The sequence below is a fragment of the Juglans regia genome, chromosome 10 (genome assembly GCF_001411555.2).
Source record: "Juglans regia cultivar Chandler chromosome 10, Walnut 2.0, whole genome shotgun sequence".
In the NCBI taxonomy this organism is placed as follows: domain Eukaryota; kingdom Viridiplantae; phylum Streptophyta; class Magnoliopsida; order Fagales; family Juglandaceae; genus Juglans; species Juglans regia.
The window spans coordinates 26,784,875-26,850,347 of record NC_049910.1 but is presented as its reverse complement, the minus strand read 5'-3'; the positions used below and the strand labels follow the sequence as shown (position 1 = coordinate 26,850,347).

General features: G+C 36.5%; 2 protein-coding genes and 1 long non-coding RNA gene across 3 annotated transcripts; 1 reads left to right on the top strand and 2 right to left on the bottom strand.

The window, feature by feature from the left end:
* Positions 1-20,753: 20,753 nt before the first annotated feature.
* On the bottom strand, positions 20,754-21,566 carry LOC108997845. The gene has a single exon (XM_018974233.1). It carries the CDS (start codon positions 21,564-21,566, stop codon positions 20,754-20,756), a length of 813 nt encoding a protein of 270 aa, XP_018829778.1.
* Positions 21,567-45,287: 23,721 nt separating this feature from the next.
* LOC108995155 (cytokinin dehydrogenase 3-like) lies at positions 45,288-48,700 on the top strand. The gene is made up of 5 exons (XM_018970653.2): positions 45,288-45,921; positions 46,490-46,617; positions 47,284-47,562; positions 47,680-47,948; positions 48,406-48,700. Exons 1-5 carry the CDS (start codon positions 45,288-45,290, stop codon positions 48,698-48,700), a joined length of 1,605 nt encoding a protein of 534 aa, XP_018826198.1.
* Positions 48,701-57,189: 8,489 nt separating this feature from the next.
* Positions 57,190-57,710, bottom strand: LOC108995157. Its single transcript, XR_001996818.2, has 3 exons — positions 57,664-57,710; positions 57,296-57,376; positions 57,190-57,204 (listed from the first exon to the last, which is right to left on the bottom strand). It is a non-coding gene; the product is annotated as an uncharacterized LOC108995157 (long non-coding RNA).
* Between the last annotated feature and the right edge of the window lie 7,763 nt (positions 57,711-65,473).

The following is a 65,473-nucleotide window of genomic DNA, read 5'->3' as shown; positions in this document are numbered from 1 at the left end:
TCCATTCAGAACCTCTAGCTTATTCTGTAGTCTTCCCAATAAATCCACCTTATCAGCTAAGGAAGAGTAACTCAGTTTCAGTTTTGTGATTCAATCTCGCGTGGGAAACGACACCATGACCAAGTATCCTTCCATTTGCTCCATACTTTCATCCCTTCTTGAAAGGGCGTCAACAACTTTATTCTCTTTGCCCTTTTTGTATTCTATAGAAAAATCATAACCCATGAGTTTTGTAACCCATTTTTGTTGAGCTATTGTGCCTATTTGCTGGTCCAATAAAAATTTTAAAACTTGTTGGTCAGTCTTAATAATGAATGACTAACCCAACAAGTAAGGTCTCCACCGTTGCACTGTTGTGACTAGGGCTAGTAACGCTTTCTCATAAGTTGACAACAATAGTGCCTTTCCCTATAGAGCCTTACTCATGTAAGCCACTGGTCTTCCTTCCTGCAGTAAAAAAACACCGATTCCCACACCACTAGCATCACATTCAATCATAGAATTCTTAGAAAAATCGGGGAGCCTTAAAACTAGGGGATTGGAAGCTGCCTCATTCAGTTGGTGAAAGGCTTGTGCTGCCTCTTTGGTCCAGCTGAAAGCATTCTTCTTTAATAGACTCGTGAGGGGGGCTACAATGCTCCCATAGTTTTTTTTGAACTTCCAGTAATAGCCTGTTAACCCAAGAAATCCCCTCAAGGATTTCAGGTTTTTTGGTTTAGGCCATTCGATCATAGAGCTTATCTTTGAAAGATCTGTTTTCACCCCTTCAGTAGAGATAATATGGCTAAAGTAATGGACCTCATTGACCCTAAAATTGCATTTAGAACATTTTGCAAACATTTGGTTGTCTCTTAACACTTCAAGGACCATTTTTAAATGGACTAGGTGATCCTCCCATGACCTACTGTAAACCAGTATTTCGTTGAAAATACAAGGAGAAACCTTCTCAAAAAGGGCCTACCTAAAGACATCGTTCATTAGACCTTGAAACGTGGTTGGAGCATTGGTCAGTCCAGATGGCATTACTAGGAACTTGTAATAACCAGATCTTTGGGTATCACTTTGATTTGGTGATAACCAGATCTTAAATCTAGCTTTGAGAACACCACATCTCCAAATAACTCATCTAACAGCTCATCGATTACCGGTATAGGAAATTTATCATTTACCGTGTGCTGGTTTAAAGCTCGATAGTCCACACACAATTGTTAACTCCCATCTGCCTTGCGAACTAACAAAACAGGTGAGGAGAATGGGCTGGAACTCGGCCTTATCACTCCTGACTACAAAAGATCCTTCACTAGTTTTTCAATCTCAGACTTTTGAAAGTAGGGGTAGCGGTAAGGTCTAGTAGAAATTGGTGGTATACCCTCTTTAAGAAGTATTTTATAGTCCTGTAACCCTGGGGGTGGAAGACCCTTAGGTTTCTCAAACACTGCTGAAAACCTCTCCAACACTTCATTTAATCCATCCCCTAAATGTTTTTGGAAATACTCATCGTTCTCAGATAGTAACTACACTAATAATCCCATTCCTTTATTAACTTTATTTTTTAGCAATTTTGGACTCCCTTCAAAGGTTTGAGTACTGAGTGGTATACCCTACAAGCAAGCCTTCTTGCCATCCCAAGAAAATTCCAAGCAAAATTTTGAAAAGTCCCACACAATTGGGCCCAAAGTTTTGAACCACTACACACCCATTATAACATCACATCCACCAAGGCTTAACAGAAAAAAAAAAGAAGTGGAAAACTTGTTACCTTGCATTGCCAGTCCCACCTTACTGCATAGGCCTATACTTTTGATTATTTCCCCATTAGTTACTCGAACTAAAAGCTGGGTAGACTCCTCCACCTTCAACTGAGCTCTTTTGGCAATGGATAGGTCTAGGAAGTTGTGGGTGCTTCTAGAATCCACCAAGACTACCACAAAAATTCCCTTGATCCTCCATTCTAAACACATGGTATTAGCATTCAGGGTACCTACTATGGCATGTATCGAGATCTTAGGTGCGATACCCGAGTCAGGAACCCCAATGTCATCCACCTCCTTTGAATCATAAAACACTTCCTCTATTTTTTCTTCTCCATGATCTTCCCAACCTTGAAGTAAGTAAACCTTAGGCTATTTACAAAAATGGGTAGGATCCCATTTTTCTTCTCAATGATAACATAGGCCCTTCCTACGCTTCTCATCCATTTGCATTGATGATACCTTTTTATTTGGTGTAAAGGACTTATGTGTCTTAGTGTTCTTGCCTTGTTGCCCCAGCTAACTAACACCACCCGTAGGTGAAAAATGATGTGTATCACTTGCTGACTTCCAGGTTCTTTAGTGCAAAGTAAATAGTCCTCTTAGATTTTTGCTAATCCAAAAGTTGCGTTCAAGTTAATAGGGCTAAGCATTCTACTAGGGAGGTAGATTTCATCTTTGAAGCCGCTTAGAAAATAGCTTAGTTTGTGGTGTTCTGAGAGACCTCTTAGCCTATAGGATGAAGACTCGAATTACGCCTTGTATGTAGCCATCGTGGAGGTTTGTTTTAGGCTGGTCAACGCCTCCATTGGATCATCATATGCTGTGGGGCCAAAGCATATCTGTAGGGCTCTAATAAACGTTTCCCAGCTATTACATAATGCACTCTCAAGTGCATCCTGATACCAAATCAGTGCCTCCCCATTCATACGAAACAATGCCATCACTAGAAGTTGTGTTGGTGGTGTTTGGGGATATTCAAAATAATGATGTGCTTTATGAAGCTCATTCAGACTCCTCTGTGAAAGCTCCTCTATGCATCATGAAGCTCCAACTCTTAGTCATTATGTGGTTCTCTCTATGGTGGATGATTTTGATTTACAACAATGGTCCTCATCACGCCAGACATTTGATCCAGCCTCTCCCAAATTTCATGAATATTTTCTTCATGCCTGTCTACTTGGCATTATAGAAGTTCATGTTGCTGCTTGAATCTGGTTCCATCGGCCATGGGATCGGTGGGCTTTGGTACCAACTTGTTATGGTTCTCAGATCGATTGTAAAGAAACAAGGAAATATGGAAGGAATTTGTAATACAAATTGATGAGAAATGATAATGGAAACTAATATTTCATTCACTATTCATAACATCACAGGATTGATTCGAGACAAATCCCAACCTCCAAGAAAGAAAAATAAAGTTCTAGACTCTAGATATTCAATAATGATTCCTTGGTCCCCACCTTACATTCTTATATCTAATTGCAATAGATACAACACAAAAGGACAAATAGCACTAGTAACAAACTTCATTTTAGATCCTGACAGGATAAAAGGCACGTTTTCTCCACGAGTGAAACACATAACTTCATTTATTGTAGTAGAAATGACACCGAACGAGTGATACTCTAAACGACACTGCATCATTTCTATCTTTCATCGATATGCCTCCATCTTTGCAACTCTCTTAACACGACAGCAACCCTCTGGCTTGTCTTCTTCTACCTTCCCTCTAACTCAGAACTGACCCCATAAGCTATACCCTCCAGAACTAAGCCATAACATTGTCATTACCCCGTCACTCCCTCCCCGTCTGCCTTTCTCGTTTTACTCGACTTTTTCACCTTTTTCACATAAAAATATTAGTTGTTTGCAAATTAACTTGAACCGTCATTTGGTCACAGGGAGCAAAAGTGCTCTTACAGAGCATATCTGAAATGCAAGGGAAGAAAATGAACTTAGCCGAATATGCTAAAGATATACAAGAATTTGTTGAGTTTTTCAATTCTAGTCCTTTTGGGATAAGATGTATCTTTCGGTTCTTTTATTGATGGAGCCTTAGTGATATTTCATTTGGCACCCCTAGTATTTCTTGAAATCTTTCCACATTTACATTGTACTGTAAATATAAAGTATTGTAATGTCTTCGCTGAGACAATAATTTCAACCATGGATTTTGGAACGGTTTGTCAATGAAATCATCTGTCATTGAATTTTTTTAGATATTCTCTCATTTATGATGATAAAACCAATTGTCCTTCTTAAGTTTCTATCTTGTTTAGTCTTGTGTGCATGGACTATGCCTATTGACTTCATCAATAAATTAGTTTTTGTTAACTTTTCAAAATGTGATGATAAAACCAAGTGACTCAACATATATCATTTCTGGTCATGTTCTATCTTATTTAAATTTTAAGTTATTCCAGCTGTAACATTGCCTTGCACATCACTTTCTTATGAGCAGTGTCTGGAATGTTTTTTGCTCTATTTGGTTTCAAGTTTGGTCACGTCCTTGTAATGTTGGTTTGACTTCCCTAAGACCTTGTTATACTCAAGCCTTGAAAATTTGAATTGAACGTGATGAATTGGGTGGCTGCCAAGGCATTTCACTGATATCCATGTTTGGTCACATTCTTCTATCAATCTTATAATTCATGGGCCTTCTCCCCTTTCATGTTCACCATTTTTTTAAGCTGTGTTTGATGTTTATCATCTTGATTTTCTTATTAGAATTTTATTGTCTTGTACAGTTTGGATGTTTCTCGTTTGGTGGAAGCACAATTATTTGCATTTTCCAGAAGGTTGGTAAAAAATGCTTAAGTTTTAATTTTGAAGTTTTGTAAGTGGTATAAGTTCTTCTATTTACTTTCATTTTTATTTCCTTAGGAACCTACCCAACTTTTTGAGACATTTAACATATTTTTTTTTCTGAAAGAAACTGATCTCATTAATCAGATAAAACTTACATCGACTCTATGGTCCCAAACATAGAGGTAAAAGATTACATCATTTCTTTAGTTACAATAGGCAAGATACAAGATGGACACAGTTCAATATCATATAGATCCTCTAAACACTCGAGGGCAGCTTTTGCAAGTTGGTGAGCTGCCATGTTTGCCTCTCGATAAGCATGAGATGTTGTCCAATTGGCACATGAATTCAACACTTGTCGAGCATCTCTAATTAGGAAACCTCCCAAACTCCAGTTCAAATGATAAAACCAAGTGACTCAACAGATATCATCTCCAGCTAGGCTTGCAGCAGGTTTGAATCCCCTCTAGACAAACCTGTTGCAGGCCTAGCTCCTTGCAAAAAACTTCTGCTATTAGTATTCCATAAGTTTTAGCATCAAAAGGGCTTCCTCTGAGGGATCTGTTAGCACGAAAGGCACCAATGACTTGGCCTTGGTGATTTCTGATTATCACTCCTATCCCAATTCTCCCCGCCCCATTTTTTACAGTCGCATCCCAGTTAATTTGAAAATAATCCTCAACTAGCTTTGACCACTTGTGTACCACTGCTAGAGACTTGACACTGACTTCACATGACTCTTTGTGAGACAAGAGTTCTACTTTGGCCTGTTGACATAACATTATAGGGTGCTTGAATTCTTTGCCATGAAGAAATGCATTCCTCCTTGTCCAAATTCCTCTCAATGTGGCAACAACCTCCTTAAGTTCTGTAGAGTCAACAAGATCCACTAGATCTGACCAGATGTCAAAAAACATCTCACTACGGAAAGTCATATTTTGCACTTTCTTGCCACCTTGATTCCATACATCTTGAGCAGCAGCACATCCACATAAAGCATGATCAGATGTTTCAAGAAATTGCTTACAAATGAAGCATGAGTTGTCTTCCACTATTTTCCTACTTCTCAAGTTGGCTAAGGTGGGGAGATCCTCACTACATGCTCTCCAGTTGAACATCTTGGTAGCAGGTGCTACTTCCAGTTTCCAAAGGGTCTTCCACACCAGTTTGTCCCTGGATCTACTTGATGTCTCCCCTTCCAAATCCTTTTCCATTTCTCTGTTGAGGTGATAGCCACTTTTTACAATGTAATGGCCATTTTTAGTGAACTGCCATACCATCCTGTCATCTCTCTCACCCAGACTAATAGGTATTGCTTTGATGGCTTCAATCTCCTATGGGGAGAATAGTTCATAAAGGAGGGGTTCCTTCCATAGTTTCAGGTGGGGGTCAATGAGGTCACTTACTGTCTCACACTAGCAGTCTGCAGGTCAAGGGGACATAATCTTGTATGAGGGAATAGATGGTATCCAGCTGTCAGTCCATATATTCACATTGTACCCATTCCCTACCCTCCACATGAAGCCTCTCTTTAGCAAATCTAACCCTACATGAATTGTGACGCCCCCAAATTCCACTTGGGATCGGGCGGACATTTGAAGCGTCGAGACATGCAACACAAGGTTACCTGCCCCCGTTCATGACATATAAGATGCAATATTCCTAACATGCATCTAGCATTATGTAATATTCGCAGCGGATAATTTTTCTTATTAGCAATACTATGCTCCAAACCGAAATATCCCAAATACTTAAAATATACTTCATTCATAATGACGTACTAAACAACTGAGATCACAATAATAGTCCATATGGTTGTGATCAAAAGAGTGCTGGAGATTGAACTCCACAAATACAAGTAGTAACCTGATGTAACTACTGTACTACCATCTACGTCGCACCATCGCTTAATCGATCGTTTCCAGATGGTCGATTCTCGATTCTCCTTCAGATCCTGTAATAAGATCTACCATTCGGAGGGAATGGTAGTTGGGACTACCACAGTGAGATTTGATTACAAATCTCAGCAAGTTAACAAGAAACTTCCACACAGGTTAATGATGCATGCATGGCAGTAAAAGCATGAATGCATAATCAAATCATAAGTAATCATAGCATAACTTGACATACAACATAAAATAACTGGCATAACTTAAACTGAAACTGAAGCTTAGCATGAACCTGACTTGAAACATAACATGGGCTTGAAACATAGCATGAATGTGAACTTGAAATATAACATGGACTTGAAACATAGCATGAACGTGAATATGCATAATTTGAACACGAACTTGAACATAACTTGAACCTGAGCATGACATAACATAAATGTGAACTTGGAATATAACGTGAACGTAAACATAACATAACATGAACTTGAAACATATTCTTATCTCATGGGATTACCATGATTACGTGATCGTAAACTTGAACATAACATAACGTGAAACATGACTTGAACTTGGAATCTTATCCAATAGACTTAATCATTAACGTGACCATATGGGTGCTACACAGGTCCCCTTGAGCCGTGTGTCTCTGCCGATTACCGCATCACATCACAGGTGTCTATACCAGCTGTGAGTGCGTTAATACGTACTCCACAGTTGTTGTGGCCCCACGTATTCTACGTGTCACAATTGCTATGTCTCACGTAGTGTATGCTCCACAGTTGTTGTGGTCCCAAACTTCATGCTCCACCGTTGTTGTGGCCCATTACTTATCTGTTTGTGCCACACTTGCTGTGGACAACCGTAACATAATATGTGGCACCATCGGCGTTAGTGTCTGGCGCGTTCCGGCGACCAGCTAATTAGGCCCCATTCGCAACCTGTTGACTGTACTTCGTCAACCCAGGGAATTTCACACCTATTTAGACACTCCAGCGTGAACAAAGGAGTTCCACTAGGATATTACCCCATTCTAGCGCTTAGGGTCGTGATTGACATGAATGACTTAACTGGCAGACATGACATTTCATAACGTGACGTGACGTAACATGAATGTGACATAAAAGACAGAAATCATGACATAGCGTAATGTGAAATGAACGTAAGACGACAAACATGACATACTTTGAAACATAAATGTAACAAACAACATTTCATAACATGACATACATGTAACAGGCAATATTTCGTAACATAGCATACCATGTAACAGACAACATTTCTTAACATGGCGTAACATGTGACAGTGAATATTACGTGACATGAAATACATGTAATAGATGACATGCTTAACTTAACATGACATACTTGCAAAGTACAGTAATGCGTGACAGAATATCTTATGTAACAGATGAATAATTTATGACAGAATAAATTTTGTGTAACAGATAAATATGTAATGACTGGGCATGGCACATATGATAACATGCATATATACAATTTAGTTCCCTTACTTATCACTCATACACATTAAACTGATAGTAAGTTAAAAGCTAACTTACCTCCATCTTTGCGCTTCGAGACAAAACTCAAGTGCAATCATGGAAAACTGAAAATAATGATTTTTAAAAATTAGAACTTAATCACTAACAATTAGGAATATGGAAAAATATCAACTTACAGTAAAATTACCATTTTACCCTCTACATGTGGGAAAATGACCATTTTACCCCTAACTTAAGGATTTTGCATCCTAACTCCAAAAATCACCAAAATTTACATACCTTATGTAAATTTTTTCCTAAGCTCAAATATAAATTCAGAAAAATTTAAAACTAAACACAACCATCAAAACTCTATATGGCCGAAACTTACAAGGCTATTTCCTTTGCTTTTTGTTGTAATTCTTTCAAATCTCAAAACTCATGATTAAACCAAAATTTTTCTTCTATTACACTCATAACATATTCTTAAGAATAATCGTGTTTTGAATCATGAACAAAAGTCATAAAAATCAATAAAACCATACTTGGAACTTTTTGGTTTTTCTTCTAAGTTCAAAACAGAATTTGTTTCCAACTTGTTTTGATCAACCTCTTGATCCATGACTTATAAAGATGTGATCTTCAAACCAAAACATCACATGGTTTAAAATGATGTTCTAAAACAGATCCAAGCTTCAAACTCAAGATCACATGGGTAAACATCAACCAAAACAAAAATTTAGCCAAGAACATCATCACTTTGGCCTAACCGAATATCTCCTTGCATAAAATTTCATATGTTCGAAACTAACATCAAATATCTTCAAAATAACATTCTAACATGTATATAAGATGCTTAGGATCTTCCAATAAAAATATTAAAGCCATTGGAATAAGATTAAACCATAAAAGATTTAAACTTTCTCAAAACAGAAACTGTTTTTTCTCTTCCAGTTTCTAAGTTTCTAGACCTAAGAAAATATTTCCCCAAAACTTTTAATCATGCAACAAATCCACAACCAATAATCATATACACATGTTAACAGTACTCCATAAAAATTTCGGACCAAGATCTATTCATTAGCTCGGTCAAAAACTCTAAAATATAACACACTCTCCAGTTTATCGCCCAGAATGACCTTTCTGGGGTGTAAACAACTTTTGACCGATCAAATTATCTCCAAATGGAACGAATAAGGTATCCACGTAAATTAGACTCCAAAAGAAACAACTTTCATGAAGGAAACTTTGCGAGAAAACACTTAAAAAAGCTTCGAAACAGGCATTCAAAAGAGGTAAGAAAAACTGCCCGAGAGTGTCTTTTGTGTTCTATGAAGGAAAAGTGTAAAGGAGAGTTGCTTTTTCGTGGGAAGTGGACTGAAGAGCTTCTTACACAAGCTATGTAAAGTGATAGGGCTGAAGGAATGGTTGAGTGTTGGCCTTTTCTTCTCATAAAAATCAGACCAAGATCTTTTCTTAAGGTGGAGTGTAAGAGTGAATGAGTGAGGTGGCCCTTTAGCTATGTATTTCAAGAACCTTCTAGGCCCTTCTTGTAAAGATCTGGCCAGCCAAGTGGGGGTACAAAACTTAGCCATGAAGCAATCCTATGGTGACCAAATTCGTGGGCCTTAAAGGGCCTAAACCGAATGGGCCTAAAATTTGGGGTTTAAAGAGGGTTTGGGTTGCTATCAAGCCCAAATCCAATATCACTTGGCCCAATCAATTTTTCAAGGTTAACAAGGTTGGATAATGATGTTCTAACACAAATTTGAAGGATTAATAGCATGTGGAAGTGATTTAATCAAGTGATTAAACACAATGCTAGAAATCGGATTAGAAAAAGTTTAGAGGCCAACTTTAGGGTTTTGGGGAAATCGTTTAGGGTTTTGATTTCAACAAAGCTTTTGGGCTTTCAATTGGATTCCCACCATTTAGGGTTTCACTAGGATTGAAAACCTCTTTGGTCTGGCACAATTTGGTTGAGCAGATGCAACAAAGTTTTGCTCAAGTGACATGATTTCACAGCTTGGTTCCTTCAAATCCATCAAGCACTCCTCATGGCGCCAAGTGTCTAATATTATTCACTAAGTGTGGCTAAGATCTTGCCAAGCGTCCAAATAAAATTTTTCTAATCTAATTTGGACATTCCACACTGTTATTTCAAAACACTGCAATTGGTGCTCTTATCGAGGTTACTATTCACTCCAAAAAGTGAATCATAAACTTAGGACTAAAAATTCCTAAATATTCATATTAACCTACAGTAAAAATCTTTTACCGAAATTCAACCTCGAAGTGCCCCTAAAAATAATTTCATAATTTTCAACATACGTTTCGTCCGGAATTATGAAAATAGGCTATTACGCCAAAAAATTCTAAATAATCCACTGAGTCTAATGGCGTAGACCATAAAGCATTCTGACACTTCTAACCAACTTAAATAAATAAAACTTATATTTCTAGCACCATAGTGAGTGATAACACTGACTATGTTGACAGACTAAAACCTATGCAATTGGTCGATTTGTAAAAACTTATGGGGTTTTCACAAGATTCCTAAAGTCAATAGAAATTCCGCCAATGAATTTCTAGCGGGCTGTTACATGAATGCCTCTCCAAGCAAAGAAAGGCCCTGACCCCAGCTATGCTTCTAACAACCCAATCTGACTTAAATATTTTTGCTTGAGGACCATGGTCACCAGAGTGGATGAGTTCTGTTGAATCCTCTAGCCTTGTTTTAAGAGCAAGGCTAAGTTAAAACTCTTAAAGTCTCTGAAGCCAAGGCCTCCAGAGTCTTTGATGTAGCTAAGTTGTTTCCAACTAACCCACTGTATCTTGGAGGTGTCTTCATTATAACCCCACCAGAATTTCCTAAGCAACTGATTTAGTTTACTTGTAATTGAAACTGGTAATAGAAAAATTTCCATGGCATAGGTAGGTATGGCTTGAAGTACTCATTGAGCAGGATTTATTTTCCTACAATAGATAATTGTTTTGTCTTCCAGTTTGCCACTCAAGCCCAAGTTCTGTCAATAAGAGAGTGGAATACTGCAATTTTTGCTCTACCCACAAATGCAAGTAGCCCCATGTGCCTCTCAAAGAATCCAGTTGACTTTACCCCTGCCAATTGCAGAATCTGTTGTTGTGTCTCTTGCTGAGTGTTTTTACTAAAGAAAATTGAAGATTTAACTTTGTTCAATGCAAGTCTCATGGCCTTTTCATATAGATCAAGTATGTTGAAGACACAAGTGAGTTCCTCAGAGGTTGCTTGACAGAATAAGAGGTTGTCATCTACGAAAAAGAGGTGGTTCACTGTGACTACGCCTCTCCCTATTGGGGCAGGTGTTAAGGCACCACACTTCTCAGCTCGATTCAATAGTGATGTAAGGGCTTCAGCACAAAGGATGAATATGTAAGGGGAAATGGGGTCCCCTTGTCTAAGTCCCCTTGAAAGTAAAAACTTCTGTTAAGGCTCTCCATTTACAAGTATTGAGTATGAAATTTAGTTGAGACAATTCTTGATAATGTTGATCCAGTGCAGAGGAAAATCCATCTTAAGCATCGCTGCTTCAACAAACCTCCATTCTACCCTATCATAGACCTTGCTCATATCTAATTTAAGGGCCATGAAACCTCTCCTCCCTTCCATTTTTGAAATCATGGAGTGGAGGACCTCATAGCTACTAATATATTGTCTGAAATGAGCCTTCAAGTACAAAGGCACTTTGATTCAAAGAAATGAGATTGGGGAGAATGTCTTTCAACCTGTTTACAAGAGTTTTGGATACAATTTTGTACAATACATTGCACAAGCTAATGGGTCTGTATTCAGCTACTTTCTTAGGGTTTTTTACTTTGGAGATAAGGGAGATATAAGTGCCATTTACCTCAGTGAGAGAGCCACCTTGGTTGAGGACCTGGAGAGCATAGTTGCACACTTCCTCACCCACCACCTCCCAGTGCTTCTGGTAGAATTGAGCTTGGAACCCATCAGGACTAGGGGATCCTAATGGGTTCATTTGAAAAATAGCAACTGTGATTTCCTCTCTAGTGAAAGGATTCATGAGCCAAGCTTACATCTCAACAGCCAATGTAGGATCTAGTGCATACAGACATTCCTCAAAATTAGTAAGGAGAGAAGTAGTAAAAAGGGAGGAGAAAAAACCTGTGAAAAAATCACCAGTGTCTCCCCGCTCAATAACAATCCTCCCATGTGGATCCGCTACGCATTTGATTGCATTTGTCTTCCTTCTTTGGCTTGCCTGCATATGGAAGTATTTGATATTCATATCTCCATGTTTAAACCAATGCTACTTTGCTCTTTGGCGCCATTTTAAATCATTTTCTACAAGTGAGAGTCCACTTCCTTCTGTAGTTGTTTTATGGGTACTATGTGATGACTAGTACCAGTGTTTTGGAGATGACTAATCTTAGCCAACCCCAGTGTGTGACTGCAATTTGATTATGCTACTTGTTTTTCTGTTTCCGTTGCAGCAGACCCCTTTGACACAATTCAAATTTATGTCTCATTGACCTAGCCTCTCAACCTCCCACACTGTCCTTCTTCCATGCCTTTGTCACAACTCTCTGGCATTCTTCTTCAGTTCCCAGGCAACCTGATATCTAAAACACACCCCTCTCCTTCTCCTCCCATGTACTAGGTTATGTTTATTAATATGAATAGGAGAGTGATCTAATTTAATGGCAGCAAGAGCAATCCATGAGGCAGAGTTAAAAAGTTCATTCCATTCCTTGTTAGCAAAGGCTCTATCTATTCTTTACTTTTTCAACTCCCTTCCACTCCTATTGTTTGACCATGTGAATCTCGGTCCCTGTGAGTGGAGATCATTGAGACCACATAATTCAACTACCTGTCTAAAAGCCTCGATTTTCTTGTAGGGTCTGCTAGATGCACCCAGTTTTTCCTTTTGGTGGAGGATTTCATTGAAATCTCCTACACCAGCCAAGCCATGGGATTGGTAGATTTTAACATCTTGAGTAGTTGCCAACTACTACTTCTCTTGGCAGTGTTTGGGTGGCCATAGAACACAGTGAACTGCCAGATAGGTCCATTATGCTCCTCCTGTATCACATCAAGAATAGTTGATCACTTTGACATGCCAGTCTTCTTTCCATAGTAGGGCAATAGCCCTACTCAACTCCACACTGTCCACTGCAAAACAACCATCAAGCTTCAAACTCCTCCTTACCTCATCCATTCTTTTGTTTCTACACTTAGTGTCCACAAGGAAAACTAAATGGGGGCACTTTGCCTTAGTTTTCTAAGAATACTAATTGTCTAAGGGTTCCCAAGCTCTCAGCAATTCCAAACTAAGATGCTCACTGATGGTGACAGGGCTAGAATCCAGCCATTGGCATTGAATTATGGTTCTCATTGGTTTCGTCGTGCCTCTTGATCCTCTTAGGACCAGGTTCCCTTACCTTACTACTTCTTTTGCAGCCCCTCTTATAACCAATTCTCAAGGAGTAATTAGACATATCAGCCAATGCCTCACTTCCACTGCCTCTTGTGTGAGAGTACCTCCCTCGAGCTTGTCTTTTCCATTTCCTGGTATTGGGTTTCACATCACCCATAGCAGGTGTCTTGCATGCTCCTTTGCCAGGTAGGTTGCCTGTCATCACAATGTTGGTGTCACCCTTTTGGTTTGAGCCTGTGTAGTTACCAAGTGGTGCCACCTCACTATTGTAGAGTCCCTCACGAGTTCGAGTTGAGCTATCCAAGGTTGCTTGTTGATCAACATGTTCTAGAGGTGCTATGTCAAGGTCTAGTTCCATTCTCGTATTAACCACAAGTGTGTCTTGGACCTCTAGATCAGCTTCAAAAATGAATACCTCATGCAGGTATGGTGACTGCTTAGCATCTAGGGTTGAGTTTCGACCTGAGCTTTATGGGGGGTCCCGAGAGTAAAGCCTGTAAAGTTTCCTTTGTCTGAGGTCCCCTCTATTGACATCTATCCGTTGCCACCTCAAGTTTCTTTTTGCCGTTTTTTCGTTGTAGGCACTTCCTACAAATCCACCGAAAGTTTCTGATTGACAACTTGGTTGCTTGGCCTGGGCTCTTCCCTGTCATCTCTACCCCTTTCTCAGTGTTGCCCCACATCGTGGTGGTTACCATCAGTGGAACCCTCGTATCTACGGCAGTCAAAGATGTTGGTGTTCCTAGGTTGGCCTCCGAGCTAAGAGCTAAATTGTTGTGATGCCTACTCGTCACCCTGTTGTTCATAGCATAACCGAGTGCAATTTTTTCCCCTATGAAAAAGCATCGCACATGAAATCAAAAGTTTTGTAATCTCTCGTATTTGAAAGAGATCTAGTGTTGTTGCTCACCAAACATCAACCATTTTTCCTCTCAACAAAGGCTTATGGAGGTCCACAGCAACCCTCACCCTAAGACATCTCCCCCATGCACATCCATCTGCCTCAGCTTCTACCCTGATGACATGACCAATAGAAGTTGTGAATTGTTCCCCAAAGTCTTCTGTCATGGTGGCCAGTGGGAGGTTGTGAAGTTGAACCCAGAAAGGTTCATAGCCAAATTGTAGTGCATTGATAGATGCAATTTCGTCAACCTGTAGCTAGAAGACTCCTATAGAAAAACCAAGGTCGTCCACTCAGGAGCTTCTCTTTGTCCACCAGTTTCTAGAACTCAATCAAAAAGCATTGGTCACCTAGCTCCTTGAACCTGACCTAGCCCTCCAACCTCTAGACTCGAGACATAGTGATTCTGAAAGCCTCACTATTAACACCCTTCTCAGACAGTGCCCTTCCAACCATACAATACTTCCCACATCTATCCTCCTCTTTAACTCCCTCTTACTTGACATGGAAGAAAAAGCTTTCTTGCTTTGACAAGTGTAACCTCTCCCAACGTTTAGCTAGTTCCTCTGCCTCCATCAAACACCAGCACCAAAGATACAAACTCATAGGATGTGAGACATAAGCCTTCGATACCTCAAAGGCACTAAAACCTCACTCTGTCTCATGAGAGAAGAGAAGGCACTGAATGGTTAGGTTTGGTTCCCATGTAATTTTTCTTGGTCAATTATCAAGACATTTGACATATTAGTCATTGATACTAAGTTTTTCATTTTTAGAACCATACTCAAGTTAGTACATAAATGGGCAAAAAACAAAAGAGAAAAAATAGATGTGCGGAGGTATTACGTACTCGTTTGTATACATGAACTTGATATGTATCTCAGTCTCAAATATTTTCAGCATTTGACCAAAGTTTTTGCATTTATGGCATATTTTTCATTGGAAATTAGTTGGTTATTGTTTGCATTGAAGTCTTTGTGCTATGTTTATTTGTGTAGAGTGTATTATTTGGCATTGTTCTTTTCTCTATGCTTCTATTTTTTCGATATTGAGTTCCATTTTATTTTCTATTTAGGGCTACACCAGTGACAAAGAGAACTTGGAAAAGTGTGAAAAGCTCTGCAAAAATTTCTTTTCGATCACAACATGTTATCTCTTATCGACTACTGAATCACAATCTTGAACATGTATATCTATTTTCCATTGATAAATGTCGTACTTTTTTTATTTATCCATTATTGTGTACCTGAGGCATGTTAGTCATGTAGCTTATGATCTATTGTTGTCTTCCTTACTAGATCTTAAAGTGTGTGTGTGTGTGTGTGTGTGTCTCTCTCTCTCTCTCTCTCTAGTAATTAAGAAGAACAACTAGGTTTCTATATCAATTATATTGTGTGCTGACCTATTTAAGTGAGAAGTTGTTGCATCTTAATTCTTTTCCATATCCCTAAAGTCTGTGCAGTGATGTGCTTCTCACAATAGGCTTAGTTTGAACTTAACTATTGTTGGATTGTTTCAATTCTTACAGCTGGATATACAAGAAGAAAACTACCTTAAAGTATGTTGCTCAGTGGTGGTAGGCTTCAACTCTAGATGTAGGGTCTAGAAAACAGGGACCGGATTGTTGAATCCGATACCCAAACCTTGAAAATGAGAGGGGTTGTTAAGGAGGGAGAAAGTGAAGATGAGATAATTTTCTCAGGAAAAGATAGTAAAACCACTAAGAGGCTGCCTATTTGCACCTTTTATTTTTATTTTTTACTCAAAAATAGAGATTATAAGTTTGTTGTTTTCAGTTGTGATTTGTTTTAGTAATGTCTTCTATGTTTATATTGTCTTTTTTTTAATAGAAGAGCCAAGGTTCACCTGTCCATGAGTGCCCCTGTCCCAAATTTTATTAATAAACCCTCACTTGTGGCGGAGGAAAACCGTGATTACAGACCAGCACCTAGGGTTACAAGATAAGCAAGAAAGTTCTTAAACCATGTGTCAAAATTACTGAAAGCCTCTAACCAAAAGAAAACTACATCAAGACAAGACATACTAAAATACTTAGCAAGAAGACCATTCATGTAAAGAACCACAAACAACGTTAACTCAAAAACATAAAATCATAAAATCTTACCAATCCAACCAAAAGGCCACATGAATAATGACGCTAACAACAACGCAAAGATGGCAAACCCAGTATATCCAAACGGATTAATCCTTGAAGCGACCTAGGCACATCCTTGGGAAATCTCCATTCAGATTTCAATCTAGTCGCACAACTCAGTGCTAACCAATCAGCAACTTTATTTCCCTCCCTATAAACATGTATAACTATGCACACCATAGAATCCATAAGTGCTAGTGTAACGCCCCAATGGAAGACTCAAACCACATGGCCTATACTCCAAAAGGACTAGTCAATGATACAATTGGAGCCCCATTAGAACCTTATAAAGAGCAAGAACTTTTTCTTCCCAAGCAATGTGGGATCCCATACACCACCTACCCTTATCCATATCATATGGGGTATCACAATCTACCCCCCTTAAATTCCCGACGTCCTCGTCGGGCCTGTCCATTGTAGGTGGCATGGCTCAAGTCCCACATTTCTGGTTGGGATAGTCTCTGATACCATTTGTAACGCCCCAATGGAAGGCCCAAACCACATGGCCTATACTCCAAAAGGACTAGTCAATGATACAATTGGAGCCCCATTAGAACCTTATAAAGAGTAAGAACTTTTCCTTCCCAAGCAATGTGGGATCCCATACACCACCTACCCTTATCCATATCATATGGGGTATCACAATAACGTCGGGAATTTAAGGGGGGTAGATTGTGATACCCCATATGATATAGATAAGGGTAGGTGGTGTATGGAATCCCACATTGCTTGGGAAGGAGAAGTTCTTGCTCTTTATAAGGTTCCAATAGGGCTCCAATTGTATCATTGACTAGTCCTTTTGGAGCATAGGTCATGTGGTTTGGGCCTTCCATTGGGGCGTTACAAATGGTATCAGAGCCTATCCCAACCAGAAATGTGGGACTTGAGCCGTGCCACCTACAATGGACAGGCCCGACGAGGACGTCGGGAATTTAAGGGGGGTAGATTGTGATACCCCATATGATATGGATAAGGGTAGGTGGTGTATGGGATCCCACATTGCTTGGGAAGGAAAAGTTCTTGCTCTTTATAAGGTTCTAATGGGGCTCCAATTGTATCATTGACTAGTCCTTTTGGAGTATAGGCCATGTGGTTTGAGTCTTCCATTGGGGCGTTACAAATGGTAAGGGTGTGTTGTTTCAAATGAGAGTGTATGAGTTCAAACTACCATAGCTACTCTTTGTTTGTTTAATTTATTGTGATACCCCCCATATGATATGGATAAGGGTAGGTGGTGTATGGGATCCCACATTGCTTGGGAAGGAAAAGTTCTTGCTCTTTATAAGGTTCTAATGGGGCTCCAATTGTATCATTGACTAGTCCTTTTGGAGTATAGGCCATGTGGTTTGAGTCTTCCATTGGGGCGTTACAAATGGTATCAGAGCCTATCCCAACCAGAAATGTGGGACTTGAGCCGTGCCACCTACAATGGACAGGCCCGACGAGGACGTCGGGAATTTAAGGGGGGTAGATTGTGATACCCCATATGATATGGATAAGGGTAGGTGGTGTATGGGATCCCACATTGCTTGGGAAGGAAAAGTTCTTGCTCTTTATAAGGTTCTAATGGGGCTCCAATTGTATCATTGACTAGTCCTTTTGGAGTATAGGCCATGTGGTTTGGGCCTTCCATTGGGGCGTTACAGCTAGAGTCTCTTCCCAAAAACCATCCACGTACCACACCCCACACCTTCACCTATTCCACCACGAGATCACTACTTGAGAATCTAATTCAATTTCCACAAAATTAATCCCCATATCCTTACAGGCTTTGAGACCCTGCAGAACAGCTAACAATTCAGTTCTATTATTTGAACCATAACCAATATAAGAATTGAAGGCGTAAACCATATGGTCTCAATCATTTCTAATAATACCACCTACTCCTGAAGAACCTGGGTTACCAAGACTACTACCGTCTGCATTCAACTTAAGGGTAGTGATAGGCTTACTACCTATCTACTACCCATTTACTACTTGTAGTGTTTTTATTTTTTTATCATTTTATTTTAAGTATTTTTTTAACATCCTTAATCATTAAGAAAAAATTAAAAAAATATATAAATTTACTAATTATCACTTTCTTAACTATTAAGTAAAATAAAAAATTATAAAAAAAATCAAATATAAAAAAAGTAGTAAATGAGTAGTAAGAGGGTAGTAACCCTATCATTTTCCTTCAACTTAAACCACCCTTGAGCTGGCTTTTGCCAAGCAACTAGCTTTAAAAACTTCCTATCAGGAACCAAAGTCGAAATATTCAATATCTGTAAAATCTGTAAGTCATGTCTAGAACATTTACTAACCTTTTTCATATCTCGACTTACTAAACGCATCCAACTTCTAATAGAAAGCCAGACCGAACTAATAGACTGAATACTACCCTCCATGCGTGCAGTACATCTTTTACGCCAAAGGTGCCAAGTAGTAATGGAAGGTAGAAGCCCCACTATGAGCCCCACTTGAGATACTGAGGACGCACATCAAAACCAAATTATTATCGTCTCCCTCCAAGTAAGACCAAAGGTAGCTCCATAATAATGCCATAATTCCTTTGCAAACTCACCTTCGAAAAGTACGTGGTTTTGGTCTTCATACTTACCTTCGTCACAACAATCACAACGAGAAGCTATCGGGATTCCAATACGTCGAAGACAATCATCTACGCTCAAAGCCATGTTCCATGCTTTCCACATCAACACTGAAATCTTAAGTGGGAGCAACTTATGCCACATCCAAGGATGCCACTCCATACTAGAACCTTGTATTCGAATGCAATCCCAAGCGGATTTAGTAGAAAAATTCCTACTCTCACGCTTCATCAAGATCAATACATCAGACCCTTCCTTACATACAGCCAAAGCCTCAATAATTTCCTCCAAATTATCTTGTCCCACTATCATATTCAACAGTTCCACATCCCAACTATTGGACAACTTGCACTCATATTAACAGACCCCCATCTCTTCATTTATCATACCAAAATAAAATGTTCCCATCTCTAACTCTCCATTTTGCATTATTAAGGACACTAGGAATACTTTTAACAATCATTTTCCAAAGCCTCGTTCATTTTTTCCTATCAATGAGACACCAAGGTGAAGAGCCCACATATTTTCCTTTAAAGAACCTAGCCCACAGAGACTCTCCTTGAATTAAGTTCCATGCAAATCGCATATGCAATGCTTTTTGCATATCCTCCAAATTACGCAAACCCATTCCTCCCTCCTCTATTGGCTTACAAATACTATCCCATGCCACCCACTTTTTTTTCCTTTACCATTCACTTCACCCCAAAAAAATGTGCTCATCATGCGATTTAACTCTTTAATAATTGATTGAGGGACCTACAACACCGCAAATACATGTAAAGCCATACTAGAAAGCACATGCCGAAGAAGAATCAACCAGCCTCCCGATGATAGGATTTTCATTTTCCAACCATTGATTTTGTTCCAGACTTTGTTAACCATCTCCTCCAGATGCTCATGCTTAAGACACCCCAAGACAATCGGAACGCCTAGATATTTAAAAGGAAACGAGCATTCCGAGAACCCTGTCAGCCTTTTAAGAGCTCTCTTTCGGACCAACGAAATTTTTGGAGAATAAAATATTGCCATCTTTTCTTTATTAATTTTTTACCAATCTTCATACATTTCAAACACCCATAATAGTTCCCTCACCGACTTCTTTCCTCCATTCATAAAAATCACAATGTCATCAACGTACATAAGATGTGAAATATGAGGAGTGCCTCTAGTTTGGAAAAATTTTCCAATCTTTTTTGCCATAAAGCTATGTTTTAAAAGTCTAGATAGTACCTCCTGAAGAATAATAAAGAGATAAGGTGAAAGGGGATCCCCCTGGTTTAGTCCCCGACCCCCTTGAAAAAATCCTATCTTCGTTCCGTTTAGTATCACAGAGTACAATACATTCGAAATACAAGCATGAATTAGTTCACAAAAAGAAGGAGGGAACCAAAACACCAATTTGGGAAGAAGACCTGTCAGACGATTCACAATAATTTTCGAGCAAATTTTATAGAAGATTGAGCAAAGGCTTATCGGCCTAAATTTATCAAACACCGAAGGCACATCTACCTTCGGAATAAGCACAATGAAAGAAGCTAAACAAAATCTCGGAAGGCTTTTAGATAGAAACAATTCTGAGATAGCTCCCAAAACATCCATTTTTACCACCTCCCAGCAGCTCATAAAAAATCCCGCACCAAAACCATCTGGCCTTGGAGAACTATTTATAGGAATAGACGAGAGAGCCTCTTTAACTTCATCCAACGAAGGGATACAACTAAGCCGGACACAATCTATTCTTCAATAACCGGCGAAATTAAGTTTGTTAAATCCGGCAAATCTCTTGGCTGATTTGATCTTTGTAGGAACTCCAAAAAATATTCAATGGCACCAAGATGAATTTCTTCTGGTGAGTTGAACTCTAACCCATCCGTAGTTCTCAACTTATGAATTTTCCTATGCCTTTTAATCGATAACCAAACATTAAAGAATTTTGAGTTCCGATCACCTTCCATTCTCCACTTAATTTTAGCCATCTGAGCCAATCTCATATCTTCCCTTTGCCTCCAAGTAGACAACTCAGTAGAGTACCTCACAAGCTCCCTCTCAACCTCATTATTCCAATTACTATGCAGCGAGTGCTCAAGCCCCTCAACCTTCTCTTCAAGAATAGCAATCTGAGTATTGGTCTGCCCAAACACCCTCTTGTTCCATTCACGTAGAGCCACCTTAAACTTTTTAGGTTTACTAGCTAATTTCATGAGTCCTGTAGCTACCATTGGTTCAGACCACACCATCTGTACAAAGCTCATAAAATCAAGGTGCTCAATCCACATTTGCTGAAACCTAAATGGAGAGGGACCATAAGTAAAAGGATCTTTTAGGAATTCTATAAACATGGGACTATGATCCGACGTTGACCTTGATAAATATGAACAGCGTGCATTCGGAAATGCTATCAGTAACTTTGCATCAAGAAGCACTCTATCCAACTGAGCCCAAGCTCTAGATAATCCATGCTGACCATTGTACCATGAAAACTTTCTCCCCTGATAATTCATTTCAATCAACCCGCCCTGGTGAATCCATCTATTAAAGTCATCCATTGCAGCTCTTGTCCATGGACTACCACCACACCTTTCCACATACAAACGAATTAATTAAAATCTCCAGCAAAAAAACGAGGCTCCACACCCATTCTAGCCGAACTCAGCTCCTCCCAAAGCAACTGCCTTTCATATCTATTACACTTAGCATAGATAAAGTTTCCCAAAAAATGTGAAGACCCGTCGTCTATACGTAAAGACAAATACTGTGTTCCCATTCGGATCTGCTGCACGTCCATTCCAATTTTCCAAAATACCTAGATTTTCCCACCAAACTCCTCATTAGTAATTACCTTATCAAAATGAAACAACCGCATATACATATGAATTTTATCAACACGCTGAAACTGTTCCAGCAGCACTGCCACCTTCGGTTGACATTTATTCAGGAGACTCTTTAACCGTCCCTTAGAAGTACCTATTCCCTTTATATTCCAGACTAATATTGACCCTGTTACTGAGATAACTTTTTGCCATGAGTGATCACCCTCTTGGAACTCCTAATTTTCTCAAATTGCCTCTTATGGTATTTTCTCTTCCCTACTTCATCCTCTATTTCCGTGTGATATTCCTTATCCTGCAGAAAGACTTCCGCATGTAACTCTGGTTCCAGATCAAGTATTGACCCCTCTTCCAAGAAAACCTCTTCCTCTTGCAATTTATCAACCTCCCTCTCCTCAATACAAGGAACTACTTCCACCTCCCTCTTATTGGTGTCCAACTCCTTTGACCGAGAAGAACCTTCCAGTCTTACGTCATTTCTCTCCACCTCCTTATTATTTATTTCCTCCATAGGAACCTCAATAACAGGAGACTCACCATGATCTTTTTCCGTTTCCAACTCCTCAATCAGAGGAGTGGAGGAATCACAGATTTCCAAATTTGCCTCATAGTCCTGATTTGCTTCAACTTCTTTTTCCTCAACAACTGGAAGGTTTATAGTTTCCTTCGATTCTTCCACAATCGGTTCTTCCACAACAGGTTCTTGTTGCCGAATCCATACCTTTCTCCCTGTAATCTTTTTCCCAGCACGACATGTTCTTGCATTATGCCCCTGTATTTTGCACTTGGAACAAAACGCCGGCATAGTTTCATAAATTATCTCTTGTTTGTGGCTAGACCCCAATCCAGGAGTCCCAATCCAAAAATGAGGTAACGGCTCCTTTGCAGCATCCATGTCCACACAGATACGGGCACCGTCGATGCGAGTGGCACAACGAGTGGAATTATCACGTCTAATAAATCTACCTATTGGAGCAGTAAGAATTTTAAGAAAAGACTCATGATAATAGTTTGGAGGCAAACCTGGCAAGACAATCCAAACCGGTACAATAGATGGCTTCCTTAAAATCTGGACTCTAGTGGAATGGATGATATGGAATCCCGTCAATATCACTAACTTCACGTGAAAGGGCCTTCATGCAGTCTTCTTCCGAAGTCAGTCTTATAAACACATTCCGAGGATGCATCATGTTAGAAACAACTGGAATACCATCAAGATTCCAGCGCTTTTGAATGAATGCCCGAATGGCATCCAAGGAAGGACGGTTCTGAAGAAATTTCAAGACAATTGAAAATCTAAAAGGTTCTACCGAGCGATGAATTTCCTCCTTAGAGAACTAAAAGAAAATTTCACCATCCTTGGATTTCGACACACGGTGCACCATAGACAATTCTAGAAGAGGCTGAGGAACCACTGATATGAGATCCATGAACAGACGTCGACCTACGTTCTCAACGGCTGCCATACAGCCTTACGTAAAAAATAAAAACGAAGTCTCAAGAAGAACTTTCAAGAAGAAAGCAACGTTCTTGGAGTGATTGATTCATTATTCTTTTTATTGTCTTTTTCAGCAAATGTATTGTAGAATTGCTCCTTGTTAGTGGTTTTGTCGTTCTTTGAACTTAGCTAAATCATTTCAAGACTTCATTTTTATGTCTATGCACTTTGTAATTTCAATTTAGCCTATGGAAAATGTGTTGATATATCAAAATTGAAATGTATGTAGGTGTATCATTAATTCTGCAGCTCTGAATCATGTTGAAATATGTGTATTGGTCCCTTTTTGCTTTGTTCTATCATTTTTCAGTTCCATGGTTAGTGAAATCTCATTTTGGTGTTGGGTATCATTCTTGTTATATTAGTTTCTAATTTAAGTCATGTATACAATATGCTTGATGATATCAGTTTGTAGTAAATTTAGTTGCCATTTATGTGCTACAACATTAGGGGTTTTAGAAGCCTTATGATATCAATTCAATCCCCATGTCTGTAATGGTTAGCTTGTGAAATTTTATTAACATTGACAGGCAAATGCTCTATTATGTTTGGATTTTTTGGCTGAATTGAGTATCCAGTTAGACACCAATGAAACACCATTCTCAGGCTTAAACACTGCGTTCTGGAATGAAACATAAATCATAAGTGCAAAAACATCAAGCCAATTGTCATGTATAAACTCCACTTAGTTTTATTGCGTGATTATGCTTGATTTTGGACTATGCTACCTAATTGATGATGAACCCTTATCTTCATTGCTCATGTAATGTCTTTATCAATATTAAATCTATTAATTCTTTGCATATTGTCTATGTTGAATTCATTTTTAATTATTATAACATGTGAATCAGACCTTCTTTAATGTTTGAATGGATGATGATCCCTATCCCTAACAATGTGAAATTGTATTTTTTTTTCTTATGTAAGACTATTTGTAGTGATATACATTCGTTGCAAATAGCTTTTGTTTTCATTGGAAATATCTATTTGGAATGAAAGAACATTTCGTCGCATCTAGACACTTTTGCAATAAATTTACATTTCATTGTAAATAGACATGTTTGCAACGAATGTACATATTATCGTGAAGACAATAGTGACGATGATAAATCTATATGCAACGATAAAATTTTGTGCCTAAAAATGATTATTTGCAATGAAAAAAATCATCGTTGGGATATACCTTTCCCATGGGGCATTTGAGAGAGTATGGGAATGAAATATCATCGTTGCAAATACTTCTTTGCAACAAGAAATGAACTTTTTGCAATGGTTTTAGTGAGACATAATGATTTATGTGGTTTGACATAAAAACCTATGGCCATGGGTCGTTTGGGGGCGAAATCTAATATATTTGGTGATTTGATAATCTCTCATGGCCTCTCATAGCTCTCAATACAATGAAGAAAATAAATTTGAAGAGAGGTTGAAGAAGATGCTTTCCTATTGGAGAGAGAGTTCCCACGACTTGTAGAGAAGTAGAAGAGTCTTTCCTTGTAGAGTTGTTAGATGCCCTGTGTTTGCAATGGTTCTCTCCTTTTATAGAGATCTTCTTCATTCTTTGAAGTACCTAGATCCTACTTGCCTTATGTCAATTTCACATTTTTACATGTTAATCAATCTCTTTTGACTTTATCTATTTTTCGTCTTATTTCTTCCTTTTATTCTTGGCAATGGACTTCCAATGGGGTGGACCCAATTATCATTTTATATCCAATAAAACTCATCTTTTTTTCTTGCAAACTTTGATTTATAACTTGAGGCAAATCCTTTATTTTATAGAACTAAGAGATATTCGACTTGAAAAACTACTAGGGAAAGTCGGCACTGGTATAATTTTACGCACTTCCAATTCATTACCTTGTACATGTCTTTGTTACCAAACACACGAGAGGCATCCATTTCTTCCCATTACTGCCAAGTTTTGCTCACAGGGATATACAAAAGTTTCACCCAATCTGAACCCATTACCGAAATAAACAATTATGACTTGATCCAATCATATTCTAAAACAAGTTCCAAGATGCGTTGCTATTTATTCAGACCCGACCAAAACATTTCATAGTTTTGAATTACAACCTTATCAACCCCAACAACTAGGGCTGGGCAGGGCCCCCGCATCTAGCCCGCCTGCCCCATTCGTTCGGCCCCGGCCTAGGGTGGCTAGAGGCACCTGCCCACCCACTGTGACACCCCCAAATTTTGCTTGGGATCGGACGGACATTTGAAGCGTCGAGACATGCAACACAAGGTTACCTACCCCCGTTCATGACATATAAGATGTAATATTCCTAACATGCATATAGCACTATGAAATATTCGCAGCGGATAATTTTTTTCTTCAGAAATACTATGCACCAAACCGAAATATCCCAAATACTTAAAACATACTTCATACATAATGACGTACTAAACAACTGAGATCACAACACTAGTCCAAAATGGTTGTGATCAAAAGAGTGTTGGAGATTGAACACCACAAATACAAGCAGTAATGAGGTAACTGTTGTACTACCATCTACGTCACACCATTGTTTAGTCGATAATTTCCAGTTGGTCGATTCTCTTTCAGATCCTGTAACAAAATTTACCATTTGGGGGGAATGGTAGTTGGGACTACCATAGTGAGATTTGATTACAAATCTCAGCAAGTTAACAGAAAACTTCCACACAGGTTAATGATGCATGCATGCCAGTAAAAGCATGAATGCATAATCAAATCATAAGTAATCATAGCATATCTTGACATACAACATAACATAACTGGCATAACTTAAACTGAAACTAAAGCTTAGCATGAACGTAACTTGAAACATAACATGGACTTGAAACATAGCATGAACGTGAACTTGAAACATAACATGGACTTGAAACATAACATGAACGTGAATATGCATAATTTGAACATGAACTTGAAACATAACATGAACCTGAGCATGACATAACATAAATGTGAACTTGGAACATAACGTAAACGTGAACATAACATAACATGAACTTGAAACATATTCTTGTCTCATGGGATTACCATGATTGCGTGAACGTAAACTTGAACATAACATAACGTGAAACATGACTTGAACGTGAAATGCATGAATTTGGAATCTTATTCAATAGACTTAATCATTAAAGTGACCATATGAGTGCTACACAAGTTCCCTTGAGCCGTGTGTCCCTGCCGATTACCGCATCACATCACAAGTTTCTACGTACTCCACAGTTGTTGTGGCCCCACGTATTCTACATGTCACAATTGTTGTGTCTCACGTAGTGTATGCTCCACAGTTGTTGTGGCCCCATGGCTTATTTGTTTGTGCCACACTTGTTGTGGACACACGTAACATAATGTGTGGCACCATCAGCGTTAGTGCCTGGCGCGCTCCGGTGACCAGCTAATTAGGCCCCATTCGCAACTTGTTGACTGTACTTCGTCAACCTTGAGAATTTCACACCTATTTAGACACTCCAGCGTGAATAAAGGAGTTCCACTAGGATATTATCTCATCATAGCGCTTAGGGTCGTGATTGACATGAATAACTTAACTAGCATACATGACATTTCGTAATGTGACGTAACATGAACATGACATAAACGTGACATAAAAGACAGAAATATTGACGTAGCGTAACGTGACATGAGCATAAGACGACATACATGACATACTTTGAAACGTAAATATAACAGACAACATTTCATAACATGGCATACATGTAACATGCAACATTTCGTAACATAGCATACCATGTAACATACAACATTTCGTAACATGACATAACATGTGACAGTGAATATTACGTGACATGAAATGCATGTAACAGATGGCATACTTAACTTAACATGACATACTTGCAATATATAGCAATACATGATAGAATATCTTGAGTAACAGATGAATAATTCATGACAAAATAAATTATGTGTAACAGATAAATATGTAATGATTTGGCATAGCACATATGATAACAAGCATACATACAATTTAGTTCCCTTACTTATCACTCATACACATTAAACTGATAGTAAATTAAAAGCTAACTTACCTCGATCTTCGCACTTCTAGACAAAATTCAAGTGTGATCACGAGAAACTAAAAGTGCTGATTTTTAAAAATTAGAACTTAATCACTAATAATTAAGAATATGGAGAAATATCAATTTAGAATAAAATTACCATTTTACCCTCTACATGTGAGAAAATGACCATTTTACCCCTAACTTAAGGATTTTGCATCCTAACTCCAAAAATCACCAAAATTTACGTACCTTATGTAAATTTTGCCCTAAGCTCAAATATCAATTCAGAAAAATTTAAAACTAAACACAACCATTAAAACTCTATAGGACCGAAACTTACATAGGCTATTTTCTTTGATTTTGTTGTAATTCTTTCAAATTTCAAAACTCATGATTAAACCAAAATTTTTCTTCTACTATACTCATAACATATTCCTAAGAATAATCATGTTTTGAATCATGAACAAAAGTCATCAAAATCACTAAAACCATACTTAAACTTTTTGGTTTTTCTTCTAAGTTTAAAACAGAATTTTGTTTCTAACTTGTTTTGATCAACCTCCTGATCCATGACTTATAAAGAAGTGATCTTCAAACTAAAACATCACATGGTTTATAAAGGTGTCCTAAAACACATCCAAGCATCAAACTCAAGATCACATGGTTAAACATCACCCAAAACATAAATTTAGCCAAGAACATCATCACTTTGTCCTAACCAAATATCTCAATGCATAAAATTTCATATCTTCGAAACTAACATCAAATATCTTAAAAATAACATTCTAACATGTATATAAGAGGCTTAGGATCTTCCAATAAAAGTATCAAAGCCATTGGAATAAGATTAAACCATAAAAGATTTAATCTTTCTCAAAACAGAAACTGTTTTTCCTCTTCTAGTTTCTAAGTTTCTAGACCTAAGAAAATATTTCACCAAAACTTTTAATCATGCAACAAATCCTCAACCAATAATCATATACACATGTTAACAATACTCCATAAAAATTTTGGACTAAGATCTATTCATTAGCTTGGTCCAAAACTCCAAAATATAACACACTCTCCAGTTTATAGCCCAGAATGACCTTTCTGGAGTCTAAACAACTTTTGACCAATTAAAAAATCTCCAAATGGAATGAATAAGATATCCACGTAAATTAGACTCCAAAATAAACAACTTTAATGCAGGAAAATTTGTGAGAAAATACTTACAAAAGCTTTGAAACAGGCTTTGAAAAGAGGTACGAAAATTGTCCGAGAGTGTTTTCTGTGTTCTATGAAGGAAAAGTATAAAGGAGAGCCTCTTACACAAGTTATGGAAAGTGATAGGACTGAAGGAAAGGTTGAGTGTTGGCCTTTTCTTCTCATAAAAATCAGTCCAATATCTTTTCTCCAAGTGGAGTGTAAGAGTTAAAGAGTGAGGTGGCCCTTTAGCTTTGTATTTCAAGAACCTTCTAGGCCCTTCTTGTAAAGATCCTGACCAGCCAAGTGGGAGTATAAAACTTAGCCATGAAGCAATGCTAATGTGGTCAATTTCGTGGGCCTTAGTGGGCCTAAACCGAATGGGCCTAAATTTTCGGGTTTAAAGAGGGTTTGGGTTGCTATCAAGTCCAAATTCAATATCACTTAGCCCAATCAATTTTTCAAGGTTAGCAATGTTGGATAATGATGTTCTAACAAAAATTTGAAGGATTAATAGCATGTGGAAGTGATTTAATCAAGTGATTAAACACAATGCTAGAAATCGGATTAGAAATGGTTTAGAGGCCAACTTTAGGGTTTGGGGAAACCGTTTAGGGTTCCGATTTCAACAATACTTTTGGGTTTTCAATTGAACTCTCACCATTTAGGGTTTTATTAGGATGGAAACCCTCTTTGATTTGGCACAATCTAGTTGAGCAGATGAAACAAAGTTTGCTTAGGTGCATGATCTCACATCTTGATTCCTTCAAATCCAACAAACGTTCCTCATGGTGCCAAGTGTGTAATATTATTCACTAAGTGTGGCTAAGATATTGCCAAGTGTCCAAATAAAATTTCTCTAATCTAATTTGGACAGTCCACACTGTGATTTTGAAACACTGCAATTTGTGCGCTTATCGAGGTTACTATTCACTCCGAAATAGTGAATCATAAACTTAACACTAAAAATTCCTAAATATTCATGTTAACCTACAGTGAAAATCGTTTACCGAAATTCAACCTCAAAGTGCCCCTTAAAATAATTTCACAATTTCCAACAGACGTTTAGTCCGGAATTATGAAAATAGGCTATTGCACCATAAAATCCTAAATAATCCACTGAGTCTAATGGTATAGACCTCAATACATTCTGACACTTCTAACCACCTCAAATAAATAAAACTCATATTTCTAGCACCATAGTGAGTGATAACACTGACTATGTTGACAGACTAAAACCTATGCAATTGGTCGATTCGTAAAAACTTATGGGGTTTTCACGAGATTCCTAAAGTTAATAGAAATTCCACCAATGAATTTCTAGCGTGCTGTTACACCCACGGCCGACGGCAACAATAGCTATACATATTATAAAAAAAAATCTTCGAATAAAACGGCATTGTTTTGGATAGAACTCCAGTAAATAATGTTGTTTTTTTTTAGTTTTTTTTTTTTTAAATATATGGATGTTGTTTTATCTTAGATTTTGCTTTAAGAAACCCCCTCATCCCCTGCATCGGTTTACTTTCTCTGTAGCCGCCACTGGTCTCTCAGACTCTTTCCCTCTTGTAAAATTCTGTAACTTGAAGAATGAGGAACATAGAACTTGAAATGTAAAAGAAGAATTGAAAGCAAATTCAATGTGAATTTCTCATTAACTGAAATTGAATGAATATTACATTTACATCATTTCTATTTATAGACACGTATGCTAACTAACTTGACTGTAAATAAGACATTTTACTTGGCACTTTAACTAATTTATCTCATTTTCATTTGGACTTAATTTCTCTGTCATTTGGAAATATCTTTTGATCTTTTCTGTTTAGCTTCCCTTGACTTCAACTCCAAAGCTTTAATTTGAGTTTGTATATTCCAACACCCTCACTCAAGATGGGAATGTATATTAATCATTCCCATCTTGCGGATCAAATGATGGAAACTGAGGGAACCAAGTGGTTTAGTTAGAATGTCTGCCAGCTGATGTTTGGATGGAATGTGAATGATCTTGATCAAACCTTCTTGCAATTTTTCTCGGACCAAATGGCAGTCTAGTTGAATGTTCTTTCTTCGTTCATGTTGGATAGGGTTTGATACAATATCAGAAGCTAGTTTGTTGTCTGTATAAAGTAAAATAGCTTGTGGATGAGGAATTTTTAAGTCAGCTAGCAAGTAGATCAACCATTGTAGTTCACATGTGGTAGAGGCTAGAGCTCTATATTCAGACTCGGCTGAGGATCGGCTAACTGTTGGTTGTTTCTTTGATTTCCATGAGATAAGAGAGTCACCAAGAAACATTGTGAAGCCAATAATGCTCTTTCTGGTGTCAGTACAGCCACCCCAATCACTATCTGAGTAGGCTTTTAGATGAAGAGGGGAATGAGCAGACAGAAAAATACCTTGGCCTAGTGCTTTGATATATCTGAGGACCCTTTGAGCAGCTTGAAGATGATTACTACTAGGATTAGCCATGAACTGGCTTAGTGCTTGTACTGAGTAGGATAGGTCAGGTCTAGTTATAGTTAGGTATAATAATCGAGCCACTAATCTTCTATATTGTGCAGGATCTGACAAAGGAGAAGATGAGTCATTTGCACTCAATTTTAGTGTAGCCATAGGAAATGCCATAGGTTTACAACCTGAAAAACCACTATCTTGCAAGATATCTAAGGCATATTTTCATTGGCACAAAGTTATGCCTTCGGTTGATCGAGCCACTTCTATCCCCAAAAAATACTTTCGTTCTCCCAAGTCTTTGATAGTGAAAGAGTCATGTAAGAAATTTTTGACAGTGACTATATCATCAAGATTATTAGAAGCAAGAATCACATCATCAACATAAATCAAGAGTGCCATTAAGCTATTTGAATTATGCTTGATGAATAGAGAGGAATCAGACTTCCCTTAAATAAAACCAAACTAAAGTAGAGAGGATGATAGCTTGGAAAACCACTGTCTTAAGGCCTGCTTTAGACCATATAGGCTCTTTTTGAGTTTGCAAACTCTTGGATCAGTTGGTGAAGAGTACCTTGGTGGTAGTTGCATATATACCTCTTCATTTAAATCTCCATGGAGAAAAGTATTGTTTACATCAAGTTGATGTAAATGCCAATGCTTAATGGCAGCAATGGATAACAATGTTCTCACTGTTGTCATTTTAGCCACAGGTGAGAATGTGTCAAAATAATCAAGGCCTTCTTGTTGGGTGTAGCCTTTTGCTACTATTCTAGCCTTGTATCTATCAAATCGGCTTTGAATTTAACACGATATACCCACTTACATCCAATTGCAATCATATTTGGAGGTAATATTGCAAGTTCTCATGTTTTATTTAATTCAAGAGCTTTGATCTCATTTAACATGGTTGCTTGCCATTGTGGATAAGAACTGGCTTGTTTGAAAGTCTAAGGTTCAAAAGCAGATGACAAAGCATAAGTAAAAGTTGCATGTCTAGGTGACAGAAATGAGCAAGGGGGTATGGCTTACCAGAAGAAGGAATGCAGCAACTGAAGGATTTTTGAGATGTTGAAGTAGATTGAGTCATATTACCACAATGAAAATGCTACATATATGAAGGGGGATTCCTTATTCTTTCAGATCTTCGAAGGCTTACAATTTCAACATTAATCTGTGAAGTAACAGGTGCTGGAATTTCAGAAGATAGATTTTATGAAGTAATAGGATTAGTTTGTGAAGAAACAAATATTGGAATGGCAGAAGAAGGATTTTGTGAAGTTATAGATTTTGAAACTTCATAAGATTGATTATGTGAAGTAATAGGTTCTGGAATTGCAGAAAGTGGATTTGGTGGAGTAATGAGTACTATGAAGTCATGCATTGGAGGAAAATCAGGAAAGACAAAGGGTGTGTGAGTAGTGTTTGGAATAGAAGGAAAAACATTCTTATGAAATATGACATTTCTGGAAACAAAGATTTTAAGAGTAAGGAGATCAAGCACTTTATATCCCTTGATATTTGGTGGGTAACCAAGAAACAAGCATTTGGAGGCTCTTGGATGAAATTTACTTCAACTGGTATGGATTGTGCTGGCAAAACACAAACAGCCAAAAGCTTTAAGATAGTTATATGCAGGAGATTTGTGAAAAAGGAGAGCATATGGTGTGTTATTATCTAGCACAGATGAGGGGGTTCGATTTATGAGATGTGTGGTTGTCAATACACATTCAGTCCAATATGTTAAGGGTAGTTTAGATTGAAAAAAGATAGCTCTAGCAACATTTAACAAATGCTAATGCTTTCTTTCAACTCTACCATTTTCCTCAGGTGTTTCTACACAAGATAGCTTATGTATTATACCATTTTCTTGATAAAAACAAGGCATATTGAATTCTTGGTCATTGTCTGTTCTAAGTATTTGTATTTGAGTATCAAACTGAGTTTGAGCATATGAAATGAAGTTGGCAAGTAAAACTCAAGTTTCTGATTTAGCTTTCATAAGAAAAAGTCAAGTAAAACATGTATGATCATCCACAACGGTAAGAAAGAATTTATAGCCAGAATGAGAGATAGTGGAGAATGAATCTCAAATATCACAATGTACTAATTGAAAAGTTTTATTAGAATCGTTTTGTGATAAAGGAAATGATAGTTTCTTTTGCTTAGCTAGAGGACAGATCTCACAAACATGTTTGTGAGATATTTTTACAGAATAATCAATAGAACTAATGAGTTTTAGTTTGGCAGAAGATAAATGTCCCAATCGAAAATGCCACATGTTAGGACTAATGGTAGATGTGTTAGCCAATAAAGAGCTATTTGAATCAGGAATTTCCTTCTGTATAGCAGCAGAAAAATTGATGAGGTGGTATAGACCATTTCTGACTTCAGCAAGTCCAATCATCCTCCATTTGCTAAGATCTTGCAATACACATTTAGATTGAAATAAAAACAAAGCAACATAATTTTCTTTAGTCAACCTAGAAGCATAAATGAGATTGACATGAAAAGAGAGAACATAGATAGCATTGTGTAAAATTATATCAGGGGAGACTTTAACAGTTCCAGTAAAATTGATAGGAACTGAGTGATCATTTGGTAAATGGATTGAAGAGGGTTTGGTTGGGATTTTTATAGATGTGAACAGATGAGGAGAACAGATCATGTGATATGTTGCTCTAGTGTCTAATATCCAAGGAGAGATATGATTTAAAGAGGTATTAGCTAAACAAAGAATGGGGTTATTACCTAATGTAGAGGCAATGTTAATTGCAGGATTGAGATTGATAGGAGAAGTGGATAGGCTATTTGCAAGAGTAATCAAATTCTATATTTGCTCTTGAGAAAAGAACATAGTTGGGTTGTTTAAATTTTTCTCCATAGAAGATGCAATGTTTGCATTGGGCAATCGTGTAGAATTAATTCTCTTTTCTCGAGGACCTTTCCATCCTGGTGGATAGCCTATAAGCTGGAAACACTTATCTACAAGGCTTCCAAAGAATCCACAATGGGAACAAATGATATCTGATTTGCCTCTGACTTTGCTGAACTTAACAGCATTTGAAGAAGTTTGTGTGGATGGTTTTGCAGCAGCCATAGCATGAGAATCAAGGGGAATATGTACTGCATTAGTTAAGGAATGTTGGCTCTTTTCTTGTACCAATAAAGAGAAAACCTTGCACATTGATGGTAATAAAGAAAGAAGCAATAGTTGGCTTCGAACTGCTGAAAAAGAATCATGTAGACCAATCAAGAATTCCATGATATAGTCAGCTTGTTGTTGATCAACAAGGTTCTTCAATACTGCACAAGTACATTTTTTCAAAAATCCACAATTACAAGTTGGAAGGGGACGACAACTAATATATTCATCCCATAGTGCTTTGAAAACACCAAAATAATCAGTAATTGAATTCGAGCCCTGAGAAATAGAACTTAAGGATTTTTTCAAGGCAAATACTCTTAGACCATCACTACGCAGGTATCGAATCTTTAATTCATTCCAGATGTCAGCAGCATTGTTGAAATAAAGAAGACTACCTCGAATCTCCTTTGCAATGGAATTCATTAGCCAAGAAAGCACAATATTGTTTGCCCGTAACCAAGCAGTCTTAAGTCGAGCATTGGTAGAACTAGGTTGAGGCAAACTCCCATCGATAAATGCAACTTTGTTCTTAACTGTAAGAGCAATTGTGATGGACCGACTCCAAGCCACATAGTTGTCACCAGAAAAAATTTCAGATACAAGAAGAGCTCCAGGATTATCAGATGGATGCAAGTAGTAGTAACTTGAGGAATCATCTGATGGATTCCCCAAAGGAGGAGAAGAATCCTTAGAAGAAGTATTAGAGGATTCTGCCATAGAAGCAGAAGAAAGAAAGTAAGAATTGTGTAGAAAGAAAATCAAGAAGGCAGCAGAATGTTTATGGACAATGATACCATGTAAAATTCTGTAACTTGAAGAATGAGGAACAGAGAACTTGAAATGTAAAAGAAGAATTGAGATCAAATTCAATGTGAATTTCTCATTAACTGGAATTGAATGAATATTACATTCACATCATTTCTATTTATAGATACATATGCTAACTAACTTGACTGTACAAAAGACATTTTACTTGGCACTTTAACTAATTTATCTCATTTTCATTTGAACTTAATTTCTCTGTCATTTGAAAATATCTTTTGATCTTTTCTGTTTAGCTTCCCTTGACTTCAACTCCAAAGCTTCAATTTGAATTTGTATATTCCAACACCTCTCGTCATTGCCTCGGCCACGATCTAGGTATATATATATATATATATATCTCTCTCTTGCTGTGGGTAGTGGGTGGGGCTAATCCACTCCTCGTCATCTGGACTGGGGTGGGGCCTCCCACCTGGGAGGTGCGGGTAGCTACCCTATGAACAACCTTATCTTTTAGACATCTAGACGATGTCATTAATTTGGACTTGCTGACAAAAAAAATTGCTTATTCCGATCTTCAATCGGACTGTGTCAGAATTATAGGCCTATTTGCTCGGGGTTTAGCTATTCCTGGAATTTTTGTTGGTGAAAGATCATGTGCATCCATAAATTTCCTAAATACAGAGTTGGAAGCAGTGAAGAGCAAATCCAGCTTGGATCTCTTAATTTGCAACCAAAGTCTCGCAACCGATCAGGTCTCGAGTCGGATATTTCCATGGACATGATTAATATTCTTAAACAAAACATTCCCGCAGGAATCGTACTTCACGTTTACTTCATTAATCAAAATGATAGTTGCAAGAAACTCGATGATCAAGATCAGAACATTCATAAAATATTTTTATTAAAAAAGAAAAAAAAAAAAAAGAACAATCATAACATGATATTATCTTTTTGGTAAATCCGTTCACCTAAAAATGAGTAGTACTACCAGAAAGTGAATACTGATTAGAACAGTTATTCAACAGAATCTCAAACCTGCCATGATCTGATATGTGTCGGTGCAGAATTCCTTTAGACGGTAGATAAAACTGAGAACAAGTTAAAAATCAAAAAACGACAATTATTATTAATTAATGTACCTTACGGTCAACAAATTAATGCTGAACGGCCCTGTCAAAACAACAACAATTTTCCACAAGGAAAGCTCCCATTATTTAGGTCGTCCATCAAATCCTTTGGTACCAAATAAATCCACTTTAATAATGAATTATTATATGCTCGATCATACTATATATATACTAGCTAATTAATTGGGAATTAAGCCTGCATGGATCACGTACGTATAACGTACCTTGTTGAGGAAATAATGGGTGAAAATGAAATTTGATGAAAATATTTGAATTATTTGCCCAATATAAATAAGTTTTGGGGGTAATATTTAGGCTGCGTTTATAAGTTGAACCGAGTTTAGTTGAATTGAGTTTTTTTATGAATAGTAATAAATTGAGTAGTGAGGAAATTATGTGAGGCCATCTAAGTGTGTTTAGATGTTAATATGAGTTTAGTACTTTTTATAAAAAATTAAAAAAAGGTTGTGGGTCTCACATATAAAGATGTTTTAAGTTAAAAAGGTTATGGGTCCAAGAAAGTTTTGAATTGGGATAAATTTATTAATTTGAGAGTTGAGTATTTAGATGTTAGACTCAACTTAAAATTAAATTAAACTCAGCTGAGTTTGGGAATTAAAAGCAGCCTTAGTATTTTGAAAATTAAGGCAGGTTTGGGGCATAAAATAAAACACAAAATTCTCATATCATCATTACACCTTTTTCAAATCTCCATACAAAATATAATAAACAATTCAATTTTTTCAAATCCCAATACACATTTTTCAATTCCCAAAACAATAATAATATTAAAACTTAATATTTTAAACTTCAAAACAAAACACAAAATTCTCATCTCACCCTCCAAACCTACCCTTAGTTATATGACGTCATTAACAATAATAATAAAAAAATTATTACAGTTGTTCTAATTTACGAGTTTTAATATTCTGAAATATTTCATAATTGTTTATTCAATAATATTAATACCACACTAATGGATACCCAAGATATTATTTTTTAATTGTTCGTTTTTAATTGTGGCAATGAATCATGCATGAATCGGTTTGGACGACGTTTTGCCGGAAATCATTTTCTTTCAACATATTATAAATAGAACTACTTTGAAGTAAATATTTATTAATATTATCAATTTTATTTAAATTATTTTTAGGAGATGGTCAATATAATTCATTTACAATAAAAAAATATTCTCATCATTAGCCAAACATTTTTTTAGCAGATGCAAGCTAGCTAGATAGTATTATAAAATCATGAATTATCATAAATGATTGATCCAGAATCTTTTAAGTGGGTGTTGTAGCCTATATAACACATTTTATAATTGCTAAAAACAAAAAACACATTTTAAAATTTATAAAAACGTGAGACATTAATTAATATAATTTGGGTGCATGAATTGCAGTTACCAATTAATGACTATTTTGTTGCATCGATCAGTATAAAAACATATTTAAATATTTTTAAAAAATAAAAAAAAATACATCAATACATAACTAAAAGTCATTTCCTTAATCATTAAGTAGAAAAAAATTAAAAAGAAAAACAAGAGAAAAACAAGATTAAATACATGAGTGATCAAAAGTGAGGGGGTAAACTCAGGCGGCATATTAACATTTTTCTTTTTGGAAAACCGATTAGGAGGGTTATATATATGTCTACACAATTTTTGGAAAACTATCTTTTAGACATTTATTTTTATTATTTTATTTATAACAATGACCTCCTCAAAAAACTGATCTTATAACTAGCTTGACCTCTCAAACTTTAATGATCTCTAATTCGATCTCAATAATCTAGTATATTTTTGTATAAAGTGTTTTGGAGACTAATTTAAACCAATTTGTTGACACATATATATATTGATAAAATAGATCTAACGGATTCCATAAATCCAAATCAGTTTATGGGTTTACTTTGTATAATCTATTTATGTCTATAGTAGTTCTTATATATATAATATAAAAGCTGCCTTTTATATATTTAATGATATTTTACTTGTTTTTAAGTTGATATATAAGTGATGATAAATTATTGTATTATTTTTTAAATTTCATATATATATATATATTGATAACTTCAAAATGACATATGATCACATGCATGCAATAATATCTTAGATTCATGAGTAAGGAAGATAATAAATAATATCTTATATCTTTAAGAAGGAAGAAATTCTTGATCGTTGTAATAGATATTATATGATTCGAATATTTTTTCTACGAATTAAATAGGCAAAGATGTGAATTGAACTATATATTCTTGTATCGAAAAAGATGGTATCTGCATTAATGATATTAATGCCTGGCTACTAAAAATATGGAGTTAATCTGAGTTGTGCCATCTATGCTGAAATAGCTTGACGATCGAAGAGGTTAGGAATTAATTAATTAAAGGGAGAAATTGTATAAATTAAAAGCTGAATGATCATGATCATGAGATCAATAAGATCTTATATATTTTTTCCTAGTCGATAGAACGTACAAGTCCGGGAAAGAATAACTTTATTTTATCATATCATGCACGTGAAAAAAAGGCATTAGTTGACCACGATCATATAAAGTAGAACAACCAAAAAAAACACTAGCTCGGAAAACAACGAATAAAATCTGTAAAAGTTGAAACTTTATATGAATTTTCTCCAGCAGGATCAGTGAGTAGGGACAAAATGCAACTTGACCAAAGAAGAAAGAGAGTGATCTGTATTCACTAAAAAACAGAGACTCGAGTACAGCTAGCTTACACGTTGGCTTAAATCACTGGTCAGTGCGTTGAAAGAAAGAAAATAGAAACCAAGTATACGGGTTCACGCAAGAAAAAGCTTACATGCATTGCAGAAAGAGAGGAAGAAGATCTCAGTGATCATATACACTATCTATGCAGGACATCAACAAATCTCTCTCGTGGACTTGGACTCCAAAAAAGAGAAAGTCTTTTAATTTCATACTCCCATAAACCGACTATTTTGATTTTGATTGATTGACTGACTGATGGATTGTTTTTGCGAAGAAATTTCAAAAAAGTATACTGACCATGCATGCATATGTATATATACATACACACATAAGTATATTGTCATAGACTAGGCTTTTATGGCTAGTAAAATATATTTCTGGGAGCTGCCAGTGATAGGGTTTCGAAAAACACGTTTTCCATGGCGTTTTCTTCTTATTTATTGCAGTACATGTACTATTTTCCATTGCATACCATATAATATACAGACACTGCATGCATACATATGGGAAAAATCTTCTAACTATTGTTGCAGGTTGCTTAATCGATCATGAGTGTATGTATATATATATATAGTATTTGGTCCAAATTAATGAAAGCAGTTCATGAAGAGTTGATGGAATCAACAGTACTGGAGTACTAAATTTTAATGCTTTGGAGCTAGCTAGGTTATGAAAGATGCAAAGAGTTGCAAGCTCCTAGAGCTAGCTAGCAGCTTGAACAGTATTAATGGTTGAGAATGGACGCATGCTCATCTAATAATAATTAGAAAGTTATATAGAACCATATAGCAAATGGACATAAATGCAGATCTCCGTATATGCTTGCAATTCCCAGGTTCGATCCAAAGAAGGTGATCTAACCCCATAAATGCACCCATTTATGATTTCAAGTTTGGAGAAATTTTTAGAATACTTTGTCACTTAGACAAAACTCCGTTTGGATGTTAAAAGATTGGTTGGTTTGGGATACAAAATAAAATATAAAATTCTCATCTCATCTCATGATATCATTATATATTTTTCAAATTATCATAAAAATTTAATAAACAATTCAACTTTTTCAAATCTCAATTTAATTTTTTTAAATCTTAAAATAATAATAATATTAAAATATAATATTTTAAACTTTTAAATAAAATACAAAATTAAGAGTCTAATTTTAATCAATCTAGCATTCAAATATTTAATTTTCAAATCACTAATTTTCAATCTAACATCAATCTAACACCCACCGCTAGTTTATAGGGTTTTTTTTTTTATATATGTATTTTTTAACATTTTAAAATATTTTTTAAAAAATAAAAAAATCATAATATTATTAAAAAATATATTTTTAATTATTAAATAAAAAAAATAAAAAATTAGGAGCGGGGCTACCACAGCGGGACATATACCATTTCCGCTTCAACTAAGCTAACATCCAAACGTGACTGACATTCTTGTTGTGAAGAACGCTTTTTACTGAATAGTAGAACTGTAGAAGATGACTAACGATGAAGAACACAGGGCCTAGATCTCTAGCTATCCTATTCGCTCGATCAAATCTTGTTGTAGGTTCCCCATAGTACAGACAGCATCAAAGCACGAGTTAGACAAGTAGGGTCGTTTTGTCAAACTCAAAGATATATAACTTTCTGGCTACTGCTCATCATCGTGCTGAACAAGCTGTACTTACGTACGTTGCAGCCTCCATAGTTAGAGAGCTTTTATGACATTTGAAGTAGCTCATTCTTCTTTCCTCAAGGACCCCAGCTCATGTACGTTTTTCCGTTTTCTTGCCTTGAGCCTTATGTCCTGTCTTATCATTTTTTTTTATGGTGCTTGGTGAGCTAATGCTGTAATTTTATATTAATCCACTTGTGCAAATGTTAATTAGGTCGTATATATGAACTGGGTATTTTTCAAACCTAAATTGGATTGCATTAATGTGGTTACACCTCATGCTCATGGTATAGTGACGTACGGTGGTTGTGACAATCGTCAGATCTGGCTACCCATGCGGTGGCTGAGACCTTGGCCACCATGAGATGGTCTTCCCCACATACCTCCATGTGTTTTTCATGTGAATAATTGTCATGCATGTATTTTCGATTAGAAAAATGTTAGATATAATTTTTAAATGCACAAGTTTTTTTAGTCATTTTATAAAAAAAAAAAAATTAATGTGAAAAACCCTTTTTCTTTTTTTTTTTCTTGGTAGAGCTCACGTTTTTACGTGCAAAAGACTTGCACAAATCTTTTGCATTTGAGACTTGTACTTAACAATTACTTTTTTAGGTTGTGTTTGAATGTTGAAGTGAATTGAATTGAGTTGAGTTGAGATGATAAAATATTATTAGAATATTATTTTTTAATATTATTATTATTTTGAGATTTGAAAAAGTTGAATTGTTTATTATATTTTATGTTGAAATTTAAAAAAGTTATAATGATGAATTGAGATGAATTAAGAGGAGTTAGGTAACCAAACGAAGCCAGGATACGTTTAGATAGTGAGAAGTGTTGAGAATGTTTGTGAATAGTAGTGAAAAATTAATGAAAAATTAATAATAAAATATTGAATAATAGTAAAAAATATGTGAAAAGTAATGAATAGTAAAAAATTAAGTAAAAAGTAATAATAAATAGGTGAAAAGTAATGAATAGTACTCTCACTTAAAAAAATAGGTGAAAAGTAATTATATCTAACATTTAAAAAATAGGTGAAAAGTAATGAATAGTACTCTCACTTGCCAAACATAGCTTAAAGTTAATTAGGATGGAATGAAGTTTTAATTAAAGGGTTTAATTATTAACAGATTTTTATTGTTCATGTTGTTGATTTATTTATTTATTATTTTTACATTAAACAAAAAATACAAGTATTCTCGGAAATTATTTAGAAAGTGAGATGATATATATATATATATATTTGGTTTAAAAAGCACTGAATGAATAAAATTAAAAATATTAAAATTTTAGTACGTACGTAGGGATATGTTTGCAGTACGTGACAGCCATCAAAATGACATCATAATCAATTTGGCTGTGTAGTAGATGTGATATTGTTGGATGCTGGTAGGCTTAATTAATTAATCCCCGTAAAGATTTCCAGAATCTTAGAATGGTCCACGTGATTTTAGGGCTAGCAGCCTTCCAGCTCCCAGCTTATGATCTCTGAGTAGTTCTTCACATATACGCTAGCTGAAGAAATATGACATTAATATATATATATATATATATGCATAAGATCAACTAAATTTACATGTAATAGTACCATTATTTCACCTGCAGATAATATAATTACTAAGCTAATATATAAAAGCTTGAAATTCCCTCAACCATCATGACTTCCAGTACTAATCCTATAACTAAACAAGCTTAATCTGTCCAAGTTCATACCATGTCCTGCAGGCATGGTGGAAAACCCAACACTTCCTTTATAATTTTACCACAGCTTTCTGGTGAGATATAGTTTTCATCAAAGTCCATTTTGGTCGCTAGCTTAATTATATATATATATATATATATGGATGCAATTCATATATATATATATATATATGCCATTAATTTTGTCTTTTAGTGAACTGTTTAATTTGATTATTGTCGACCATTCTCGAAAGTTCACTATTATTAATGACGACTTTTGAATCTAAAAAACTAATTTGTAATTTGTAATCTTATTTATTAACATATATATCAAATGCATTAATTCACATAGAAAAACACTTATGCTTTTAACTTTTTTTTTTTTTTTTAATAATAATTGTACGTATCACACAATAGATCCTAATGTACATATGTACGCGATATTTACATATATATGATCACCACCGTACCTGCATACAAGTAATATATAATTCTTGAAACATTTGTATGGATAATTAATATACCTTTTCATTTTGATTTACATTTATATATTCCAATTAATTAAATATATATATATATATATGGCACGACCGACATTAATTTTATACTTTATATGGCATGACGACCGACATTAATTTTATACTTTTGGTTAGGTAGAGGACCTAACTATCAGTACTATTTTGTTTCAAAAAAAAAACTATCACTATTTGGGCATGTGGGACTATGGAAGTTTCCTGATCGTTAGAATATGAATTACTTGGTTTTTTTTTTTTAAGGCAGGTTACATATGGATTAGACATGATGATCAATATGCATGCATGGGGCTTATTATAATGACATGTATATATGACTTGATTAATTAATATTCTCAATTTTTACATAATATTTAGAATATTAATAGAATATGGACAAATGTAATTAATTAGCATGCATTTATATGGTGGGGGGTCTTGCTATCCGACAACTCCCCCCCTACCCACGAGATCTTTAGGTCAAAGATCGTACGTTGAATCTGCAGTTTAATAATTTATAATTTACTCTAATGATCCATGTTGATGTGGTGTTTTGCGATCTAGACAACTTCATTCTGTTGAGTTGGAGACCTGGTTCCCGTTGAGATAGAGAATAGAGGGCTCGGAAGCCATTGTACCTCCAATGTTTAAGTTAGTGATTGGATGAGGGAGAAAGAGAAAAATATTTAGTCAAGAAGAATGAGAGCTGAAGTATTCAAGAGTATTTATACCTGGCCGAGGTGATTCCCGAGGTGGAGATAGTGGGTGTGAGGCTTGATCCGTATAGGAGTCAGGTGTCCCTACCAACTCCTTGCTGGCCTGCAGACTTGTCAGGTCTGATTGTGGCTTTCACTAACATCCTAGCAGAAGACGGCGTGGCTCCTGTCATAGCGTGTCCATCCCCATTTCATTAAATGCAGCATGGTTCTGGTCAGACACGTCCATCATTCTGCACTGTCTAGACACCTGGGTTCAGGGACAGGGAATGTCCCTGACTGTTTGCTAGTTGTGGTGTCACACTACTGTCCTACCGTACCTTCCATCCTTTTGTTAGGGTGTTCTGCCCGATCGCTTCTCTTCTTGAATCAACTCGACTCATTTCAAACCTTATCCTTAGACCCAGGCCCGAGCCTATTCCACGAACTCGGCCTTGGATTACTCCCCTCACAATCCCAATTCACAATCGTCATGCATCTTTGTAAACTTATTTCTCCATAAGTACTGATCGTTCATAATAATATCTTGCTTTGAGTTCTCTACAACATTTTGCAAACAAAAATTATAGGGAAAAAAGATCGATCGTCATAAATAGTTATAGCTAATACTCTAGTTTATTTCTGGCGTACTGTGTACTGCGGGGCATGACAAATTGTTTTCTTGCTATATTTTTCTAAATGCATGCAAAATGTGGATAATTTATAATATTACAGGATATTACGAGGTAGTACTACTTCTTTTACTTGTCTTTGAAGTTTGAAATTAAGGCAAATATTACCGCCTAGCTATTATATGTATATATATATATATTATTTTAGTACTAGCTAATAATTAATTAATCCCCGCATTGACGGTTTAATTCACATGTTCATGCTATACATATATGTTCCATAATAGTAAAAATTCAAAATATAAATTTAATTTTCTAGCTCCTTTTTTTTTTCCTTGGAAACATATATCATATATAATTGTTGATCTGTTAGGCTTAAGCAATATCATATATTTAATCATCATATAATTAGATGATGTAATAAGTTTAGTTTGTCAATTACAAATAATTAAATATTATATTTTTTCTAGACAAAATGGGCTGGGAAATATTTGAAATTCAAAGCCAAATTGACATCCACGCACGAATGTACCATGCATGCATGCATGTAAGCCTTGGATCATAAGCACAAAGAAGATCATAAGCACAAAGAAGATCTACAAGGAAGAAAAATGATATTGTTTGATGTCCAATGAATCTCTGATCAGCGCGCCTTGTTTCATATAAGAATTCGATCACCCAATCTATCCAAAAAGAAAATCTCAAAGATCCTTTTGATGATTACCTAATGTTGACCACTTTCCTCTGCCTGGAGTGGGAAGCGACCCATTTTCTAATTTTAAACAACGCCTTGGTTAGATTCCAAATGACCAAACTTGACTAATCTTGACCTTGAGATGATGATCCAACGGCCTATATTAGAAGTTGTGGTCCTTGGGAGGCCCACAAGAATGAAGACTTCTGTGGGTGGCTTTGAATCTTCATCAACACGATCACGACCCGATTCATAAAAACACAAAAAGAAAAAGGTAGTAAAAATGTTAATTCTTAATCCCATCACAGGTGCAATATTTCGTGTCGACACAGGGAAATAATGAAGGAAAGCGAGAAAATTAGAAAAACAATGAATCAATCCAAGGTCTCTCTGTCCTTGCGTATCTTTGAATAAGCATACCAGTCAGGCCACGACGTCGTGTTCTCTGCAAACACCAAAGATTTTCCTCCCTGCAAGTAGATTTCCATGCATCCTGATTCTCATGCAACTTTCCTCTCTCTCTCTCTCTCTCTCTCTCATGTATATATTCTACCAAGCTTTGCCTCTTCTTCCACTATCCCCACAAACACCAACAATTCCTCCCTCACTAGTTTCCTTTCTCTCTGTCAAAAATGGCAGACAGTGTTCCAATTGCAACATACGTTATGGTCATATTTTTTATATATGTAAGCCATTTTATGTCCACCTCAGGAAAGCCAAAGTCATGGACAAATTTGTTATCACCCAAGCTTCAAAATATCCATCTTGCAGATAGGCTGAGTGATGATCCTATTGCCATTAAATTAGCCTCAACCGACTTCGGAAATATTGTTAAAGAGATCCCAGCTGCAGTTCTTTATCCATCTTCCAACAATGATATTGCAAGCTTAATCAAATTTTCACACAGTAGTTCTCCTCCATTTCAGATAGCTGCAAGAGGCCAAGGCCATTCCATCAGTGGACAAGCAATGGCTCGAGATGGGGTTGTGGTGAACATGAAATCCTTGAGAAACCATAGAAATGGGAATGGAGTTAAGGTGTCATCTGCAGCATCATCGTCAATGGGTTGGTATGCAGATGTTGGGGGAGAGCAGCTTTGGGCAGATGTATTGAATGCCACACTAGAACATGGATTTGCACCGGTATCTTGGACAGACTATTTGTACCTAACAGTTGGGGGGACACTTTCCAATGCGGGGATTAGTGGACAAACCTTCCGGTACGGTCCTCAGATTAGCAATGTCTATGAAATGGATGTCATCACTGGTATGAATTTCTTCACCATATTCACCTTTTTTCTTTTCTTTTCTTTTTTCAAAAAAAAATAATGTTTTATGTCTAATATACTTGTTAAAAATAAATATTTAACTTATTAATATTTAAATAGAGAAATTATATTTGCAGTCGTGAATACGCAGGTGCCGTGCAGTTGTTTTGAAAAAAGTGAATAAATATGAGAGATCCACATGAAAAGAAATTAATTTTTTAATAATAGACTCCACACTTTTTCAAAACGACTATACGGCACTTGCGCACTCCACGACTGTATGTAGTATTACTCATTTAAGAATAACTTTATTTCAAACCTTTTAATTTATACTACCCACCATCCATCCGCATGACGTATCGTGTGGTGTGTGGTATTATGGTTAATATGAAAAGTCTTTACATCATGGTTATAAAGACGACTAGTAGTATTACTCTTACGAAATCCCCTTTCGCTGATATATACTTATTGTTCATGCAAAATTATATTTAGCTGTATGCTGCATACAGCCATATTATTAATTAGGGTTTACTTATGAGGTTTTTGGCTTGCTTTTGTTTGATTAAGGGAAAGGAGATTTCGTAACTTGTTCCCCAGAAAAGAATACGGAGCTCTTTTATGCGGTTCTTGGAGGTTTAGGGCAGTTTGGGATTATTGTCAGAGCGAGAATTCCCCTAGAGCCAGCACCAAAGAGGGTATGTACAAAATAGATAGATCGACTACCTAGATTTGCCTTATATATCGTTCTGATCACTTTCCAGCCTAATGTCGATTTCATGCATGACATGTTCCTTAACTCGGTAATATCTGATATTTATGTTACAACTATGATGATGATGTCTGAAAAAAATCACCTACCAACTATCCGTACACGTACACCTGATTTTTTACAAACCATCAAGAACATATATATATATATATATATATAGGATTGATGATCAATTAATAATTGATTATATCCAAGTACTTCTGATTGCACATCAGAAAATTAAAAAGCTTAAAGCCATCTCAACATTTTAAATAAATAGGATAAAGTGCGGAGTCTGGTTTGAATCAAATTTCTGTTTCAATGCCATTATCATAAGAAAAATTAGAATTTATGACAGATTATTTAGGATGATAATGATCACTATTTACAATGAAAATAGACTTATTTTAATAAAAAATAATAATTTTTGTAATAAATAATTGGTTATAGATAAATAATTTTCTTGTAATGTATATTTATAAATCACATGTTCCAAATTAATCTTAACTCGATTGGAAGGAGTAAATTTAATTATTTTAATTATATTCTAATACAAATTACAAGATCTCTCGTTGTTCAATGCGTGATTTGTACGTGGTGAATTTGTTTGCAGGTCAAATGGGTTCGAATGCTTTACAATGATTTCTCTGCATTTACAAGAGACCAAGAGCATTTGATCTCGATCAATGGAAGGCAACAAAAGAACGCAGTCGATTATTTGGAAGGTTCACTTCTCATGAGCGAAGGTCCTCATCCAAATAATTGGAGATCATCCTTTTTTTCACTATCGGATCACTCCAAAATCATTTCCTTGCTAACCAAATACGGCATCCTTTACTGTCTTGAAGTAGTCAAATTTTATGATGATCACACTCTTGCCTCCATGGAAATGGTAAATATATCACGTAATGATCATCAAAACTAGCCTGCATACCTTATAAAAAGTTACCTTCGATCAAGAAGATAGAGGTGATGGAATTTTTTTTTTTTTCCCTTGAAATATATATAGGAAGTCCAAGTTTTGTTGGAAGAATTGAGCTTCATCCCAGGACTTGTGTATGAGAAAGACGTCTTGTACGTGGATTTTCTGAATAGAGTTCGAAGTGGAGAGATAAAGCTGCAGTCACAAGGACTATGGGATGTTCCTCATCCGTGGTTAAATCTCTTCGTGCCGAAGTCGCGTATCTCAGATTTCAATTACGGAGTTTTCAACGACATTATTCTTAAACGTAACATTACCACAGGACCTATCCTTGTTTATCCCATGAATCGGAGCAAGTAAGTTTGTTTTTTGAAGGAAAAAGATACACTTTGCACCTTAATCGTCAGACAACGTACGGTTGAGATTATAGAATGATAGACAATGTACGTAGCACAATCCTAATCGTCAGATCTTACTGAACGGTGCAAAGAGTCTTTTTTGTCTTTTTGTTTTTAGTTTAATTGGAGTGTACGTTATGCATGTAAAAAATCTTTCATAGCTTAAGACAAAAGCAGATATTTTTTTTTATTTTTTATTTTTTTAAAAAATAATATTACATATAATTATAAAATATATAAACGTCCCATAATTTATTATTAAAAAAATAACTTTTTTATATAAATTTTATTTTTATTTTTTTATTATTTTTTAAATATTACTTAATACTTATACCGTTCACCACATGCATGTGCGCGTAGGTAAGGCTCACATTTCGAAACATGCATTAAATTGTTGCAACCTATATTATTACAGGTGGGATGATAGGATGTCTGCAATTATACCCGATGAAGAAGTTTTCTACACCATCGGATTTTTGCATTCAAGTGGGTTTGACGACTGGGGAGCCATCGACGTACAGAACAAAGCCATCCTGCAGTTTTGCTATGACTCGGGTATTGAGGTTAAGCAGTATCTTCCCAATTACAAGACGAGAGAAGAATGGAAATACCATTTTGGTATCAAATGGAGGACATTTCAAGAGAGAAAGAATCAGTTTGATCCCAAAATCATACTATCTCCAGGACACAGGATTTTCACTAACGATTAAATCAAGAGCGCCCGTGTTATACAGAAACTCTACATGACTCTGTATACTATTTAAAAATTTTACTCTTTTAGATGCAAAAATATTAAGGTTGTCCTTTGATGATCTCTTTTGTAGCACCATTTTTAGATTTGTAGTATTTTTCCAGATTAACTGTATTTGCGTTAATTTTTGCTTATTGCAGGGCTTTTGTATTTGCATTACTGTTCGATCGGTATTGTGCTTGGAGATTTAATATAAAAACTGTAATATATATAATTGATAAGGTGCGTGGATGACTATATGTTTATAAACATGTATACTTTACTCAGCTTGCCTTTAAGTTGCTTCTTTTTATTTTTATTTTTTGTGTGCGCGCGCGCAACATATATAAATATTTTGATGGTCCAAGTTTTTTGAGTTTAATGGGCCTGAAAACCTTCTTTGACTACTACGTACCTATGTAATGATCATTTAAGCTAAATTTTGTCGGTCGGCCACAAATCGTGTGTCATTTTCTAGCCTTTTTGTTTTTGTTTTTTTTGTCCATTTCTAGCTTTTATTATTATTATTTTTCTAAGCAAGATTCATTCATAAATAACATAAAGTTCTGCAATACGGTAAAATCTAGAGGAATTATAGAAATGAGAAAGGGGGTTCTTTTCCACTATGAAAGCTTAAAAGACATCGAGGAATAGCAATAAAGGGTATGATTCCATAAAGATGATTGGATGCAGCCCATTATGCAATACTATGCGCACATCGATTTTTTTATCAATGAATTTTCACCATTTGCCAGTCTTCAAATCTGCTCAGTAGATGTTTTATGTCTCTGATGATGGATTGCATTTTCCAGTTTGAAGGTTGCTTTGCATTGTTTGTTGCTTCCACCACCTATTTGGAATCTCCTTGAATATAAATATTTTCTAGTCCTTTATCATGAGCTTCTTGAATTGCTAGGAGGGCTGTTGTGGCTTCTCCTACATTTGGATTGGTGTTGTGTAGGAAAGTTGTGTTAACAAAGATAGGTGATCTATCTTCATTTTGACATATTGCTGCTGCGACACTACCATGGTTTTCTAACTGCAACATCAAAGGATAACAAATGGAAACCTTCTGGAAGATGTCTATGCAGAGATAAAGCCTTTTCATGTTGCTGTTTCAAAGTCCAAGCTTGGATGTGCTCTTTATAAGAGTTGGAAACTTTCTAAATGTATTGATCAATGGTAGGGGAAAGAGAACTGTGAATGACCTGGTTCCTGGTGAACCAGAGGATATCCATGGCTAAGATGGCAAAGAGCTAAAATTCTTGAACTTCATTTAGAGGGAGGGCAATCTCTATTTCTGGGTTAAGGATGATTTTGATCTAACTAGAGATTGGGGGGGAAGTCACGAATGTTTTCGTCAGAAAGGATCACGTTAGTCTTCGACTCTTCCTGATGGGCTCGCACCCAGGCCGCGACCAACTCATACCAAGCCTCTTCTCTCCGGTTGAGGGTAAGCTTCAGACTCTCGATTGATGGAGGATACCCCCAACATGCCTGAATAGAGAACTCTTTGTGGGCAACCTCCCCTTCAGGATATTCCTAGTTCGGCCCGGACACAAAGAAGAATTTACGAGACCATTCTTTTATACTCGAGTGACGCTGCGAAGCTATCTTTCAGCTAGGGGACCGAGCTTGAAAACAGACAATGTTGCCCAAACGGTAGACGAGCCAATATGCACAAAAGAACTCCCGCGGCGTCAAGTCTATGTACTCTTCAGGGGTTTTGCTTACTACCATCTGATAGATGATACAACTAGAAATCAGGAACCGCCACGCGTTGGGATGAAGCTGCGATGGGGCCAGTCCAAGATAATTAAAAACTTCTCAAACTAGGAGGCAGAACAGAAGGTGAAGATCGTTGGCGAACATTAACTGAAAGGGAGCCACCCTCGTTGCGGTGCCGTCAGGGTTCACGGCATGCTTGCTCCAAGGCATCTACAGAACCACGGAAGGGGGAATCTTATACTTGGAGCGAAATGCCCTAAGGTCAGCACTGGTGACAGAGGAAACCCAGTGTTTCAAGTGCAGAGGAGTGACGTTGGTGGGAGCCATCGTAACAGTAGGAAACAATGGGAGAGTGGTGAACGAAGAAAGGGGGAAGAAAGCAGATCACGACAGATGAAGGAAGAACTGTTGTGGTTGGGAAACGGAAAAGAGAGAGAATTCTAAAAGAAAGTGGAGGAGGAAGAACGATTGAGAAAATGGGAGATGTCGAGGAAGAAGAAGTGAAGGAGGAAGAAGAAAGGAAGGGGATACGCATTAAATAGGGGAGGAAGCTGTAAGGGGAGGCTCGGGAAGCGAAGCGACGCCAAGGGAAGTGACGTCAGCAAACACCATGCGGCACCAGAAACCGAAACGACGGCACGCGTAGCAACCGTCAAGACAGAGGAGTGGATGACACGTACCAATAAGGTACCAGAGTGTCGAAAGAATAGTCAGCACATCCCATCGATCTTCGAGAAATGGGAATCGAACTGGCAGAACTAAAGAAGGGGGTCATGAGAAACTTGAAGCAATGAAAACCAAGCGGGCGGAGCTGTAATGGTGGAGCTTCGAATTCCCACCTCGTGACCGAGATAGGAATTCGCGGGGTACTGTGAGGTAAGACCCAACCCAGAAGGGCCCGAACCCAGGAAGGCCAAACCATGGAACCCGGGCCGAAAGGACGAAGCTAGAGATCCTGGGCCATAGAATCAAATATCGAGCATACAGCCCACCCCAAAAGGGTCCTGGTTCAAGAAGGCCACGATACGAAACTCCAGGCCCGAGAGAGGAAGTTGAAGACCCGGGGTGAGAGGATCGGGTAATGAGTGCAAACCAACTTAGGATGGCCAACCAACACCAAGCCTAGAGGAATCAAAGAGAACGTCCTGGGGCTTGGCAAAGGGCCAAACCCTATCATCGGGTGGGATGCCTCATTGTGTGTGGATTGCAGCACGTGCCTAGTCGAGGATTCACTAGACCCTAGGCACGCCACAATCAATGACTGTGTTAGGGGATCTAGCATGCAACGGTATGTTCCATGTACGAAGGACTGCTCGCCCACGATTTGACACATTGGCATAGTAGGGAGGTGGTGGCAGGACAGAGCTAGCCCGACTGACATGGCAAGATCTCCCGCTAGGCCGAGGATTGACACACTGGGGCGACAGGAAAATGAGTGGTGGCAGGTCTGACGCTTGACACACCATGATCTCCCTCAACCGCGGAATCTGATTCAGGTATAAATAAGGGAGAACCCTCCTACAGGGGGACTCTCTCACGATCTACTAGACAATCCTTACTCTCATTCTGCATTTCTTTTTTTCCTCCATAACCTACTAACTTAGGCATCAGAGTGACTCTGAAAGTCACCGGAGCCTCTTTTTCCTCTTAGCTGTAGGCGACGTAAAGCTTGGACTTTGCGGAACTACTCGAGCAGCAAAATACGACATTAACAGAGCCAATCCTCCCCTAGCCCCAAACGGAGAGAAAAAAAAAACCCCACAAGTCAAAAGAGGGACGTACAAATCATTAGATGTAGACCATAATTTTTTTTAAGTACTGATATGGTATGTTCAATGAAATCAAGGGCTCAAACCGACGGGGGTGGGGGCTTTCACGACCTATCTAAAATAAATTTCTCCAGTAGATTAATAATAAATAAGTGCAATAGGATTTCACAAGCCACATTATTAAAGTTGGAACCCTTTTAGTACAAGACCGTGAAAATGAACCAATGTGCATTTTGTTTGTGTGTTTTCTTTTTAAACATTAAAAAAACAGACAAAATGTAAATGCAGATCGATCGGTGCATTTCTTCAGTTGCTTTTCTCAATTCACTTGGTATTTTCCTTAAAATTTTTAGTACGTAGTACACTACAAGAAACAACGCCTTTCCCGACGCCTAAAATCGCTGCTAATAACCCCGAAAATCGCTGCAAATACTTATTTGCAGCGATTTATGCTGCGTCGGCAGTCCGTCGCAGTTGTTCCGCCTTTTAAAAAATTCGCCAGCGAAATGAAAAATTCGTTGCGAAAAATTTTTATTTGCAGCGATTTTTTCCCCCGCAAATATAATTAATTTTGCTGCAAATAATGGCGGGATTTCACTCTTCTATCGCTGCGAAAAAGTATTTGCAGCACTTTATATTATTGCTAATACCCACAAAATCGCCGTAAATAGAGCATATTTTTGTTACAGTGATTTTTAGAAACGCTACAATTAGTGGCTTGCGTCGATATAAAGCGTCACAAATTTTATTCGGGGCGATAATGTTCACCACAGTATATTATTCGCAGCGTTTTTTAGTTTGTCGCCAATTCTTCATGTGTCTTCAAGCTTATTTGCGGCGACTTTGTTTTGTTGCTAAAACTTATTCGCATCGAGTTTTAGGCGCCGCAGAAAACCTCGGCATATGTATTTGTTTTTGGTGTCCATCTATGTTCGCCGCAGATGAGGAATATTTCTTTTTACGGCGAAATATTATTCGCCGCAAGAAATCGTTATTTGATTTGATTGCTTTGGCATCCACGCTTGTTCGCCGTAGATAAGCTTTTTTCATGTACAAATTCTTTTCTCGGCGAATTTGAAATCGCAGCAAAAGTGATTTTGAACCTAAAATATGCAGTATACGTACAGAATGCACAATTAGTAGTGGGTACCTAATTCCCTGCTCCAACTGATTCACAACATTACCAAATAGTACTTTAATCCAATACTTGTAAGCATAAAATGTTGTACATTAATATAAATTCAAGTTCTCATCCAATACATGATCAGTACATCATACCCTTTAAGGTTACTATAAACTGGCATATGGTGCATTAATGGAAGGCAATAAAGTCTTACAAATGGGAGCAGCTAATGTCTCTTACAACTTTAAAGTACAGATCAAACATCCATAATCCAGGTGATACAAGTATAAACAAATATCAAAAATATTTGTTGGGTGGAGTTCATTCGCAACTTCAAATATTGATCGTTGATGATTTGCGATGACTTGTATATTGAGCGGCAAAGATCGATCCAGCTGTCTGGAACAGGGTTATCGCTGCAAATATACACTGCCTTCTACATTCGCTGCACAAAACAAATATCCAAGTTGGAAATCTGCAATTAATATGAAAACAAATGGTGTACATGAACAAATAATGGGGCAATTAATAGGAAATCTGCAGTGGAGTACACTGCCTTCTACATTATATAATTTTTTGAAAGCATAAAACTCACACGAACAAATAGCAAAAATTATGTAAAACCTATTAATACATTCTAAACCAAAAGAGGAAAATGAATCATGTACATGAACCATGATTTCTTTTCTAGCTAGCTAGCTACCTAATAGTAATATATATTGTTAATCTAAGTAAAAAATGTATTAAAATGGAAGTATATATATGTATTCAAGATGATTATGATCTGTATTAGATCATGTGGTACATTATATTTGCATATACCACATGCATCAAAAAAAATATTGGTGATTAAATGTGCATGGGTTGTTCATGAAAACTTATTAAACTATCAAGCTGCCATCTACAATTTGAGTACAAGGCACGAAGCAACATCAACTATCAAGCTGCTGAGAGTAATAAAAACTATCAAGCTCTACTCTAAAACAAGTAAACAACATAACTAAATTTAACAAGAAAAGACTACACTTAGGCTTCGTTTGGATCACAAACATCTCTCAACTCATCTCAACTCATCATTACAACTTTTTTAAATCCCAATATAAAATATAATAAACAATTCAACTTTTTTAAATTCTAAAATACTAATAATATTAAAAAATAATATTCTAACAATATTTTATCATCTCAACTCAACTCAACTCAACTCACTTTAACATCCAAACGCAACCTTAGTATTTTTTTACCTGTCCAGAAGCCTCGTATGATCTGAAGTTACTTTATGCTTTTAAAGGAATTTCTCCATTAATTCTACGAACATCCAATTAAACATAAAGAAAGTTAAGTGTGACACCCACCACACTTATACATCCATCATAAAGTTCCCAACTCTTGAAAACTATAACACACTACAAGAAATCTGGCCTTTTCCAGCGGTCAAAATCGTCACAAATACCTTTAGAAATCGCTGCATTTGATCAATTGCGGCGATTTATAAATCGCTGCAGGTTCGCCACTATCCTAAAGCCATTTTTTATCAATTGCAGCGATAGGAAAAAATCGTCACAAAGACTAGTATTTCCGGCGACTTTCGTCTGCCGGAAATGTTAAAAAAATGGACAGAAATAGCCCTCCGGTTTACCTTTGAAATCGCTGAGAACTACTATTTCCGGCGATATTTATCGTCACAAAAACTTAATAAATCGCCGCAATAAATTATTATTTTCCCCAGCGATTTGAAATAATCGCCGCTATGGAGTATTTTGCAGCGTGTAATTTTCGCAGCAAAATACTATTTGTGGCGATTTTATGTCGCCACAAAAATATTTATGCTATAAAAAACTATTTCCGGCGAGTAAAAATCGCCGGAAAATATGTTTCAGAAAATTAAAAAAAAAAATGCACAAAACAGTATAGAGAAAATATTATACACATCCAAGTTTTGCAGGCTTCACAATTTTACCTTACACTATGGATTGCCCTAATATTCTTTTTACACAAAAGATCCAAAGATCTATAGTAACTATACTAAGACTATACTAAGCATATTAAGGTAATAATCATGAGAAGGAGAGACCAGTTCAAGGGACAAGCAGCAGAATAAATCAAATAAGCTCATGGATATGTCATCCTAATATTTTAAATGACAATTCTCTCTCAAAAAATGTCATCCTAATATTGTAGACCTGTGTCTACAATCAAAAACTAGACTGACCTTGATTATTGAGTGAGGAACATTCCTGCAGAGTACTGCTCCCCACCCAGCATACAATGAACGTAAACCACCCTTTCCAATAATTCCAGGCAATGCATTCCTGCAAAAACAGAACAATGAGTAACATGGAAATAGCAAACTACCAAAGCCAACTCTCCTTCTTTTTTTTTTTTGTTGGGGGGGTGGAATAAGAAAGAAACGTGGCAGAACCAACAGCCAACACAAAATAATTGAAGACTTTTCACAGGCTTCTAAATGTGTTCAACTCAGCTTTCTCTCCAACTCTACCCCATATAACTTTAAAAAAACAACACTAAATGAGGGGGATAGGAAAGGCACAACTACCTGAGGGGAAAAGAGGAATTCTCTAAATGCACTATTACACAAAGCTAAAGAGGTAGTTTTTATCTCAGAAACACCAATATCTGACATATGATAGTCTATATATATACTATCATCAGACCACATTAACAAAACTATGTTTCTTCTCAACAATTGACCCTTTTTTAATCTTTTTCATTTCAGCTGGAGTGTATCAATTCAAATTTTGTAAGAGATAATAATTAGCAAGATTTTTTTGAAAATTATGTGGATTAAAATGCAAACAATATTGTGTGAATTCCATGCATGTAGTACATGCCGACCATACAAATAATGTTTCATATATATTATCCATCTTAGTGGAAAAGCAAGGCAAATTAGAGGCATATTGCAGCAGGCTTGGCGGGTTTTAAGTTGATCTACTAAATATGTCGAGTCATTAATGTAGAAAGATTAATGCAAATTATTATTATTATTATTTTTAACGCGTAAACAATCATGGAAAACATATTTTCAACCATTTAGATTAAACTATATATATATATATATATATATATATATATGACTCAGTTTAATTTGCTTGAGGAAATTAATAAACTAGTTGTATATTTCTGACTCCTTTTTGCTTTCCATAAGAACTATCTACAATCTACAACAGCAAGACTAGAAGAATGGAGGGTCAAACGAAGGGATACACAATTAGTAATTGTGTATGTCCTTTTTGCATCATATCCTTTATATTTTCAAATAATAATTTTGATAATTAAAGATATAACTAGTCATGTTAGGATAGTTTTTGAAATGTCAGCCTCTTCACAATCAACAGCTCATGTTGATTATCATACTTGTAATATGCCAATTACTAATTTTGTGAGTAAGAGCCAACTAGTCATATATAATTCTTGGAATGGACATAAATCTTATGTGATGCAGAATGTAAACTTCAGTCTTCAAGGCTGCAATTTTAGCAACTTCATGGAAGCTACTGGCAACAATATCCTATTTATAAGCAACAAGTGTATATGATCTTAGAACCGAAGTCCTTAATCTACAGCCTTCATGAATCTCATGTTGTATAGATATTTCTAAGTAGGTATAAGTGTGTATGATCAGGAACTTAATACAAGGTAAGTGGCTATTTAAGATATGCCAATATCGCCTACTGTAATCCAGAAATGAAAATAATGTCAGATAGAAATTTAAAATCAAAGGAACCGATAAATCAAAGAATACATGCATGACAACAGGAAATCAAATGAAACATGCACCAACCCCAACACAGATGTCAGTATAACATGGAGGTGAACTTTAATATTTCTCATACTTAGCTTCTGGTGTACAAAAAATGAGCAATCCCCCAATGCAAAGAGCTAAAAATGGTTAAAGATTCATGAACATAAAAATTAGAAAAGAACAATTTACCTGGGGTCAGGTCAGGGAAAGAATGCTCAATAAAACGTGTTGCAGCCTGATAATTCAAGGTAGTAGAGGGTCGAAGTGGTGCTGGAAGAAAAAAATCAAAATCATGCAATCAGTTAAGAGGAAAATAAACTACAGCCAACACAAGAATATTGTCATTAGAAAATGAGATTCTAAAAAAAATCAAATTTGAGCATATGATAGTATGCTCTGCATATTAAATGACCCAGCCCAGTCACTTTCATCTTAAAATAAAGTAAAATCTTCATAGTAAGATTAGGAGTGCCCTTGTACATGCAGCACCATTCACGATGACATTTTAAGATGAGAAATTAACAACAAATGTCAAAATTTCAAAGAAACAAATATACCTTTACTCAAGTCTATGAACCTCTCTAGTTTGTCCTAATACAAGCTTATCTTTCCTACATCACATGGGCAGGAGAAAAAACAGTTTAGCAAGACCTAACGTCAAAAGTTCAAAATAGTTTGAATCAAACAATCAAATCCAAAAAGCAAATTATACAAGTGCAAATAATGAGCCCTTTATCTCCCAAATGTGTAGACCAACAGAGAAACCAGAGCATTATGATAACCATACTCTAACCAGATATGTCAATCGAATCATTACACTCATTCGATATCATTCGTTACCTATCATAGCACATTTTTTTTTTATAAGTACCTATCATATAAGGGGATTACTTCGGTAAAACAGTGAAGTATGACATTAAAGCAAACAAACAATCATATTCAAGAGTTTAGAGGTAATTAAAGATAAAAGGCACTAAAAGTTTTCAAAGGAAAAAGCAACATACTTGGACCATTTCACTAACAAAGTTAAATCCTCCAGGTCCAATAAAAGATCCAGCTAGCAGATATTCAATGATAACATGAGAACATTAAGCATGATTAACAATAATATCAGATAATCAGTTCAATGTAAAACTTGAACAGATTCTAACATTGCACTCTGTCATGTAAAAAACATAGATCAAATATAATCAGACCAGCTGTCCAGCACAAGCAAAGGCAATGCCATCAGTATTATGACTTTAAAACCATCGATATTATGACAAATCAAGGTGAGGATCATACTTCGGGTTTCCTGAAGTGTTTAATTTTATATGTTTCATTCATTGATTGTTTTTTAAACACATGGCAGTTGTGGTTATATAAATAACCAGATATTACTAAAATGAAATATAAAATTTAATTTAACAAACAATAGTAAAGATTTATACAGAAATGACAAAATCCACAAACACAAACCTCAAACTAAATAGCCCAAACCTAAAAAATATTGTGTTCTAACATAATGAATCAAAATTAAAAAATCAGCAACTTAAGAAATTTATATGTAGTACGTACAGTTGAAACAGTCCAAATTTGCTTCGAATTTATCATCAATCTAAAGCAAATTAGCAATGAAATGCAAACCAAAAAAATTATCAAATTATATTCCTTCTCCCTCAAATAACTCATGTAGATCAAGATGAAACAAAAAGAAAAGAAATCATGTGGATGCTCAATTAAATAAAGGTATGATTTTGATTAATTCAGCCCAATCTGTTAATTGCATCCCAGAAATATATGCACAAATTAAAGAAGATCAAATATATATATATATATATTTATATATATATATATATATTTATTCTATGAGCTACTGAACCTCAGTCTTTGATCAATCACCTATATATGGCCTCAAATCCAGACAATAAAGCTTATAATTCACTTTGACTGATCATGGTCATGAGAATCTACATATATATTTATAGTACTATTCATGTTTCACGCTTAACTTTTCACGGTCGAAGCACGTTATCATGATTAACTTGAAGATTAAATTGAAAACCCATACCAGGGGTGGTCGTGGTGGTAGCTTGGAGTGGAGTGGTGGCTCGGGAGGAGCACGGCAGCGTTGAGGAGAGCTGGTGGTCGTGGGTTGCGAACAGAGCAAGGGAGAGAGGGAGGGCCTCGGGCTGCTCGGCTAGGCGTGGAGGAGAAGGGGGTTCCGACGAAGGACTGTGGACGGCGTCGAGAAGTGGGTGGTGGCGAACGGCACTGTAACACCCCGTATTTTAGTGTATTTTAATAAATGAATTATTTTTATTGATTCAGAATTTATTCTCTTGTTTTAAAATTATTGGATTTTTAATTAGACTATTTTTATGATTTTTAGTTTACGAAAATTATTTTTTTTGAAGTGCTTTCTTTAAATTAATTATTGTTATGTGTTTAAATTTCTTCTCGAATTAAATTAACTTATTGTTGGGTTTAATTATTTATTTTCAATTTAATCATTGTGTTTGAATTATTTTATTTCACTTGCAGTTTTAAAATCGTTTCCGTTGAATCATTTTTATGACCCAAGATGTGAGGTTTGGACCTCATTTCTTTTCCCTCTATTTTTCTTTTCTTCTTTTCTTTTTCTTTTCTTTTCTTTTTCTCCTCCTGGTCTTCCTCCCCGCGCGCGAGTTCTTCTCTCTCTCTCCCTCTCTCTCTCGCCGTGCAGCCGTTCCTCACCCAGCCCGCTGCCGTCGCGCCGCCGTGCGCGACACCGCCCAGCCGACTAGCTCCCCCACCGGCCGGCGACCTCACCCCCCAAATCCCAGCCCCTACCTCGCCGCCGGTAGCCCGCACGCACCCCACAAAGCCGCGGCGTTCTTTGTGCTCGCGCGCCGCCGTCGCGCCACCACCGGCCACCATCTCTTCACCACTTCATCCCCAACCTCCCAGCTACCCAATGGATCCAACCCCGGCTCCGATCCGTCACCGGTGAAGCCCCACCAAGTCCATTTCCGATTTGTGCATTTTTGGCCTAAAACACCCCTTGCGCCGCCACCCACGGCAAACCACCACCACCATTGGCTTCACCGACCTCTCTAGGCCCTACCCTATCAATTTTGGGTCTTGGTTTGTCTCCGTTGAAAAGTGGGTTTTTGAGACTCACGGCCAGAGTGTATTTTACACTGTTACGTTGCTGAGCCGCCACTTCTTGCAGTTTCTTGATCCTTCGGAAATTATTATATAGCAATGTAAGTATTTCTCCAAAGAACTTTCGTAATTTAAATGTATTTTTACACTAACATATTACACTGTATTTGTTTGACATGCCGGACTGAGTCCGAGGAGTTCGGGGGTCAGATGGATTGATGATTGGAGTTGTTTGGGTTAGTTTGATTGGATTGGGTGATGGAGTTGTTAGTATGATTGGTTTAGACTATGAGATTTGTTGGCTGTTCGGGTTTAAATATTGGTGTTTTGGGTATGACGTGGGTTGTGGTGGATATTGGTGATTTTATGAAGTAATGATATATTTTGGGATTATGAAGGTTTTAAGTTTTGAGAAATTTAAAATAGGTTATTTAAGAAGCTTAGACTTAAATATCGACATATGTGATCTATTGGAAACTTACAGAAATTACGTGATTATTTTTATAGGTGACGATTTATAGTCGACTCGACATTTTTGAAGAAATTTTTGGAAAAGTTAAGTCGTCCAGGTAAGCGGGGTTCCTATGCTAGATTGGCATAAAAAGAAATGAACTGAGGTTGGTTTGTAAAAATGTGCATGTTGTTTTAAAAAGAAAAAGTGAAAAACAACCTCAGTATATGTTTTGCATTCCCTCATGAGATACATATGAAAGAGAAAAGAAATGTTTTTGACATGAAATGTGTAGACATGAGCAATATTTGACATGTTTCTGAAATATACAAAAGAGCGAATATGATATCATTGACATTTTTATGCATGTGATATGAAATGATATGGATCTGTTTTTGATCAAATAGAAATGATATGAATATGTTTCGCACGTGTTTTGATATGATATGGATATGATAAAACTTTGGCATACTTATCTGTTCTGAATATGGTTCTGATATGATGATACTGTTCACGTGATATGGTTGGTACCACCATGATATGATATGAGTGCACCCACTTTGGAAACAAAGTGGTCTTTTTACGTGTTCTTTCCTGTGTGCACACTCGGGGCTCCGAGATTGAAAAAGGGGAAGTTCACCACATGATACTGCCTGGTTTGGCCACCGGGGATAGCACAACCCTACCACGGGGGTTAAACATGGTATATGATATGATATGATAAGATGAATATGTTCAGTTATGTTATGCCAAAGTGTTTTTGAATATGAAATGGATCCTCAAATATGAATTGTTGACTTGAGTATGAAATGTTGAAAAGTCGCTCTGATTTTCTGATAACACGTTTTCTGAGATCTGCATATAAAAATAAAATGTTTTGTTTCTGCATATTGAACTTTCTGAAAAGGCTCATGTTTACATGCTAGTATATGTTCTCTGCTTACTGAGTTGTTGATAACTCACCCCTTATCTCCACTATATTTTCAGATGATTTGAATGTTTCAGTTGAGGATCAAAGATATGGAGCATGGGTGAGAAGAGTTAAGAATGATGGTTTAAGCATAGAAGGTTTATATGGGTATTGATGGTTTTCATTCAGTAAACTTGTTGTGTTCTGATGTTGTGATTTTTCGGGAGATTAATGTTTATATTAAGACTTTGTCTTGTCTTAGAATCGTTATTCTGGAGTAAGTGATGTAAATATATGAGTATTTTGTGCGATAGAGAAAAATTAGAGTATGTACTATGTGGAAGAAAAATGATTTTTAAGTGACATGAGTTAACTCTCCGGACTCTCGGGTACGGGGCGTTACAGGCACCCCCAGCGGCGGCGATATAGAGAAATCCGAGAGAGAGAGGTGAGGCTAGATTTGGGGAAAAGCCAAGAGATCGGCGCTGGGGCTGGGGGAAAAGGAGGGGTGGGCTGTCGAGGTGAGGTGGCGGAGGCTTGAAGGAGAAGAATTTGGGGAGAGGGGGACAGGGGGGCGGGGAGAGTTCGGCGAGGGAAAAAAATTAATGAGGGAAAAACCTAACCAGCGGCATTTAAATTTTATGTGCTTTTTCCGGCGAATTTTATTCGCCGCTAATAAGTTTTAAATGAAGCATATTTTGTTACGGCGACAATTTTCGCCGCAAAATCAATTAATAATAGCGATTTTTTTATTTCGACGAAAACTTAACATGCTACAGTATAAAATTATTTATTGCGGCGAAAAAAATCGCCGCTATAGATGGAAAAATCGCTGCAACAAGTCAAGACAAAATTATTTTCCTCCATTTCGCAACTTAACTGAGGAAATTGAGCGGCGACTTGAAAATCGCCGTAAATAACATCTATTTGCAGCGATTTGGGTTGCGACGATTTAAAAATCGCTGGAAAAGACCTGATTTCTTGTAGTGACATAATTTAAGGCCTAATTTGCAATCAAAGTACATATCAATACTCATCCCAAGCATGCTGAGTAAAAACAATCCCAGACTTAGAGTCTAAGTCAAAACCTCTATATGCGTCTAAATGTCTAGGCTCAACAGGTACGCAATGGGATATGGGGGTAAACATATAAGTAATTCACCGGTAGATATATAAGTGTTGATGTCTGTTCTGGTAATTTTTTACAGTATACCATCAAGTACCTTAAAATATATTCGGTGGCGTAGCTCACGTCCAGGATATGTGCATAGTCCGAAGTATGTGGCACCACCATGATCAGTACCCTGTGCACATTTTGCATAAAGAAGTTAATGGATCATATCACTGCAAGTCTAAAACATACAAAGATACATGCATGACAGATAAGCAGAAGGAAATGGCTTAAAATACACAAACGTTCTGCAGATATGATTCTTTTCTTTCTTCTTTCATTTTTCACTTCTAATTTACAGATGATTGAGTTAAGAAAGTTTGAAGATCTTTTACTTTTTCTTCTTTTAAGTCTTCTTTTCAACCAAAAGAGAAATGATACTTGGAGGGTATATAAAATGACAAGTTATTTCGTTATCCCATTTATCATAGACTTTATAACTCAAAATATACTTTTCTGACTAACCTCTTGATATATAAAAGCCGACAAGTGACTGGAACTACTTAAAATAGAATCAGACAAGTGTCCAAAGGATCAATTATTCTAAAAACTTAAACTTAAAAACACGACTCCAACAATACATATCAAGCTAACACAAATTGGCACCACCTTGCCTTTATATGTGCAGCCAGAATCTGCACATGGAGCCCAGAAACTGAAACAAATGTTTTGAGTTTCCTAGGACTCAAAACAGATGTTTCATAGGGAAGACAAACTTTGATCAAATGTTAAAGAATCAATAATCATAAAAGTTTAAACTTTTATGAACTCAGCCCCTCAAGGTCTATCAAGTTAAGTCACTAACCGAACATCAAAATGATTCATTTTCCATAATTGCATAATCCAGTTTGCAAAACCAAACTATGGTCAATGTATACATAATGTTTAGAAAGAAAGGCATTCAAAAAGTAGATACTCCTTAAAATTACCTAATTATGCTAAACCCTTCTCATACACAACATACCATCCAAGAAATGATTTTGAACCTAAGAAACAATCAAACAAAAAATGTCCTCCTCGCTGTATGTACTGAAAACCAAATCCTCTCTTAAGAACTTCATATCCTTTAAATGCTTGACATATTTTGATAGAAAGCCTCTATGACTGTAAGTTCAGAGCATATTAAACCAGAATTTCATAACTAATACCACACACATTACTGTTACAAAGCAGGAAGACAATGTAAGTATAAAAGAGTGTAAAAATAGTACCGGGTTGACAAAAAACAAGAACAATAATGTTAAAGAAAATGCCAGTAAGAAGCTGCATCAATTAAATAAGAAGCATGTCAATGAACCAGGACAAAGAATTGCAAACACTCCAGCAAACGAAGGTCAATGCAATTTTGCTTTTTGCCAATATTGAATTTATGATCTCTCATCATTAACAAAAAAAAAAAGAAAGCTCTCATTGAACCTTGTATGCTGCAGAAAAACTGTGTTGACACTTGTAGATATCTACTAATACAATCTATCACTTGGGGGGCCAAGATTGGCCAGATGTATGGCGGATGTCAAAAAGCAAATTAGGTCCATGAATAAATGTCTTATATTTCTCTCAAATGGACCACAAAATTTCTTCAACAATCTTTTTTTATTTATATCAGTCCATGAATAAATGTCTTACGATCTTTTTTTTTTTTTTTCTAATAAGTTAACTGTATTTCACTCTTTCAGGGAAGAAGAATGTATCAGCTCATTCCCTACATGATGCCAGCCCAATAAAAAAAAAAAAAGAAAAAAAAAAGTCCATGTAGAGCATCAAAGTGTTAATATTATTCTGTCTTAAATATATGCTAAATCCAGTACTAGGCCAGGCATGCATAATGCCAACACACACACCTCAGCAAACCCAACATTATTCACGGTGTATTTTGGGGGACTATATATATATATATAGTTATATTATATACTACTGTTTTTAGGGTTTAAAGGCCCGGCTATCTATCTATCCATCTATATATCTAGATACCGCTTGAGGCCTTGGCCTTTGTTAATAATGATCATTCTTTTTTCTTTTTCTGATCTCCAGGGCTATATGTGAACTTATTTCTATCATCATTATGAGAACCACAAAGGAAGTTATCCAGTATATGTAGCAAACTTGCTGACTTATTTGGGCTGCTAAATATGCCATTAATTATGATTTCTATTTCATATACCCTGTTCTGTTCTGGCTCTTACTCCCCATGCTTCCGTGCTTACCTAAGTGTGTAGAGTGTTTAATTACACAGAGAGAGAGAGAGGGGTCCCCAATGCTGCCCTGTACAGACAGAAAGCCCACACAGCTTCCCAAACATCATCATTAAATCAATGATGACAAAGTCCAGATTATCCAAGAAACTTGACAGACGAAAATGGCAGATATGGGCTTCTATTTCTGCCATTTGAATTAAAAAAAATAAAAATTGAAACAGGTGTTCTAAGTCTTACGGCAGCTCAAGTGGCTGCAAATAGACTAAGGCCTTTAGGAAGTGGTCCTCCAAGCAGATTCCCAGAGTTTAAGTCATAGTGCAGTATTGTCATTGCAAACTACCAAAAATAGAAGCCCATTCCAAACTACTTATAACCATCTGATAAAACACAAACGGCCTAATTTGAAATTTGTATGTAACCCTTCATACACTAATTTGAAATGGGAACCAAACATACCGGTCATACTACAATCCTCACCTATAGCATACCATAACTAATTTGTGTACATAAAGTA

Bases quoted from the DNA above. Each gene is read 5' to 3' on its own strand.
- LOC108997845 (XM_018974233.1), bottom strand. From the start codon at position 21,566: ATGGATGACTTTAATAGATGGATTCACCAGGGCGGGTTGATTGAAATG.
- LOC108995155 (XM_018970653.2), top strand. From the start codon at position 45,288: ATGGCAGACAGTGTTCCAATTGCAACATACGTTATGGTCATATTTTTT. The intron at 47,563-47,679 runs GTAAATATATCA...AAATATATATAG, and splicing joins CTCTTGCCTCCATGGAAATG to GAAGTCCAAGTTTTGTTGGA. The intron at 47,949-48,405 runs GTAAGTTTGTTT...ATATTATTACAG, and splicing joins TATCCCATGAATCGGAGCAA to GTGGGATGATAGGATGTCTG.